Source organism: Muntiacus reevesi, chromosome 3 (assembly GCF_963930625.1).
Source record: "Muntiacus reevesi chromosome 3, mMunRee1.1, whole genome shotgun sequence".
Lineage (NCBI taxonomy): Eukaryota > Metazoa > Chordata > Mammalia > Artiodactyla > Cervidae > Muntiacus > Muntiacus reevesi.
The window spans coordinates 98,959,849-99,025,139 of NC_089251.1; the positions used below are offsets into that span (position 1 = coordinate 98,959,849).

The window sequence follows — 65,291 nt, forward strand, 5'->3', positions numbered from 1 at the left end:
CCAGTAAGCAGCTCTTACTACAATTTCTGTGTCCATGTATCAGATTTCTATCTCCTGACTAGTGTTCTGCTGATACAACTCCCATCTTGATTTTAACATAAGGGGTGACTGAGACCCAGAGTCAGAACCATAAGTTTAGCACTTATTCATCTGTAAGAACAGAGAGATGGTTTTCCAACTGGGCTTCCCTTTTTTTAAAAATTAATTTTTGTTGGAGTGTTAATCTCTGCTGTGAATCAGTTGTAAATACACGTATTATTACAGACTGTTGAATAGAGTTCCCCATGCTATACAGTTTGGCTTCCTGGGTGGTGCTAGGGTAAGAGAATCTGCCTGCCAACGCAGGGGATGCAAGAGACCTGGGTTCCATCCCTGGGCCGGGAAGATCCCCTGGAGGAGGAAACGGCAACCCACACCAGTATTCTTGCCTGGAGAGTTCCATGGACAGAGGAGCCGGGAGGGCTGCAGTCCCTGGGGTCACAGAGGCGGACAGAACAGCACACACACACATGCTATACAGTATGTTCTTATTAATTATCTATTTTGTATATAGTAGTGAGTATAGTCAGTCCCAACCTCCCAGTTTACTCTCTTCCATCCTAGGCTTCCGTATTGACACACTGTGGCAGTTGTTGGCCAAGACACCCACCTTGTAGCTGTGTGTCCACCTGAGTCTTGTCTTCTTTCCTCACTATGGGACTGTCCTGGCACACGGGAACGTTCCGCCTTCACGTCTCCCCATGACCTGTGTTCCTGCCTCATTGCTCTTTCTGCAAGCTCAGATTCTCCTCATCTCCTCTCCCTCCAGGGCTTGGTCTCTCCGCTCCCTGCTTCTGCAATATTTGTAATTTCTGAGGAACTGTCACCAGATCCCACTTTGGGAAACCCAGTCGTATGTGAATTCCATTCATTCTCATCCAAGGAAAACTCTCCTTGGAAAAAGATTTCTGTTAGGAAAGATACTCTGGGCTTGGATTCAGAAATCGTGACGTTTGCCCCAGAGCCTCCTAGTAAGCAGGGAAATTTGGGAGACTGTTGTTTCCTTCCAGGGGAAATAAAATAAGCTTGTCTAGCAGAGCTCCGCAAGGAAACCTTCCAACCGACCATCCCCAAAGAACAAAGGAAGTTTATCTTTATTGGAAATGCACCCCCAACTGCCCACTGCAGCGCCACACAAAGTCTGAACTGTCATTGCCAAGATGGGGCGGTGACATTACAAACAAGGAGAGACATTTAATCCAGAATGAACAGGATTGAGATATCAACCCCCTAAGAGAGAGGCCCTCCATGGCCTGTGGGATGACAAGTACAAATGCATATTGTCCCATTTAATCTGAAAGGGTTTTTTTCTCCCTGACTTGAGGATTTATTCCCGTGAAAATCTTACAAAGGGACACAAATGTAATCCCAACATTTTATTTCATAAATCTTTGATTGAAAGCGAAAGTGTTAGTTGGTCAGTCATGTCCAACTCTTTGCTACCCCGTGGACTATAGCCCTTCAGGCTCCTCTGTCCATGGAATTCTCCAGGCAAGAATATTGGAGTGGTTGCCATCCCCTTCTCCAGGGGATCTTCCCCACCCAGGGATCAAACCAGGGTCTCCTGCACTGCAGGCAGATTCTTCAGTCTGAGCCACTAGGGAAGCCCAAATCTTTGATTAGGTCCTATTTATATTTGCTTTTATTTCTATATGCAGTTGCCCAACTTTCCCAACAGCTCTTTTGAGATTTTTTTTTTTTAACAAAAAAACATTAACAAAGAAAAACAGTATATTAGCCTGCATGGGGGAGAAACCCACATGAAGAGTGACTCCAGTGGCCAAATGAATCCTGGCACAGCAACCATGTGGAGGGGGAGAAGCTTGTGAGGAGGGTGGAGAGAAGGGGAATTCACTGAAGAAGCTGTTACCAGCCCTGCCAGTTTTACTGGCAGACCGATTCAATGGACATGAACTTGGGCAAACTCTGTGAGGGACAGGGAGGCTTGGCAAGCTGCAGTCCACGGGGTTGCAGAGTCGGCCACAACTTAGCAACTGAACAACAGGCCCTGGCCAAGCCCCACGACAGGGAAGCGTGCTGAGAGGAGGGGCTGGCTGGCTCTGCGCCCGGGAGCAAGGTCGGAGCAAGAGCACCAGCGCTCCCCCGACCTGGAGGGAGGTGCTGCGGCTTCACCCCAGGACAGGGTGTGGCTTCTCCCTCAGCATCACTGCTCTTCCTCCTGAAGCATGTCCACGAGTCTAAACCTCTCCGTACGGCAGCCTGGGTGGTGTCTTGGGCACAATTTGGAAAGTACACTCCTCGGGAGACGAGATTGGCTTCAGAATTTTTATGTGGACCGTTTTTAAAAGTCTTTACTGAATTTGTTAAGGATACTGTTTCTATCTTGTTTTGGTTTCTTGGTCGTGAGGCATGTGGGATCTCAGCTCCCCAACCAGGGATCAAACCCACACCCTCTGCATTAGAAGGCAAAGTCTTAACCACAGGACTGCCAGGGAAATCCCGGGGCTGGCTTTTGTTTTGTGTGCTTTGGGGTTTAGGAGCAAGTTATTATCAGGAGTAAGTTATTATCAGGAGTAATCACCAGTCACATCCTTCACTGCTTCTGACCTAACATCCAAGCTATTTACCCAGTGGATGGTGACAGGGTGCTCTGGCAGAGACCCAGAACCTGCCAAGGATAGAAATGTTTGGATCAACATTTCCAAGTATGGAGCCTGTGACTTGGGCACGTGGAGCACAGTAGCTAATAATAAAGATCTAAAAGCAGACTTCCTGGTTCAAGGTCAAGCTCTTGGCAGTTGGCTGTCTGCTTCTGTGTGCGTTACTTTCCCTTCGTGTACCTGTTTCTCCTCTGTAAAATGGGAGGGGTAATATTTACTAGTATGTTCCTCACAGGGGATGCTGAGAAGGCTGAAAAATGTCATCCACAGAAGGTACTTAGTAGTCCCTCAGTAAACGTCAGAATTTTTTTCTCTTATCACCCTCTAGCAGAATTATAGGCCCAAGAGAGCCAATCTTTTTTTTAAGAAAATCTGTTTTACTCGTGGCCGTGCCGGGTCTTTGTTACTGCACTGGGCTTTCCTCTAGTTGCAGCAAGCAGGGGCTACTCATCACTGCAGTGCACCGGCTCTGGGTGTGCGGGCTTCAGCTGTGGCCGGGAGCTCAGCAGTCGTGGTGCACGGACTCAGTTGCCCCGCGGCATGTGGGATCTTCCCGGACCAGGAATTGAACCAGTGTCCTTTACACTGCAAGGTGGATTCTTAACCACTGGACCACCAGGGAAGCCCAATGGATCCAATCTTGGAACCCCTACTCTACTATAAGACAGGTCACCTCAGCCCTTAAGGATTTCCTGCCTGATACCAAACAAGTCTGCATTCCTGAGTGTAAAAACCAGGTCTGATACTTACGTAGTGGGCAATCAGCCAGTTTGTCAACAAACTACTCAAAGGATTTTATTTTTAAGCTTATATACACATTTATAGGCACATAAATGGTATATTTTATATACAAGGTTTTGGTAGCTATTAAAGGACAAGTGCCTACTTGGAAATTCTTTTCTACAAGAATAAAGTATGAAGAATAGAGCAGTGAGGAGACAAACTACGTGGATACGAAGAGTGGACATTGCTTCCGTGATCAGGGACAGTATCCTTGCCCTCTCTTCCCTCCTAGGTGCTCACCACAGAACAGAAAACTTCCATCAAGGACAAGAGTTGGTCAGGGAGCTGGTTCCCAGACAGTGAAGGAGAGAAGGTGTGCTGGCAGTCGCTGAAGCTTCGCCTCAAACCCCTGGCATCTCAGCCCCAAGTGTGGGCATCCTGGTCACTGTGGGAGCGAGGACTGCCCCCACGAGCTCGGTCCTCCTGCCACACTAGAACATCCGAAAGATCCTTGGTTCCTTCCAGCTTCAGATTCTGAAGGAAGATCGAACACAGGTGAACACTAGTGTACAGAAGCTACAGCAATCAGAAAGCAAACTTGGAGGTAACAAGGTGGTGACTACAAAGAACCAGGTTTGTCCCATGATTATAAGTGACATTGTCAACAGCAAATATAACCTGCATGATAAAGCTGGCTCCAAACCTTTGTCAATTGCTGGAAGCGAAGCAAAATGTAAGCCTGGTTCCTGCGACAATCTCTGTAAAGGACCCAGGGCTGAGCTGGGAGGAGCTGAGGGAAGTGACAGGGAGCCCACCAGGGGCCACGGCACCTGTACATCAGCCCCATCTATGCGCGGCCTTCCTGCCCTGCCCGAAACCTCCCCGCTGGGTGATGTCGTGACACCCACACTCTCTCTCTCATCTCTGCACAGGCCTTTTTCCTTGCCTCCCACTTCCTCTTGGACCGTCCCACCTCATGGATCCTCCACCAACCCTAGGCAGCTGTCCCCTCAGGATTAAAGAGCTGTCAGAACCCCCTTGGCACACGGAGGCCTAACTGCACTGGGACCACACGCTCCTTTCCAGGCACTGGAGGCAGGCACGTGTGTTGGCACACCTTCTCCTGCGAAAGATGGGAAGCATACCCCTCACTTCCCCCATGATGGCTGAGGGGGAGCTTGTTACCAGAGGCTGGTGAAGAGTCCAGATGGGAATGAAAAACTGGGAGGTGGACCAGCACAAGCGCCATGCTCTGGCAAGAGGTGTTGTGTGAGATTTGTCCTGGTGGCTCTTAAGCTCTGAGTCACCATGAATCCCAGTGGCTTATCTGGCTACTGTCAGCCAGTGCTACCAGTGAGAACTCCTCAAACAGTCCAAGGTCAGCCCAGCAGGTCCTGGTCTGGGAGCACCTCCTGATTCTTCCAGTGTTGAGCACTCCAGGGTCCCTTAGAGAAATCTGATCACAGCAAAGCTGTCTCTGCTGCTGCAGGAGGCGAAGCAGTGGCAGAGTGAAGCCTGCAGCCGTGAGTGCTTCCTGGCACATTTGCCTGGCCCCTGTTCACCTGGGGGTTGGGGAGGATGACGAAGCCTCGCTCTCAAGCAGACACAAGGCCCCAGCCAGCGCTGACTCTCCAGCAATCACTCACACCTTTAGAATCTGGACTCAGGATATGTTTCTGAGCTTTGGGGGTGGCACTATGTTTTGGGGGCCTGGCTGGGCTGGGAGACCACACCCAAGGGAGAGCCCACAGTACCGACATCCACGAGGATGCTGTGAGATTCCAACCTTGCTCAGGGAAGCTGGCAGTGACACCATGAAGGTTCCAGCTCCAGCCCTAGTGACGCTCGCGGCTTGTGCTACAGCCCAGCCCCGTCCTGGGCACACGAGAGGACAAGTTTCAGGCAGCACCAAGTGCCCTGGCCTGCCGGCTGCTTCTCTGGGGTGCCTGCCTCCCGGAAGCGTCCACTGAGAAGACAGGTCTCGCCAGCTCCGTAGTGACTGCCCTACGACCACTTCGCTCTGTCAGCTCTCTCCCAGCAGCTGTCTTCTTCTTGCCTCATCGCTCCCCTCTTTTCTCCACCAGGTTTCCCATCTGTCCTGACTTTGACACTGGCAGGATTTGACCTTGATGCCCAGTGATGTAAAAGCACTTTACATGTTTTCAAGTTGGGAACTGACAGATCACAATTTCAGCATCTAAAATTTTCCCACTGGGATCCTCCTCATAATTTTCATCTCTAATCATACATGTTGGCCTTTTTCTCAATAATTTTTCAGTATCTGGTTAATCCTCTGGGTTGAAGGTAGGTACTACGTAAGTCACTGCATTTAAGATGTCCCATGAGGCCGCCCATGACTAATAAAGAGCTCCTGTAGGCTGACTATAATACTCCATGCTTACCAGGTCTACCTACCTTTTCATTGGCTAAATGTAGGAGACACGCAAAGGCCAGAGGTATGGAGAGGTTCTGAGCCATAAGGGGAGGCAGGCTGTGAAAGAAAAAGGCCAGGAAGTATTTAGCTGTCACTGCAACTCCAGGAACAAAGGCACTTTCATCATGTATGAATACACATACCCAATGAATAAACTAATAGGAAACAAAGAAATATTCAGATGCCTTTTAGAAGCAGGTTTTTCCAGTTTCTTATTTGAAAATATTTCCTGTTCTATTCCAGTCACTGGTACAGAAAAATGCCCTTTTTAAAGGTGGGCTAACTTAACTCACTTATCAATGCAGAGAAGAAATGGAAAAACTGCAAGAAATGTGAAAATGGGGGTCCTGTGTGGAGGGGGGGCTCTATTACGCAAACAACTTGAGGAGGAGCGGGAGGGGTGAGGAGGGGAGGGGTGAGGAGAGGAGTGGTGAGGAGGGGAGCTGTGAGGAGAGGTGGGGGGGCAGGGCCAAGTCTGCCTCATGCACACACCTCTTCTGCAGGTCCTTTGTGAGACTGCTGAGTTTCTTGTCAGCCCCCTCCTCAAAGGGTCCTGCTTCTCCATTCTCACTGTGGTTTACCTGAAAGAAGAAAGGACACTTAGGGATCAGACTGGGCCCAGTTTACTTTTTGACAGCAACATAAACCTATGAAGCTGGAACTCGAAAAAGGAAAGCCTGCGTTGGAATGAAACCAAACAATTTCTCTGATGCATTTTGAAGAAAAATGATCCACGTGTACCACCTTCTGTGTGACCCACCAGTTCACACGCCTGGTCCATTTCTGTTTCAGAGGTCTGATGTCATCCTTGTATTTCTGAATAACTGCTTTTCAGGTTCACACTACTGATGCTGGAGCGCAGACTTGAGCCACGCTCGCATTGGTGCTGGGCACCAGAGTGGAACCCGTTACCTCTGCATCTGCCTGCTTGGGGATCTCCGTTAGAAGACTCCACATGCTCTGCTTCAACTTCTTCATGTCCATCTTTTTGGCAGTCTTGGCATACTGAATTTCAATTTTATTTACCTGAAAACGGTATGTGACAAGTAAAACTAAGCAGAAGAAAGAAACATTTACCATCAGCTCTTTGAAATAATGAATAAACCTAGTTTACACTACCAAGTTTGAGCTTTCTTTGGACATATTAAAATAGAGTCCCTCATTTCAATCTATCGATAATTTTTTTTTTTTTTTATAATTTCTTTTTGATCAAGTACAGTATTCATTAAGGGTATCCCGGAATTCAGTGTAAAAGAGAGAAGTGCATCAAATATATATAAAAGCACCAAGCCTGCCATTTTGGTATGGAATAGATGCTTGATACATGGTAACTTTATGAGTTGAATCTGGCCTAGATTTTCCAGAGCTAAACACCTACCCTTACCCAGCCCATTTCTCTTTCTGCAGGCTTCACTCACATACTGCATGTGCATTGCAGGTTTGTCCCTAGTCATATGGTTTATCACAATCTTTGGAGAGATGGCTGGTTCCACACAAACATAATCAGATTCTCTACAGTCTTGTTTAAGAATTAGCCACGTAGAGAGTAACGGGTTAAACTCAAGAAGGAAAAAAAAAAAATCAAGCTCAGACCAATACGATTCTCATAAAAGAGGTAAACTAAGCAGCTCTCAGGCAAACAACATCACATGTAATTCTTGGCTTTGTCTTTACCTTCTGAGGCTCAGCTACCAGGTTTGACTCCCCGTAAGTGGTGATGTCCGGTCCGTGGACTTCAGATGCCTCACCGTTCTCTTGTGTTGTCGCAGACGGATGATCAGAATGGTTAAGGGTTCCAGCTGGTCCCACAAACAAGTCATCGGACTCTTCATAATCGCTGTCAGCGGCCTGGGCAAGGAAATAGCTCTTCAAGTTAGGCAGAGCTGTATGAGGGGCTTAGAAACAGCTTTGCAACAGATCCCATAGCCAGCAAGAGCAGAGCACCTGAGAGTTCATGGGCTTCGAGGCCCCCTAGTCATCTCCCTGTTGCGCAAAGACGGCACTAGGGAGGCATCTGTTAACTAAGACCTCTGCAGTGAGAGTTCAAAGGAGCATTGTCATCACCACAGTGTCCTTTGTCTCTAAACAGTTTAGGATCTCATTTTACAGAAAGCATTCCTGAAACCCCAGAGATGTGACCTGCTGGCTGGCCAGCAGCAGAGGTCCTGCTGGGAGCTGGTGACAGAGACATTCTTGGACTGAGCCCAGCAGGAAAGGCCAGATCTCTGGGTGGGGCCTAGGAGGTGGTTTTTTTAATAGGCTCTCTGGGTGATTCTTACGTACACTAAGTTTGAGGAGCACTGGTCAAGCGACCAACTAGATTTTCACTAAAATATAAATAACAGCTAACTCTCTTCCAAGTAAGAAAATACAGTAAATAAACTATTCTCCCTATTCTTTCTCCTCTCCTCACTTTCAGGGTCACATGGGGACTAATATCTCCCCCTCTGTCAGGCTATCTCATTCACAGAGTCACAGAAGGGATTCTGAGGTTATATAGTCTAACCAAGATCTAAAGGTGGGGAGCAGTTTGTACAAGTTCACAAGGTGTGAACCTAAATCAGAGCTATAAAAGTGGTCTCCTGAGATCCAGTCCATACACCTTTTCCCCATCAGAACACACTGGCATCACACGTCTATGCGTTTTGTCTTCCCACCCAAAACTCTAGCTCCTGAGAGTGGGGAGAGCGCTTCTTTTCCTCGGAAATCTCAAAATAGCCAAGATAAGTGCTTTGTACAGGCTAAACACTCCGTCCACATGTTGACAATTTATTGGACTATGTCCACATTTCTCCTGAGTCCAGAGCTCAGTGTGAGGCAGGCCGAGGTCTGGCTGCTCCCTGGCTCTGCTTAGTTCTGAGGCCCGGGGCAGGGCAAGCACACACAGACCCCCACCGGCTCAGAATGCCCTACAGAAAAGGACAAGGGAAGCAGTGACCCTGTTGAGAAGAGGACAGAGTGTTTGCCCCTGCTTACCTGTAACCCAGGGCAGAAGTTGGAGGTGTCATTAGGGTTGTTGTAATCATAGTCTCCAATTTCTTCATAATGCTCGGTCCCTGCCTTCTGGCCTTGGGCCACCTTCAGTAACTGGTTGGAGGAAAGTACAGCTTCAGAGAGCAATTTCTAGAAAAGCAGCTAGTAAACTAGGCTGGGGAGATGACCTTAGATCCAACGATGCACGTCCCAGAACATTAGGGTTATAAGGGTCCTGGAAAATCATCTCATCCAGCCCACTTCTAACTCACCACCCAGCTCCACTCTAGAGCAAGCCCTGGGCAGCGGGGCTCCTAGCTGCCAGCCATCCCAAAGATGCCGGAGCAGCCAAGTCGCAATTAGGACTGCCTGCAAATTTATTTGAAAACATGTTCCTTCACTAAAAACAAAACCACCTATGCCTATCTGAAACGAAGTCCACTTGTGGCTGCTATTGACCAGTTTTGACAGAACACTCACTGTTGTAATTCTCAGGCAGCCAGTCCCACTCCTGGGGCCGTGACTGCTCCCCAGCAGCCCTCCTTTCTGCCACCACACCTGCGGCCCACGAACCCCCTTCAAGGGGTCTCATAGAACAAGTCTGCCTCCTCTCCTGGGAGTGCCTGTGCACCACAGCCCTTCAGATTTGCAGGCCTTTAGGGCACTGATCTTCATCTAGGGTGTGTCTTTGGGGTGGAGGAAATGGGATTAAAGGTGTGTACAGTTTATAGAAGCACACTGAATATTTTAGTATAACGTAATATAATTACATACTCCAAAAGTAGTCCCCGAACCTCAAAGTTTTTACAATACAAATCCAAAAGTAAAGAATAGATTTTTATTAAGAAATGCCCACTTTCTCCCACTTTTCTTCATATGATTTCTAAATCCCTCTCCATGTGGAATATTCTCGACACACTCTAAATTGTCCACAGTCTGTTAGAAATGTTTCAGGAAGGGTATGTGAGACTCCTCATGTACTGGCTGGTTGCTATTAACATCTCTCTAAGATACTAAAGAGAATGGGTGGTTGACCTGTGTAGTCTCTAGCCAGACTGGGTGTTTGTTTAACAATCATCTGGTGTCTACTTTCTGCTATTACACAGTCACTTTTCTAGTGTTGCTCTCCTGGAAGGATGAGGTGAGGAATCCTGGGCTTCTGCCTGGCTGCCCTGATAAACATGAAGGGAAATTTGTTCCTGTGGATAATCAGAAGCAAGAATTCTTTCCTAAGAAACAATGACGGGGAAAAAACATACAAAATACAAAAAGACAATTCCTGGAGTACAGTGATGCAATGACCTTGTTTTAACCACTTTCATATCTGAAAATGCTAATTACCACCTAAGCCACACTCTTCAATGTTCATAGTAAGGGCTTGAGAGAGGAGAAGGTGGCTTGTGGCTAGGAAAGTGGCTGAGGCTGGGTTAGTTTGGTGGGGTATCCCACTGTCTTCCTTCCGGCCCCCAGCAGCCTGGCTCTGCCCCTCCACCTCAGGGCTCTATTTTCTGACTCAAGCAAACAGCTGCTGCAGCCGATACTGATGGTGGCCGCGGCTGCTTCTGCTGCTGCAACTCTGTCTCTCCTTCAGCATTTTTTTAAACTGAGGTATAACTGACATATAACATTATATTCATTCTTTCTGCATTTTTAAGAGCATTTCTGTTAACTGAACAGTATTGATTAGAAGGAAAATGACCAGTGTTAAATTATAAAAACAGAATGTGCAATATCAGTGAATTCAGGGAACTGTATACGTATCATTAAGACCTGTGGAGAGACAGGTAAAACAAGGCAGAGGAAACTGTCAACTGTTTGTAGACTTGACACCACAAGATGAAAACACCCAGGAATGCAAATGAGCAGAGGGTCCGGGTAAAATGGAAGTAAGCATGACCCACTGCCTGGTTGCCCTGGCAACAGGAATACATGCTTGCTGCTTAGCATCACCAGAGGGGCCACCGGCAAATGAAGTGAACAGCGGCTGGTGCACACCGGCACATCTAGAGCCCTCGTCTGAACAGGCATGGAAGGAGTGTGGCCAGGCTGTGCGGCACCGGCAGCTGCACCGCCCCGCACATCACAGGAGGCTTGAATCTGTGCCATGATCGCGGGGAGGCTATGAGAGCAGGAGAGAGGACCTGGCTTCTGAATCCACAACTCTAATGAGAATCAAAGGATCAAGGAATAACCAATGCCGTACAAAACCTGGACAAAGCGCTGTTCATCCCCCTTGCCCGTGAGGAAGTAGGCCAGAGTGTCTAGGTGAGGTACTTCATCTGTCCTGTGAGCGTTACCCTCCAGCTCTGCCTTCCTCACACGCTCCTCCTCAGAGGCGCCAACAGTCACACTACCGGCCACTGATACCTCCGATGCTAAGAAGGGATCCAAAGACAACGACAGCATGACCTCAGGGAACCAAAGAGCAGCTTTACCCTGGTGCCTGGTTTGAGATGCAGCTGGACCAGATCTTTAGTCTCATACTGGAAATCTGTAGGAAGAGTAGTGGCTCTCCAACTCTGGTTCTCCAAAGTGAACTTGGTCAGAACAGTAACAGCCTATTGATTTTAAAGAAAAAGAAAAAGGTAGTTTTTATGCATCTTTAATAAAAACGGTCTATATGCATATAGCTGCAACAGTCTTCCCCCTTCTGTGTAAAGGAGTGATTCTGTGAGACATTGTTCATAGTGATTCTCTCTGCCACTACGTCTGGGACTATTTCAATTCCATCAGGGACTGAGGGAGAATGAAACTACCCATTTACTCTAAGAGTTAAATTTACAATGAATTCTTAAAAACCACAGATGAAAGGGGAAGAGGAGTGCAAAGAATTTGTGAAAGCACAAAGGATAATAAATCTAGCACAAACCTTTGTTTTTTGAAAATGTACATCAAAGTCAATATCATCGTCAAAGTCAATTTTAAAATCCTTCGAGCTCTTCTTTCTATGCTCTGATTGTGAAGCAGTATCACCTGCAGAAATGAAGTCAGATGTCAACACTGCTCACCTCTCTGGTCTCTTTATTTACTCATCCTGTGAGATCACTCGACAGCCTTACTGAACCCGAGACTGCATTTGCATCTGAGCATCAGAACAGCACTAAGAAGGGCAAATCTTATACCTAATATTTATCTGTATGATCTGTGTTTTTGCTGAGAAAACTCAATAACAGGTATGCTCATTAATCACTTCTTTTCAAAGAGAGAATGCAAAATACACAATGCTGGCACAGCCCTTCAGAGGGCTGCAGCGTGCACCCGTGCAGCAACTCACACGGCACCTCCAGACCCTTTCCACTTAGAGGCTGCAGTCTTGACTGCTCCCTCATCCCGGGCCAGGTCAACTCAGTGTCCAACCAGGAGGCTGCTTATCTTGTGTATTTCCCTCCGCTTGTTGGGAGGTACAAGACTGTGATGGACATTTTCCCTTCCTGGGCTGAAAGGCTGACTGGCTGGTCATCTGCACTATTTCTTCTTAAAAGTTCTGCCTAGAAGTACATACGTTTGTGTCGAGGTCTAAAGCGCCAGTGATCCGGGCCAGCCCACATCGACATGGTGCGGGGGCTAAAGTAGGAATACTCTCCAGGCTTCATGGACAGAAGGGGACACAAGGTCCAAATGTCTCCGTCCCCAAGGGGAATCACTTCGTCTCTGTAACACATAAGATCCGTTTTTATATGTAGTCACATGTGTGTTGATGTAGACAATACAATCGTGTATTTACACGTAAAGCAGAATACAACCCAGCTGAAGACACTACTTTTCCACAAATGAGCAACATTGCTAAGAGTGAGTCCAACATAAATACATCATTAGTAATCCTTTAGCTTACTCAGTCAGTGCTTTTTCTTCTCATTTTATAACAACACGATCATATCTATGCAAGTACTTTTCATGTTTCAAAGTGCTTCATAAAATGCAAGTTTACCCACTTGAGAGATAAGAAAATAGAAAGAAACTTGACTTTTTGTATAAGACTACATACATGGCTAGTAAAATGCCAGAGCTGGGGATTGGACACCATTCCAGAATCCCAGCCTCAGGGTCTTTCCACACACAAGGCTTCCTACCACATGACATGATTGTCACATTTCTTCTTTACCATCTTTCCATAAATGAGGGCTCCGCTAACACTGCTGTAGTTCCTACTGAAAGTGAAAACAACTAATTTGTCTCCCACATAACTGGGGGACAATGACCTATCTGTTAAACCATCTAGCTTGTATTTCTTGCTGCGTATGAAGGGTCTAACTGGCCCATCCAGCATGGCAGTTTTGGATTGGTGTTTCATCCTTTCTGCAAGGTAACTAAAACATGTCGGGTAGGTTGTACCTACAGGCCCTGCCAGGTCAGAAAGCCTGTTAGCGCTACTCTACTGCCCTCTAAAGGTAAAGACAATGACGACCTTTTCACCTGTACTGACCCATACCTATAAATCCCCTTTATATCAAACCTTATGGTATGAGATAAAAGCTTTAAAAGGAGTTCGCTTTCATCTACGGACTCTTTTTTCAAATTTTATCCAGTAAACTCTACCTGTACATTTAAGGTGCAATGAAAACAATTTTTAAAATTAAAATATACTAAAAAACCCCCACTTCTAGCCTGTAACTGCCTTCCTATGTTAGGTAATAACTGTACTGCACTCTGCTGTATCTCTCTCAGGGTGAGAGAAGGTGGCTTTGGGGGCATCCCCGCTCAAATTCTCGGGTACTCGTCTGTCAAAATGCCGGCAGTTGAGCTGGCAGTTTGTTGGGAACTTAGAGGCAAAGCTATAAAGAGCTTGGCTCCTATCTTCTGAGAGTTGGACTTCTTCTGAGGGCCAGAACTGGACTGAGGCCCTGGAGGCTTGACCTCTAGCCTTTTAATAATTCTTTCAATACAATACAGTGCTATGTGGCAGGCACCCGACTCCCCCATTCAACAACTAGCCTAACCCAGTCTACCCCTCCGTCAGGCTTCTCTCATCCCCTCTGGAGGAAGTGTTCACTTCTCCTACCCCCACCCCACCCTACCGCAACCACAGTCCCTTCCTTCAGTTTAGTGCCAGCTCAGTCGTGCTGCACAAACACCTGCAGGTTGACGGTCTCCTCTCAACTGTCTCCTAGCACCTCGGCCAGCATGCAACAGCAGGCCTCAGTCTTGCAAGCACAGAGCAGGCTGTGGTCTGGGCTGGACCACAGGCGAGGCCTTTAACCACAGTGAGCGCAGGCGCCCAGGAGATCAGAGAGCGCACACGGCCCCGCCGCTGCAGAAGATGGAGGGCAACTGAGCTGCCCCAGGTCACAAAGTGCTTTCTCAGTCACGTCCTCACTGATGTACGATGTGCACGGTGGTCAAAGGGCTGCCATCCAGGGACCAGTCGCACAGGGCTTCCTGCAAGCACTGGTGGTTATAATTCAGCATCGCCCCACCCCACCTTGAACTAGAGAAGCTCTCAAAGACCTTGCAGCTCAGCACAGTGTTTCCAGCCCTGCGCACAGCACGAGCCCCAGCAGCTCTGGGGACGTCAAGAGGCACTCCTGGCCTTACACACTCCTGAGTTAGTGCCCTGGGGTGGAGCCTGCCACCCATAGCTCATCACACACGGCCAGAGTGGTCCAGAGGGCTGGGTAACTCCCCAGCTCCACCCTTACTTACCTTCTCTGAGACTGTTTCCTCACCTGTAAAATGGGGTAACAGGACCTACAGGGTTGTTGTAAGGATGAAGAGATTATTTTTATATATTATATAAATTATGTGAAATATGCAGGTAAGGAACCTGGCAGAGTATGTGGCACAATCAGAATAATCGGGCGCTCAGGAAACATCAGATACTATTAATCGGGCGCTCAGGAAACATCAGATACTATGATACTATTATCATCAAGCCCCAGTCACTCCCTTTCCAGGTGAGAGAGCAAAGCCCCACAGACGGATCACTTGCCCCACACCTCCCAGCCACCCACGGCAGGGTCAGGCCTAGTTCAGCTCACACACTCGCTGAGCTCCCAGGAAAGGCCAGTACCCGGCCAGCAGCAGGCATTTCAAGGCAGACAAAACCCTGCACTAGAACCTAAGCCCTATGCCCGCAGTGCACTCACTCAGCAGGATCCAGTCTAAGATTCTATTCTGTCCAACTGGGGAGAGAAATGGAGACATTTGTTCAAAATGTGTTTAAAATAACCATCTATGGGTTATATGGTTATAACAAAATAACAGAACAGAAGCCACTAAAACCCTCCTGCTCCATCAGTTCCTCAGAGGCTGCCTCACTGTTTACACAAAGTGATGCTCTTCTCTGACTTTGAAAAAGACATTAAAAGAGCTCATCCCACCAATCTGCCCATCATTTCTCACTTCTTGGAAGACAGGATGGGAACATGGACAAAACCACAGGGTGGTAATAGCACACACCAGGAGAGGCGGTTTCTAAAGGGTCTGGGGGGTAGGGGTAATTCTTCCTTGAGGTCCTCACAGCCCCCTGACTTCTAGTCAGATTTGAAGGGGCACTGTCAATCTCATCATTCCCCACATGGGCAAACAAAGTGAGTCCAGAAAGCACTCTCAGCCTGGACACACTCAGCAAGGCTCTTGAAGGAATTTTTGCCTTGGTGGGAAATCACGCTGGACAACTTGTACAGTTTCACCCACAGTGAACCAGCTGGGCTGTCCCTGACCCCAGACTTGCCAAGCCGCTGCTGTGGGCACAGGGTCATCCAAGGGTCTGCCTGTTCTAGTCTCGTGGGATCTGGTATACCCAGGCCCGTTCAAGACCTTTAGCAGCCCTCACACAGCAGGCTTGTGGGATCCCGCTTCCAGATCATATTCAAAATTAACGTAAAATAACCTAGTAAGTACATATAATAAAGATCAACCAAGTTCAGATTTTCCAATGATGCTTACTAGAGTAATCAAAAATCTACATTACTGGAGACCAATTCTACCATCTCCCCAATCTCATATGCTCAATTTTACCTGCTGCCTTAGTTTTCCTTGCTTTGCTCATCCCGTCTACCAATTTGATAACCAACTCTGCCCTTTACGTGGGGCCCACTTTTTCTCAGTAATCAATACGTAAGCCTGTTTTCTGCCTATAACTGAGATGCAGTGATTCAGTCAAAAGCCAGACCATGTCCAGGGTCTTGAAAGGGAGCACAGTCCATGCTACCAAAATGGAAGTGGTGATGACAAGCCGCCGCTGAAGGAGCTACTAGAGCCCAGCTTTTTATGTCATGCTTATCGACTCCTGCAATGTCAGCCTTATGACCAGTAAGTGGCTGAGCCGATATTCAGAGGCAGATTGATTCCATCGTGAGTAAGAATGGCTCAGCCTGTGTGACAAGACACAACAGCCCAGCCGACCACAAGGATGAAACCTGACTGTCCCAGCAGGACCTCTGGGAGGACGGCTATGGGAACACTTCCCGTGGCCCTGAGCGCCTTACTGGCAGCTGTGAACCTGGCAGGACTCCTTCCAGCTCCCGAGCTCGGTGCGGTCCCCCGCTGCAGTCTGCTCTGCTTCGTCATTGGCATCGAAGTCATCCTCCAGGGGCCCGTTGGGGAAGTCCTCACAGTCACTGTCCTCCACCTCGGCATTGAGGTCAAACACCTGGTCGTTCTTCTTAAACTTGTCCACCAGGGCTGACACTGACTGGAAGAGACGGAGAGCTCCCAGTCCCCCACACCCCCACCACCCCATCCCCACCACCAGCCCGCCATTGCGGGAGGGCCCGCCCCACTGGAGGGGCCTCCCCCCAGGCCCGCCTCCCCGCAGCCAGGGTTCTCTCCACCGCAGAGCGCTGAGGAAGTTTACATTGTGCGGCACAGGATGGAGCTGGATTGTCGTCAGGCACATTTTGTAAAACACGAAACCGGAATCTGCATCCTTTAACCCCATGTTTAAACAGTTTTCCATGGAGACCATTTATTTTGGAGGTTGTAGTAAGTAGACTAAAGGGGGCCAGGCTAAAAATAGAGGAAAACCTCACACATGACAATTTCTCAGGAAACTCTGTGCCAAGGGACTCAAGTCTGAAGAGCAGGAAATTCCTTGAGCTTGACAGCAACCTAAGAGACCAGAGGCCACTGGGACAGCCATGTTTGAGAGTAAATCTGATGAGACTGTGCACCCAGGAATGGAAGGACTGCCTTACCCTGGGGGGCAGACAAGAAGAAACACGAAGCTGATCCCCACACGCTGCTTAATAGGCCTGCGGAGGGCAGCGCACAGCCCCACTCCCAGCCTGCCCCAGTGTTTAGTCCCTATGGAGAAGCCAAAGCAAATACTTTCTGTACTGCCGGCTAAATAAAAATGATGCCACGGTTTTGGTTCCCACTGGGCAGGACTCATCTCAGGCCATCTCACTGAAACCACGAACTGCTGGAGAAATGCCCAGGGCCCTTAGAAGTCCAGAAATTGACCACACCTCATTATGTGCTTCACTGTCCCATTTAGTGAACTGGAAGCCGGCCAGGGAAGGGCAGATTTGGCGATCTTCCGCGCACTGCTGCAGGGCCGCTGGGAGGACAGGAAGATCACAAAGAAGGATCAGAGCAGGCTGCAGACATGCCTCAGCCCCTGGAGATGATGGAGCAGCCCCATGGAGGGGGAGGCGCGGCCACCTCCTGCCCTCGGACAGAGGCTGGCTGGCCGCCTACCTGTGTGCCGACTACTCTCCCAGGAGAGGACGTGTGCTCAGGCACACACCCGTGCCAGAGGTAGGCTCCACACTGGTGTTCCAGGAATTGGGAAAACACCAGAGCAAAAGCCTGAAGCACAGACTTTTAAACTCCAAAATGGACTCTGTGTCCCATGCTGGAGCTGGGAAATCAAAAACCCATCCTGAAAGCGTACTAACGGCACAGACCATTGTGCAACGGCACTTATTTTAGTCCCAAAATAAACTAGGGATGGGCTTCCCTGATGGCTCAGTGGTAAGGAATCTGCCTGCAGTGCAGGAGACATGGGTTTGATCCCTGGGTCGGGAAGATCCCCTGGAGAAGGGAATGGCTACCCATTCCAGTATTCTTGCCTGGAGAATCCCATGAACAGGGGAGCCTGACAGGCTGCGGTCCGTGGGGTCCCAAAGGAGTCGAACGTAACTGAGCAACTAAACAACAACCAAACTAGGTCCAGATTACCCACCTCACAGGCCGAGAGCCTCACTGAGTACAAACACCTGGACAACTGTTAGTACTAAACAGTCATTCTTAGCAAATTCTGGACAAGGACAGGCGAATGGGCACCATAATATCGGTGTGGCCCTGCAGAGGGGAGGATAATTCCATGTACACCAAAATCGTCCCATGCTAGTGCCTGGCCTTCACACCGCCTACCACATCCTCAGAGGCTCCCCCAGCAGTGGGAGGGGACAGGTTGGATGAGTGGCAGGGGGTGGCGGAAATCACTGCTAAGCCAGTATAAGGGACTGACAACAGGACAGATCTGTTCTCAGACCACCGTGGAGGATTCTGAAGACAGTTCATACAGCCCTTTTCTTCTCAGGATCCCCTGGGTTAATAACAAGTGAACACAAGGCCTCTGGCGCAACAAGTCTCTTACAGCCCCTTTCCCAAGTCCAAACTCTCACCCTCCAGAGAGCCAGCTGCCCACAGGGCACCAGAAGGCCTTAGCACACATAAACCACAAGCACTGGCTACTGCTGGTCAAGACTCCGTGCTGCAGAGGCCAAAAGTGAGTTTCTCCTCAAAAAAGCAAGCCCACTTTGTCTTTCCAGAGGAATCTTCTGGGTAAATAAGCAACACAAGAGCACAGTAGGCTTGCTAGCCATGGTTATATACAGAAACCTCTCTGATGACTGACCTGCTCTCGTAAGAGGCAGCACCGGACTCACCTTTTAAGTTGGTCATTTCCACCCAGCCCAAATCTGGCAGCTCAGGAGGCTCCCCGCTGGAGAGGGTCTGGATGTCGGCGGGGAACAGCAGCTCGCTCCTGTAGTCTGGGCAATGGAGGGTGGAGAGGAACACGCCTGCAGTGCTGCACTCGTCAAACGAGGCTGCTGTCTTCTGGAACATGGGGTCGACCTGAGTGCAGAAAAGCAGAGGGGACCCCAGGGTTAAGGGACGCAGCCAAAGGAAACAGGAAACCCCGCTCACTGGGCCTTGCTCATTCGCAGCTGCATCTACGGGATCAAAAGGTCTCTGCACATGATCAACTGACAGGTAAAACCCCACCTGCTTCAAAAGGAGGGCTGTGCACACTCAGATGGAGAAAGGCACACAGTAGATGGTGACAGGCTGGTACCACGTCAGCGTGTTTGCCTGTAATGTTCCTGGGCAGTGTGCTTCTGCTGGTCTCTCTCCAGTCAGGTGTGGGTTCTGTTAAGATTTTACTTATTTGGCTGTGCTGGGTCTTCATTGCTGCGCATGGGCTTCCTCTAAGTTGTGGCAAGCAGGGGCCACTCTAGTTGTGGTGCGCGGGCTTCTCACTGCAGCGGTTTCTCTTGTTCTGGAGCATGGGCTCTAGGTGAGCAGGTTTCAGTGGTGACTCAAGAGCTCTAGAGCGCTGGCTCAGTAGTCGTGGGGCATGGGCTTAGCTGCTCCGCAGCATATGGAATCTTCCTGGACTAGGGATTGAACTCACATCCCCTGCATTGACAGGTAGACTCTCAACTCCTGGATCACAAGGGACACCTCTCCACCATCACTTTTTGAACATCTATCTGTAGTAGAATGCTACCACAACAAATTCCACTGACTTATAAAAAGTTTGTGTGAGGGATTCACAGAATCCCATCAATCCTCTGAACAATATTTTCAAAGATGTGGAAGAAAGAACCCAAGTAAGACATCCAGGCAAAGGACAGGCAGAGTCATCAGGGTTGGATGGCTGGGTTACACAGGGGAGAGGTGGTCAGAAGACCCCCGAGGCTGGGGGTCAGGGTGCAGGAGGGGCATAACCATGTGTCATCAAGCCCCAAAGCAGAACGGGGTGCAGAGGACACGGCCAGGCACAGGCACACAGGCCTGTGTGGCCAGAGGGCAGGAGCCGCCTGGGACTCTCCAGGAGGCCAGTGACAGGGAAGAGGTTGGGCATTGTGTTCACAGGTCTTCCTTACGGCTTAGGACAAGGCTACTCTGCAGACAGGGGCCCCTACTTATGAGGACAGACGTGGCTCTCCGGCTCTTTACTGGCCCCCTCAGCCCTGAGCCCAACCTCACCAGCACTGAGATTCTCCTCTCACTTGCTGATACGCGAGCCCCAGAACAGCACGCATGGCACCTGTGTCCCGCCTGCTCACCCCTCACCCAGCCAGAACAAGGCTGGGTGGGCTTCCCTGGTGGGCCTGTCTCCGCCACCCACCTCTTCCTTCCCGCCCTCACTGCCAGCAGCATAACCACTGCCTGAGTTAACCCTTGTCTCTGCTCTCTCCTACTTCTCATCCTAAAAATACCAGAGGTGCTACTCCCATGCCTTTCCTCAAAGGCTCACCACAGCAATGGTTTTCCTCCTGGATCCCACACCAAGGTCTTATGCAGGTAGTTACTGAAACTCAGCATTTCAAAGAGTCAACATGAAATCTGCACACTGACCCACATTTACAGCTGAAAACACTAAGATAACTTTCCTCACTTTTGCCTAGAATTAGATCACATCAGTGTGAGAACAATGGTTCTTTCATGTGAATTAGATTTGACTTACATCTCTGAGTGACTGAATGGGAAAATGAATCACCGCTGGCTGTGCAGTCTAGAAAAATGAACTCTTTGAAATAAGGGTCCCAGCAAGGGAGAGAAGCCGTAAAAGCAAGCCTCGGTAGGCAGTAGACGGCAGGATGAAGTCGAGTCATTTCAGGAGTAAATCCTCTCCTCCAGTCCAACTTGGACACTGTCCATCTGCTGAAGGAACCAGAACTTTCTCTGCTTCGTGACCTCGGCTTGTGCTTCTGCCCAGAGTCCCCTTCCTGTCACCACCTGGCAAACACTTACCCACCCTTCAAATCTTGCCTCTTCTGTAAACTCTGACCTCCACCCACTCTGGTCTCCTGATTAGGAGCCTGGACCTTCCTCACACTGTCTGTCTGTGCTCTCCTGGCCTGAAGAACTGGAACATAAGCAGGCTGGACCCCCCGTGGCAGCAAGAATTCTGCACACAGTAAAGAGATCTGTCCAAACCAGATGAGCTCACACGCAAAAAGGGGTTCTCAGCTGGTCCAGACCCACCCACAGAACATCTGCTTCCCCATCTTCTGCCATCATCCAGAGAATGCGGGTTCAACAAACTGGAAGTTCTGCTGAAACTTCAAATTTTAGGTTTGTGTGCCTCCCCTCCTCCTTTTTTATCTTCCATTCTTTCTGCTATTACAAGTTTACTGGAGGTTACAGAGTAAAAAAGGCTTTCCAGTGTTGGGGTTCTTGGTGTTTCTTCAACACCCTGTTGATTCACTTGCATAAACAGACCACAGCCCGACAGCCGCAGGCTTGCAGGGAGTGGCACTGCTCGCTCTCGTGTTCTCTCTCTAGGACAATGGAGAGGCCAGTGTAAGCGTCCTCAGGCTCCCCAGAACTGGGTTTACCTGGGAAGAAAGAAGATGGTCGGGAAAGAGAATTTCCAACAATGCTGTTGAACATTTCGGTGTAGAACCAAAAGCACGAGCAAGAATGATGCTGAGGGACGTCCGTGGTGGTCAGTGGGTAAAAATCCACTGCCAATACTGGGGACACCAGTTCCACCCCTGGTCCAGGAAGATCTCAAGGAGACCCAAAATGCTGACTGGCCATCAGACTATGTTTCCCTAGTCCCTCCACTCAACACCCTCCTGGACGAGTCTCTCCTACCTAATTCTCTCCTCAAATCTCCAACACCTTCCTCCTCCACACTTGCTGTTAGTCGAAGATCTGGCTTATTTCACTGATGGGGGCAGGAGTGGGTAGAAGGGGAGATACAACCAGAAGAGAATATCCAGAATGTGCCCGCGTGTACACACTCAAGCCCCACCTCTCATCAGCCACTGTGCTCCTCCGCCAAGGCCCATCCAAGCTGGCTACTCCTTGACCTCCTCACCCACTCAAACACCACCTTAGCATTTATCCTCCCTTTTCTGCATCATCAATAATTCCTTCTCCACTAGATGGGTGCCATGAACAAGTAAACATGCTGCTAATTCTCTCATTTTTTAAAAAAAGGGTATTTTCCACGGAATTAGAACACATAATTATAAAATTTGTAAGGAAACACAAAAGACCCTGAGTAGCCAAAATAACCCTGAGAAAGAGGCAGAGGCAGCGGATTCAAGCTCCCAGAGCACACCACACAACTACAATGATCAAAACACTCTGGCGCCGGCACAAAAACAGACCCACGGGGACTTCCTGCGCAGGCCAGAGGTCAACAATCTGCCTGCCAACGCAGGGGACATGGGTTCAACCCCTGGTCTGGGAAGATTCCACATGCCATGGTGCTGCTGAGCCTGCAAACCCCAACTTCTGAAGCCGATGGGCCCCAGAGCCCACGTACAACAGCAGAGAAGCCACTGCAAAGAAAAGCCCACGCACTGCAACCGGAGTGGCTGTCTCTCGCCACTACTAGAGAAAGCCCAAGCTCAGGTTTCTGACCCACTGCAGCCAAAACTAAAATGAGTAAAATTAAAAAAGAAAAAGACAAGACACAGAGATCAATGGAACAGGATAAAAAGCCCAGAAATGAAGGCATGCACTCATGGTCAATTAATCTATGACAAAGGGAGCAAGAATAAACAATGAGGAGAAGACACTCTCTTTGATAAATGGTGCTGGGAAAACTGGACAGCTACATACAAAAGAATGAAGTCAGAACACTCTCTAACACCATACACAAAGATAAACAAAATGGACTGAAGACCTAAACGTAAGACTGGAAACCATGAAACTCCTAGAAGAAAACACAGGCAGATTTCATATAAATCATAACATTATTTTTTGGATCTGTCTCCTAAGACAAAGGAAGCAAAAGCAAAAATAAACAAATGAGACCCAGTTAAACTTAAAAGCTTTGCACAGCAAAGAAAACCACTGACAAAATGAAGAGACAATCTACTGAATGGGAGGAAATAATTGCAAATGACATGACTGATAAGGGTTGTTAAAATCCAAAATATATAAACAGCTCATACAATTCAATAATCAAACAAACAAAACTTAATCAAAAACTGTGCAGATGTAAACAGACATTTTCCCAACGAAGACACACAGATGCCAGACAGATACATGAAAAGATGTGCAACACTGCCAATTATCAGAGAAATGCAAACCAAAAAAATGAAGTATCACCTCACACCTGTCAGAATCGCTACCATTAAAAAGACCACAGATAACAAATACTTTGTGGAGAAAAGGAAACCCTTGTATATGGTTGGTGAGAATATAGGGAAATTAGCAGCCTCTATGGAGAACAGTATAGAGGTTCCTCAAAAAACTAAAAACAGAACTACCATATAATCCAATAATTCCACTCCTGGGTATACATCTGAAGAAAATGAAAACATTGACTTGAAAAGATATACAGTACATGCATCTCAATGTTCATAGTGGCATTATTTACAATAGTTATGATATGGAAGCATCTTAAGTACCCATCAACAGATGAATGGATAAAGAGGCTGTGTATGTGTGTGTGTATACACGCATGAGTGTACATACACATTTACACACACACACAATGGAATACTACTCAGCCATTAAAAAAAAATGGTATTTTGCATTTGCAAAAACATGGCTGGACCTGGAGGTTATTATGCTTAGTGAAATAAGCCAGAGAAAGACAAATACTATATGTTACAATGTATATATATGAAATCTAAAAAAAAAAACAAAGCATGTATATAACAAAATAGAAACAGACTCAAAGATACAGTGAGCAAACTAATGTTTACCAGTGGGGAGAAGGAAGGGACATGAGAGCTAGAGGACTAAGAGGTACAAACTACTGTGTATAAAATAAATAAGCTCTAAGAACATAACGCACAGCACAAGGAATATAGTCAATATTTTACAATAACTTTAAATGAAGTATAATCTATAAAAATTTTGAATCACTATGTTGTACACTCAAAACTAATATAACATTGTAAATAAATTATACCTGAAAGATAGTTTTTAAAAATTAAAAAAAAGGAACATATTCTGCAAATATTCCCATGTCAATAAATACTACATCACTGTTTAGGAAAGAAAACAAAAAAACCCCGCAACAACTCTGGACCTTACTTTCCCTGCATTTGCCACTCTAATACTCTGCCCCAATTAATAGCAAAACTCTTCCAAAAAACTGCCTCTCTCCCCACTTGTTTTCCTCTGCCCAATTTTTTACCAAAAAATTTTCAAAACCTACAGGGATGTTGAAGTAGCCTTAAGAATCTCTGTTTAACTTTCACCTAAATTCCCCAACAGGAGACATTTTTCATGTTTGCTTTCTCCCTGTCCCCCGGCCGGCAGAATCTTCTTGAAAGTGGGTATTATAAGACTCTGGCTCTCTGCCAGTTATTAAGCTACTGCCACTCAACTCCAAACCCACCTTCTATGCTCTGCCCTGTGATGCTGGGTCAGAGGCCACATTTCAGTTGTGTCAGCAGCTCCCTACTGGGCTTCACCAGAAAGAGGCACTAGAGGGAGATGGTAGGGCTGGAAGGAGGAGAAGGGACCCGCTTCTCTCTGCAGGACCCCCGTTCCTGGGAGCGTCAGCCAGCAGTGACGCCCTGCCCCGGCAGCAGCAGCCGAACTTCACCTGTCCTTTCTACTGACACAGCACCAACCTTACCCAGAGCCAGTAGAGACACCAGCACCAGCAGGGACGCCCTCCTTAGAGGTCTGGGTCCTGAGCCCCAGGCCGCTCCTTCAAACTCAGCCAAGGAGCAGCCCTTCCTTGGAGGCCTGAGCTGCACTTCCCCAGGGCCCCTTCTCCAAACTCACCAAGGCCTAAGGCTGCCATATTTGACACAGGTGACTATGTCCTCCTCCCTGAAACTCTCATTTCAATACCACACTCTCCTAGTTTTCCCCCAGCCACTGGACGTTTCTTAGTCAGCTTTCTGAATTCTTAAGATAGGGGTACCCCAGGGCCCCAGTCCTTTTTTCATGTACACTTGTTCCCTTGATGATCAATTCCACCCTCGTGACACTAATCACTAATGTTGTGCAGGTAAGAGAAACAACTGAGCCCATTGTTGGTGGGAGAGTAAATTGATAAAACCATTTCTGAAGGCAATAGAAATTCCATGTCTCAGAATATTTTTTACAAATATACTCCCAGAAGAATGCAAATATGTATAAGAATGTTCACTGAAATTGTTTTTAATAACAAAATTCTTAAAAAACTTGTAGCAACATCTGTTTGCTTTAAATTAACTGCTAATTTATAAAGAGGCCTCTGGAATCATTCCTTTAAGCAGATTCCTTGGATTTGCTAAATCGTGTAAAGTTGTTTACAGCAAGGATTCTGGAGGCAGACCGCTTAGTTTCATGCACCTCAATTACCTCTTCATAAAATGGAGCAAGGGTGTTGTAAGGACTGAATGGACTGTCACAGGCCTAGGCAGCAAGATGTGCCCAGTAGACACACAATAAATGTTAGCTGTCATCACCACTGCTGCATGCACTACAGAAGAAAATACACGTTTGAATCAATTGGTTTTCTCAGTAACTTGCCATTTTCTTGTACTCAATCATCCTGAAAACGGGGGAAGACAGGGACCTGCCCTCTTCAGCTGAAGGATGAAAAGCTGAAGGATGACAATGCAGAGAGACCAGCTGAATGCTTTACTGCCCTGAGGACCGAACCAGCACACACCAGCACACTTGCACCTCCGAGGTCTTGAATTAGTCAGAGACCACACTGGGCACAGTTCCTCACCTCGTACTTCCGATCAGCGTTGGAGACATTGAGGTTGTTTACATTCTGCTCGATGGTTTTGCATGAGTGCTTCTTCCTTGGCTTTGGGGCCTTCTTGGCTGTTCCTGTTTCAGCTGCACTTCCATCTGTGAGAAGGAGTAAGACTGTGTGCATTGTAGGCGCTGCTTTGGAGCATGTGACTGAATCTATCAATACAAGCTCTTCAAACTCTAAAGGGTGATCATCACTGCAACACACGCCATCCCCTCAAAGCAGCAGGCACATCTAATCCTCAGTGGAGGGAGAAACCAAGCTACTAGATTAAGTATCTGGCTTCTGATACAAGTCAACTTCCAAAGACACATCATCCCAAATCAGAAGCTCCCTACTTGGTGATGTTTACTCAATCTTGTCTAAATAAAATCAAAAAGCTTTTATAAGGCCCTTCTCTTTTCCAAAACAAACAAGCAAATCTAGTGTGTGGGTATCTTCTGAAATATAATTCTGAAAAATGTCCATGTCTTCGAGAGAATGGGAACTGATTTCCTGTGACTTCATTCCAGTATGTTACTCAAATAACTACTTGCTACATCCTTTAAAAAGTCCCTTATATTCAGATCCTAGCCCGTGTACCTGTACCATGGTCCTCTGCTTCTTCCGGAGGTGGTGCATCCTTGCCCAGCCCCCCTAGGACTTTGTATACATCTGCATGGACGGCATCTACACGCACAGCATAGATCTTGGTGCTGGCATCCAAAGTGCCAGCAGCTACCTAGTCAAGCAAGCAGAGGTGTATCCATGGGGATCAGAGAAAGGAGCAGCTGAACAGGCAAAACACAGCAATCTGCATCAAAGATTTACTTGCCCTTAAGAAAAAAATGACAGAGATCCCCCTAAAACTGATAGGGAATAAGTAGAACATAATGGAAAGATATCAGCTCTTCATCAGTTTAGCAAAGAAAGTAAAGTAGGTAATAAAGTGTCCCAAGCAAGGAAGCCTCGCGTGTGTTTGTAGAATCCAATTACTGTGCTGTGTTAAATGTTAGTCATCATCAGCATTCACTCAGATGCAAGAGCAGGTGGACATCCTTCTTACTTTAAAGTTGGTCGGTTCGGCATCTTTCTGTTTAAGAATCTCTGACATAAAATCAATCAAGTGCAAGCCGAAAGCATTCTTGGTGGTGATTTTCTGAAAACAGAAAATTGCAGAAAGGCTTGTCATTTAGAGCCTAGGCTCATGTAAACAACGATACCCTGACAAGGGGAAGCCAAGTTCGTAACAGGAAGAGCCCACATCTCAACAGACATCAAATCCCACAACGCCTGGGGAGAGAGCGAAAGCCCTGTGTGCTTCTTCATCCTCAAGGTCTGCAGTGACAGCACCCAGCTCCTGAGTGCGCCTGGTGCAAGCCCTGGTCTAAAGCCGACACAGAGGGGCTCAGCGCCCTCAGAGCACCTCTGAGGCAGGGATATTCTCACCCTCATCTTACAGAGCAGGGCCTGTGGCACAACGGCTGGGTGACTTGCCAAGGCCGCACAGTGTGTAAGTGGCCGAGACAGAATTTCAACTCAGGCTAATTCTAGGACTCACAACGAGCCCACAAGCCTAGGCTCTACCTACTGTTTAGCTCCAGAACTACACTACTAACTCTAATATGCTGCCTCTCTAGTCACACTAGAGGGGTCAGGCAACTTGTCACAGGGGTGGCAATGGTCTATAAGAAACAGTAAAACCACACTGAAAACACCAGCATTAAAGAGTCATGGAAATGTAAGTGCACCATCACCGACCGTGCAGTCTCTACAGAACCAAGAAGGCCAGATCTCCTCTCTGACCAGGCTGCAAAACCCTCACTGATTAAACCAGCAGATACTCACATTTTCAGTAGAAAGTTTGATACAGGTGGAGTAATGTTCAGTAATCTGTGTGTTTGTAAACTTGGGCATTGTAGCTGAAACATCAACATTCCTAAAAGAAAAACAAACGAAATGGGAGCTGTTGAGCATCCAGACGTAGAAACCAGGAGGTGCTGTGGTGATGCAAACCCGCACAGCCCGCGATGCGGTGGCTGCCACAACGAGGCAGCCCAGTGCCCGCTCACCTGCCAGAGGGGGAAGCCAGCAAATGCGGGGAGGCCAGCAAGCGTGGGGAGTCTGTGCTGAACTGCAGGTCAAAGACCCTGGAACGCCGCCGCTGCAGCTTCTCCTTCTCATCGTCATTCTGAGGGAAGTCTTCCAGGACTGGGGTGCCAGGAGCATTGAGAGGGGCCTTCCGGGGCAGGGCCGTGGGGAACGCCCGCTCTGCAGGTGAGGCGGTGCTGTGGTGGCGTCCACGGGGCCCTGAAGGAGAGTTCTTCATGGTGGCTGAGGGCGAGGGACAAAACACTGGCTCAGGAAACCTTCAGCAGGACACTCCCCATGTCTAAAGGGGGGCTGCAGCCTGTCCCAGGGCAGACGTTCACTGAGCATTTCCGACCAAGATCTTTCCCAATTCTAATATTCTATGGCTAAAACCTCTATGGGCTTCCCAGGTGGTACAGTGGTAAAGAATCCGCCTGCCAGTGTAGGGGACATGGGTTCAACCCCAAGCTGGGAAGAACCCTGGAGAAGGAAATGGTAACCCGCTCCAGTCTTCTTGTTGGGAAATCCCATGGACAGAGGAGCCTGGAAGGCTACAGTCCATGGAGTCGCAAAGAGTCAGACACGACTGAACACACACACACACAGAACCTCTACAGTGCGAGTTTCTTGGCAAGTGAGGGGTTTCTGATGCTTCCTGCCAACCTGGACAAACATTCACTGCGCAGTTACTGTGAACCTAAAGCACCACACAGGATATAAAGGTGGGTAAGAAGAAGCTGCTGCCTCTGAAAAGCCCACAGACTAGAGAACAACAAACATGTTCAACCATAATGCCAGGCAAGACAGAGGAGATGCTGAGTTAAGGGTGAGGTATGGGTTATTGTGTCAGACAGACTGGGTTCTAGTCCCAGCAGGGAGACAGAATAAACAATACAAATATGTAAAATAAATAGAATATTCCAAAGAATCACCCACAGATTACTTACTAACTGCAAACGGAAAGATGTCTTTTCTCTGGGCATGTAGGAACTTAGTTCCCTGACAAGGGACTGAACTGTGCCCCCTGCAATAGAAGTAGGGATGTAACAGGGAAGAAAAGTAAATATGGCAAAACATTAACAACTGTTGGGTTTGGGTTGTGAGTGTGAGACTATTTACTGTCTTAGTCTTTCCATGTCCCTGTGTGTTTGAACATTTTCATAATAAAAAGTTAGAAAATGGATGGCATGTTAGATGAAGATATAAGCTCTGGAGAAAAGTAAAGCATGGAACGGGAATAGGACGGGGAAATGGAGGTGGGAGGTCATTTTTAATATAGTGGTCAAGGAAACATTTCAGTGAGAACTTAACAACAGAATCAAGACCATGTAGATGTCTGTGGGAGGTCACGTGGAAGCAGGGGGAACAGCAAGCAGAGGCAGGAACATGCCTGACACACCTGGGGGCCAGTGTGGTGCAAGAGGAACGTGGGGAAGATAGGTCACGGGGCATCATATTTGTGAGGGCTGGTAGCTCAGGAGCACCCAACAGAATAAGGCTGGGACAACGGGTAGGGGAGTATGAACCTTACTTATGGGCCACTGTAAAGACCTGGGCCTTCATGAGAAGGGAAGGGAGTGAACATGGTGAGAAAAGGCATAAAGTGATCTAACTTGTGCTTCATGAAGATCCCTATGGCTGTTCTGTTGAAAACAGACTGAAAGGATGAGCAGGAAGACCAATTAGTAGGCAACCACCAACAACCAGGGGGCGTCCCTGCTGGCTCAGTGGTAAAGGACCCGCCTGCAGACATGAGTGCTGCGTGGCGCACATCCGAGGTCAGGGCCGGCAGCTGAGAGCAGATACCCCACGTCCAAGGTCAGGGGTAGTAGCCGAGAGGAGCTACCCCACGTCCAAGGTAAGAGAAACCCAAGCAAGACGGTAGGCACTGAGAGAGGGCGTCAGAGGGCAGACAGATGGAAACCACAATCACAGACAACTAGCCAATCTGATCACACGGACCACAGCCTTGTCTAACTCAATGAAACTAAGCCATGCCGTGTGGGGCCACCCAAGACGGTCATGGTGGAGAGGTCTGACAAAATGTGGTCCACTGGAGAAGGGAATGGCAAACCACTTCAGTATTCTTTCCTTGAGAACCCCATGAACAGTATGAAAAGGCAAAATGATAGGATACTGAAAGAGGAACTCCCCAGGTCGGTAGGTGCCCAATATGCTCCTGGAGATCAGTGGAGAAATAACTCCAGAAAGAATGAAGAGATGGAGCCAAAGCAAAAACAGCACCCAGTTGTGGATGTGACTGGTGATAGAAGCAAGGTTCGATGCTGTAAAGAGCAATATTGCATAGGGACCTGGAATGTTAGGTCCATGAATCAAGGCAAATTGGAAGTGGTCAGACAGGAGATGGCAAGAGTGAACGTCGACATTCTAGGAATCAGAGAACTCAGATGGACTGGAATGGGTGAATTTAACTCAGATGACCATTATATCTACTACTGTGGGCAGGAATCCCTTAGAAGAAATGGAGTAGCCATCATAGTCAACAATAGAGTCCAAAATGCAGTACTGGGATGCAATCTCAAAAATGACAGAATGATCTCTGTTCGTTTCCAAGGCAAACCATTCCATATCACGGTAATCCAAGTCTATGCCCCGACCAGTAATGCTGAAGAAGCTGAAATTCAACGGTTCTATGAAGACCTACAAGACCTTTTAGAACTGACACCCAAAAAATATGTCCTTTTCATTATAGGGGACTGGAATGCAAAAGTAGGAACTCAAGAAACACCTGGTGTAACAGGCAAATTTGGCCTTGGAGTACAGAATGAAGCAGGGCAAAGGCTAATAGAGTTTTGCCAAGAGAACACACTGGTCATAGCAAACACCCTCTTCCAACAACACAAGAGAAGACTCTACACATGGACATCACCAGATGGTCGACACCGAAATCTGATTGATTATATTCTTTGCAGCCAAAGATGGAGAAGCTCTATACAGTCAGCAAAAACAAGATTGGGAGCTGACTGTGGCTCAGATCATGAACTCCTTGTTGCCAAATTCAGACTTAAATTGAAGAAAGTGGGGAAAACCACTACATTCAGGTATGACCTAAATCAAATCCCTTATGATTATACAGTGGAAGTGAGAAATAGATTTAAGGGACTAGATCCAATAGACAGAGTGCCTGAAGAACTATGGACGGAGGTTCGTGACACTGTACAGGAGACAGGGATCAAGACCATCCCCAAGAAAAAGAAATGCAAAAAGGCAAAATGGTTGTCTGAGGAGGCCTTACAAATAGTTGTGAAAAGAAGAGAAGCGAAAAGCAAAGGAGAAAAGGAAAGATATACCCATTTGAATGCAGAGTTCCAAAGACTAGCAAGGAGAGATAAGAAAGCCTTCCGCAGCAGACATGAGTTTGATTCCTGGGTCGGGAAGATCCCCTGGAGAAGGAAATGGCAAGCCACTCCAGTATTCTTATCTGGGAAATCCCATGGACAGAGGAGCCTGGCGGGCTATAGTCCATGGGGCTGTAAGAGCCAGGCACGACTGAGCGACTAAACACCACCACCAGGACAACAGATATTGGTGGCTCAGACCAGAGAGCGGATGGTGGAGGTGGTAGAAAGAGAGAAAGCAAGAAAGAAAAAAAGAAAGAAAGTGTAGCTGCTCAAATGTATCCAACTCTTTGCAACCCTATGGACTGTAGCCTGCCAGGCTCTTCCATCCATGGGATTTTCCAGGTAAGAATACCAGAATGGGTTGCCATTTCCTTCTCCAGGGGATCTTCCGGACCCGGGAATCGAACTCAGGCCTTCTTCACTGAGTCAGATTTTTTACCGTCTGAGCCACCAGGGAATCCCATGGAGGTGGTAGGCAGAGGTCAAACAAGATATAGTCTCAAGGTAGAGCCAAGGTGATTTCCTGATGGATTAAACATGGGGCAAGAGAGGAAACAGATGAATGAACGATAACGACAACACTGCTCTAAAGAACTGATGGAATGGAGTTACCAGGGCCTGAGAGAGGAGGACTACAGAAGAAGCATATCTGTGGGGAAAGGAGGCAAGACGGGCTCAGTCTGGTGCCTTCTGGGCTTCAGAGGCTTACTAGTCATTCAACTTGGGTAGAGAGTCAGATATTTAAATCTAGAGTTTAGGGAAAAGTTTTGGGCTGGATATATTAATATATACGTGGATGTTGTAAGCACAGAGGATATTCAAAGTTGTGGGGAATGAGAAGACCAAAATCATGAGGACAGTTAGAAAAAGAAAAAGGCTAAGTCCTAGAATACTTCAAAGTTTAAAGAGAAGGAAACCACAAGGAATCCGTGAAGAGATGGGTAATGCATAACAAGCAAAGGAGAGGGTGGTGTTCTACAAGCCATGTGAAGAAAACATTTCAGGGGAGGAAGGAGTAACAACTACATCAGTGCACCTAGCAGGTCAGACTAAGTGAGGGAGGAGAACTGACCACTAGATTTAGTAAGCCAGAAGTTACTGACAAGAGCAGCTTTCCCAGAGTGCCAGGGAACACAGAGAAAATCGTTGTCTAGAAGAAGGACACTGCATGAACCAGGGAGTACAGCATGACTGCTGGACATCTTCAGGGTCCGCTTGAGATGACAGGGTGCGAGGGGGCTCGGGCAGAGTAGGGATTAATCAGAGTTGTGATTTTGTCATAAGCAAGTGTAAAGAGGCAAGAAAAGGGTAAGGGGTTATGGGCGTTAAGAAAGGAAGTGATTACATTGACTGACCACAGAATGTAAGCTGTGTAGGAGGGGAACAAAGGCATGAGAGAGGTGAGAGATGGGGAAAGTAGAACACAGGTGTGCTGGGTCAAAGGACTGTTGGAGTTGGGGAACAAGGAGTAAGCTGGGACGACAGGACTGTTTGAGAGGCAGGGTGCACTGAGATGAGAGTGGCACAGCTCTTCACAAGGACAAGGTCTAGGGTACAACAACAGTGGTGAACGGCCACGGCCGATGAGAGCAGACCAAGAAACAAGCTCACTGGAAAGGAGAGGTGAAGGAACTGGGGGGCAGTTTTCAGATTTAAGAATCAGAAGACTTGGCTTCAAATTCCAGCTGCATCACTTACTAGCTGGAGAAATTTTAAGTGAATGCTCTAAAGGTTTGCTTCCTCACCCTCCAAATGAGAATAAGAATGTATACCTCGGCTGGTTCAGAACTGGTGACGTGAAAAAAAACCCCACAATATAACACGTGTTAGATAAGAACACATTAGTTTCGTAAAAACACACTAGTGATACAGGACAAACACTGAAGGCCGCCGTGGGCTTCCCCGGGGGCTCAGTGGTAAAGGACCCGCCCGCTGGTGTAGGGCACAGGCGCGAGCCCTGGCTCGGGAGGATCCCAGCGCCGCGTGGCAGTGAAGCCCTGGTGCCGCACTCCTGAGCTCTCGCTCTAGGGCCCGGGGGCCACAACGACTGAGCCTGCATGCCACAGCAAAGAGTAGCTCCTGCTCGCTGCAGAGAGCCTGTGCAGCAACAAAGACCCAGCACAGCCAAAAATGAAATAAATATATAAATTTAAAAGGCTGCCCAAGTAAGAGGAAGGAAAGGAATGATGTTGGGGATAAAAGGGAATTAAAAATAAATACAGCTTTATAAGTTTCCCTGATAGCGTCTCACAAGCTGAAGAGTATGATTAACAGAACCTTCAGCTGAGGTCAAAACAAAAGAAAAAGAAAGTAAAAATAGGAAGGACGCAATAGACATTTTTAGAGGCTAAATCAAGAAGACTTGTGACTACTTGAATGTGGGCACTGCAACCAATATAAGGAAGGAAGTTGGACCTCAGAAGAAAAACAGATATAGAAAGCACTAAAGGAGGAATCTAAGAGGGAAACTCAAAATGGAAATTAGAGCCACACCTTATTTCTCAGAATTGTCTTTCCTCAAATTTCTCTCCTTCCCTTTAACATTATACATCCATTCATTCAACAGATGGGTACTGAGCTCAAAAACACTTTGTATATCCACTTCCTCACCTCCTACTCATTTTTCAACCCCTCTGGTGTGGCTCCCATGCCCACCACTTTATGAAAACTGTCTCATCATCATCACCCACAACTTCCATGTTGCCAAACCCAACAGTCACTTTTCAGGCCTCATCCCTCTTGAGAGTCAATGGCACCTGAAAGAGCTGACAACACTCTGCCTCTGAGATTTCAGAGGCTTCTTGGCTTCTATAACACCACTCTTCTGAGTTTTTCCAGCTATTTCTTTTCTAACCAGCTTCTAAGTATTGGTCCCAAGTGTTTTCTCCACAGGGTTCCTGGTCTTCTCACCTGTTTCCATGGTTTTGCCAGCTACACAATGAAAGTGAAAGTGTTAGTCGCTCAGTCCTGTAGCTTAGACTCTCTGGGACCTCACAGACTGCAGCCTGCCAGGCTCCTCTTGTCCATGGGGTTCTCTAGGCAAGAATACTGGGGTGGGTAGCCATTCCTTTCTCCAGGGGATCTTCCTGACCTAGGGATCGAACCTGGGTCTCCTACATTGCAGGCAGATTCTTTACCATCTGAGCCACCAATGGGTTGGGAGCTATACAGTAATGATGGCCAAATTTACCTCTCAGTCCACAGGCCACTTCCCTGAGCAGCCCGTATCACTGCCCCCAGTGTTAAACTCTTATCCAGGTGATTATTGACTCTTTCACCTGACCCACTTAGGTAAGTCACTTACCACGTCCAAAAAAAGTAACTCTCAATTTCCAAACCTCCGCACAAGACCCACAAAGCCCCTGCCTACCGGGCGGACATCAATCGATGTTCAGTTACAATGTCCCGATCCGTGCCCGCGTCAGGCTTTCTCGCTTACTCTTTTTTGTGTGCTTGCTCCTTCTGCCTGGAACTCACTTCCCAGAATCTGCTTAAAGATCTCTGAGTCCCTCTCTCGACTCTGCTCTTCTCAAACTGAGCACTCTGCCTCATCTGTAACTATTTAGTTTCCTCTCTTCCGAACTAAAACACATGCTCTAAGAGGATGGGATCTTATCTATTTTGTTCTTTATTGTAATCGATCTCTACATCTGAGAGAGGGTCTGGCCCAATGGGAACACTGGGTACTTGTTGAAAGGATGTAAAAATAAATGCACGCCTAATAACCATATAGTGGTAACCTCCAAACTTCTATGACCCTGAACAAACGTGCACTCCGGGAAAACCTCATTTTTAACGAAGAGACACCACCCAAGGTGTAAGAGCCCGAGGAAAAGGCGTCTGGTATTCCGCTCGCAGCCGGAAGAGCAGCCCGGGCTGACGCCGCGTCCTGATTGGCCGGACGTGCTGCTCACCTCCCGCCGGCCCTCCTCTCCCACAGTCGGCCGGCCTCTGGCTCAGCCCCGGGAAAACAAAACCAACGACAAGGCCGAGAATAACCGCACTCCCCGCTCAGGCCCGCCCGCCGGCCCTACAGCCCGGCGCACCGCTTGGCACCGCGCCCTTCCCGCCTCGCCTCCCCGCCACACAGCCTCACCAGGGCAGGGAGGTCTCATCTTGTCCTCCGCGTCGCCAGAGCTGGTTTTAAATTGCCCGCCGATACGCCAGGTCGCCGTAACGGCCGTGCTGACGCCAACGTGGGCGGGGCCAGAGGCGCGCCTGCGCAGATCGCTTTGGTCCTCCTCGCTGGGAGTGTCCACCCAGCCGCGTGGAAGAGAGAAGTCAGGATTGAGGGCTCCCGGCTCGAGTCGTGAGGGTGGACTGTAGTGGACCCGTGGAACACGCCCCACCCTCGAAATAGTATGGAAACTCCATCCTTTCAAGCGCTAGACGCGAAACTGGGCCCTAAGGACCGAGCGTGAAGCTGAGCGGGCGGCAGCTCTGCTTTCCCGAAATTCACTAACGGAGGAGGCAGGTGACCAAGGAAACAAAGATTGATTTTCCCATCGCGACCTGCGCTGTGAGGGCAGCAGAACACTAACTAAGGAGGGGGAAAGTGATGGACTGGATGTGGGATGGAGGTGAGAGGGAGCGGACACCGGAATTAAGAGCGTTAACAGGCCGGGGAAGAACTGATGCAAAATGTTGTGTGTACTTTAATGAAGACTTTCGCTAATATATATTCTTGCGAAAAGATTCCTAGATGTCTTATCCCTTGTCAAAAAAGTAAGGTTAAGATTGGAAGTGAGACGGGTGTTTTTGTGCTGCCTGTCTGTTCATTCCACTCATTGCATCCAAAAAATTGTATTATAGGAGAAAAGGCTATTCCCCCAAATATTCCTAGAGCACCCTATAATTTCTTAACACATGACGTTTTATAGAGTGCTTCTTCACAAGGGTGCTATTGGCATTCAGGGTGAAACAGTTCTTAGCATGTGACACTCTTGCCCTCTTTGTAGGACTGTTCAGTGTCCCTGACACCATCTGCTCACTGAATGCCCTTCAGTCATTTTGATAACTAAAAAAAGTATTACCCGTTGAAAAGGACTTTTTAGGCCTATTTACTTTTTGCACAAACTTGTGCTCCCAGTGACCACCTTCAAATCTTTCGTATAAGGCAGTGTTCAATAGAAGAAAGAAAACAAGTTTACCCAGGAACCCAAATCAGCACCCAGGAGCCATCCTGGACACCTCCTCTCCCTCACTCGATCCGCTTAATCCATTGCTGGACTCTAGTTGCTAAAAGTCTCTTCAATCCTACATCTCTTTTCATACACGTTTCCTTCCTGCTGGTCCGCAGCAGCTGCAAACCACCTCTGACCCCCTTCTCCTGGGGCCCAGGGTGGTGTTTCCTAAGTTCAGGATCCTTTTCATCTTCATCTTCACCCAGTTAGCTCCCATCAGGTTTCAGCTCACGTCACTTCCTCAGGGAGGCCTTCCCTGATACACTCACGTGTCCTTACTGGAGTCATCATTAGAACTTGTCACCCTTGGGGTTTTTTGTTTTTGTGTTTTTCTTTGGCTGCACTGTGTCATGTGCCACGCAGCACGCGGGATCTTAGTTCCCTGACCAGGGATGGAACCCCATGCCCCCTGCAGGGAAGGCATGGATTCTTATACACTGAACTTCCAGGGAAGTCCCTACCTTTTGTAATTTTACATCTGCTGGGGTGACTATTTTGTATCTGTCTCCTCTATACGCTGTCATCTCCATGAGGTCAAAGCGTGTCTTTGCTCACCATTGTTTTCCCAGGGCTTGGTGCTAGCCCTGGACATAGCAAGTGCTTAAATACATATTGAATGAGCAAAGTTGGAAGACAAATTTAAATCCTGGGTTGGGCATCTTAACCTCTGGGCCACATGTTCTTCCCCCTTTATAAAGCAGTGATGCTAATACCCCCCTTTCACTAGGCTTTATGAGGAATTAGACAATAGATCCTGTGAGCACGGGGACTCAGCATATGCTCAGGTTCCAGCTATTGTTCTCTATGTGCATTTGTGAAAGGAAGTGGGAATGGGTTGTGATCCTCTGGATTCTGTGCGTGCACCATCTGAGAGCCGGGAGTTTGGGAGGCTGGCAGGTGGCACTGAACCCAAAGCCTCTGAAGAACTGGCTTGGAACGCCTGACAGAAGAAGGCTCCTAGCAGACCCATGAAGCTGTTCACTGGTAATAATGGAGCCTCCTGAGCAGACTGCTTGGGGCTCTGCATGCAGGGAGGCAGTGCCAACTCCACCCCCTGCATCTCTGAGCCAGGCCCGCCTGCTGCAGACAGGTCTTGCACCTCCCGTTGTGAATGGCGTCTTTGTTTGGGGGCATTAGGACTACAGCGGGTGCCAAGAGATGGATTCATCAGTGGTGTGCAAAACTCAGCTCTGCTGTTCACAAGAGTGAAAGTACTGGGCCCTTCCCCCACCCCTCATCGGCCAGAGACGTGCTGGAGCCATTTCCCCTTTCCTATTTTTCACTCCTCACCCAGATTCTGCTTCCTCAAACTGAATGCCAAACAGCCTTAGTTTAGGTGAGGAATAATAGCGCTGTCAGCTGGCTACCTGTACAAGCAACCTTTTAGCTTAAATTTGCCCAGATCTTCCAGCCTGCAGCTGGCTCATATCATCATGTACATAATGTAGTTCCTGATGTAAACCACCACATCATTGGGGTTCAACACGTAGCTGAAATGGCTCTGAGCAAATGCCTTTTTCTATGTGGTATGAAATTTCTGACCTAAAGACTGAATGAAGAACCAACAATTTCTAATCTTCCAGAATTCCCAAACAATAATATACTACCTTTTATCTTAATGTAGTGCTTTTTGCTTTTCAAAACTCTGTAAACCCTACGTCTTGATTTATTCCCAAGACTATGCTGGAAGGTGGTAGGATGGGTACTTTCTTCTAGTCTCTGCCACTTATGAGCTATGTTACTGGGAAAAGTTGTATCCTTTTTTCAAAAAAAATGTATTTGGCTGTGGCACTTGGGTTCTTCCTTGGGGCATGCATGATCTTTAGTTGTGGCATGTGGAGTCTTTATTTATTTTTTAAAATATTTATTATTTATGCAGATCTTTAGTTGCAGCATGTGAACTCTTAGGCACAGCATGTGGGATCTAGTTCCCTGAAAAGGGATCGAACCTAGGCCCCCCTGCATTGAGAGCATGGGGTCTTAACCACTGGACCACCAGGAAAGTGAAAGTGAAGTCACTCAGTCGTGTCCGACTCTTTTCGACCCCATGGACTGTAGCCTACCAGGCTTCTCCGTCCATGGGGTTTTCCAGACAAGAATACTGGAGTGGGTTGCCATTTCCTTCTTCAGATCTTCCCAACCCAGGGATTGAACCTGGGTCTTCCACATTGTAGGCAGATACTTTACTGTCTGAGCTACCAGGAAAGTCCCTGTATATTCCTTCTGAGTCTCAGCTTCCTCCTAGGTAAGGTGAGGGGTTAAAGCACCCACTTCATGGGGTTATAGTATGAGGATTAAATGAATTACCAGATGTGTCTGGACCATTGGCAATGCTCAATGAACACTAAGTATTCCCATTACTATAATTGCTGTTGTATCCTGGGTACTAGCCAGATATTGTTTGAGAATAAAACTTAGCTTCCTAAATATCTGGAAGTTTCCCCTTTTATTGTAGAAATATTCCCAGAGCCCAACATCTCTGTTCTTCTCATTACTACTTGTTTTTTCTATACTTTCTTATATTCTCTGCCCCACCCAAGCTTTGCTGACTATTCCCTTTGTAGTCTTCTGCCCACTCATAACTTTACATTTTCTTCCTTGTCTCCTCCTAGACTAGAAACCACCCAGTCCTAGATCCACCTTCTTTCTACCTGACAGACATATGCCTTACGGAGTTTATATATATTGCTTGTAGACATTAAGACCTTTCAACGTGGCTGAATATTTTGGTGTGGGCATCCTGAAAATGTATAACTTAGGTGTTACTTAAGATTCTGAATTATTCCTTCCTGGCTACTGGCCGCATTAATGGGAAACCACAGGGCAGACTGGCTCAACATACACTGAGAAACACCAGGAGATACTGGATGAAGCTTTCAGGATAACATAACTTCTTAGAGACAGGCTGATCTGCTGTGTGTTACTGCACAGATTCCAATTGTTACAGAAAATAGTCTCCTTTATTGATTTGGAAGTAAAACATCAGCAAATTATTTTCTAAACAAAAGCATATGGATGTTTTTAAAACACCAGAATCCCACCAGCAGAGAACCAACATCATTGCATCTGAACTTGAAAGCAGTACCTGGCCGATACCAGCAGACAACATGATAGCAGCTATTGTGCAGCAGTGGGGCCCTAAATATTGGCTGGCATCAGCATCTGGGGCCCTTGTCATTTATTTTTGTGGAAGGAAGGGTGTGGATTCTATAACCAAAGCCTCTGCGGCCAGCATCTAACTCCCCCAGAGCTCCCCCCACCCAAGGTCAAGGTAAATGTGGGCCCGGTTCTCCTCCTGGCAGTGCTGGAGTGCTGGCTAGGAATAGCACTGGTATTTCCAAAACAACCACACCCACAGCTAGTGTCTCACATTTCTTAATGCTCCGCCCTAGGATACCCAGGGTTTTGAAAGAAGGGGAAATATACCAATCACATCTCTGGAATCATGGCTTTATTAGAGCTGATCAGCTTCACAGCCCCTTCCTGTCCAGCCCTGGCAATGGGCCTGGATTGCAATGACCCCGCTTTGCAAACCCACAAACGTAGTTCAAATAAAACCTTGTCATCTTTGAAGAAAGAAAACAAAGGCATTACCAGACTGAAAAGAAGCACAGCTACATGTGGTAGCTAAACCTTCTTGCCATTTAACAAATAAGTGACTCCCCTCAGAAACAGTAATTGTTCATTTCCAAGCCTCCCAAGAGACTGTCCTCCTTAAGGGTTTTTTGATGTTTCCAGGCCCGAAGGTGGCCATCAGATGTTGACAATGTCATTAACTTTAGAATACACATCTCAATTAAGGGACAGGCCATTGTTGACTTAATATTTGTTTGTGAATCAATGCTAATAAGTTATTTGGGTAGCATTGGAGTTTTTTTCAGATGCATAAAACAGCTATATTATATTTCACATAACATGAAGAAGGGCTAAATGAAGAAAAGGGCAAATAAACATCCTCAAATAATGAAGGTCTGGAAACTGATCCTACAATAACGAGAAGCTGCCATAACAGTATTTGGGATAAAATGGGGTGCTACCAGCTTGGCTGTGAATTGGGCTGAATTCAAGAAGGAAGCCAGTTTATAAGGGATGTGTGTGGAGTCATTCACACACACACAAAAAGAATAAGCTGGAATGGAGGTATTCTCTGGTTGTTTCACTTCCAGTGTTGCTACATACCACAACTGCACGGTCCCCCCCAGATCTCAACTCTTTAGCAGCAAGACAATCCCATAACATCCATTTCCCTGGGCCCTCTTTGGGTCATGATGAAAGTTAAGTCAGGAGAAGAAAACTTCAAAGACCCACCCTAGATTAGCCCCTGCAGGCTGGACCCCCTCCTCATAACTGCTTCATGTATACCTAAGTGTCTTAATCTATCATAACCCCCTACTGGGAAGGTGAAGGTCACACATACCGCTGATGTGTCTGAGAAATAAAACTCTTTGCCGCCTGAGGAATCAGAAATACCATCTCCCCCTTTTTAATGGCCTGTATACGAGTCAGTGTGCCCCGGCCAGCGAGGAACAGGGCAGAGCTTTCACCTGGGTCAGAAGGTTGTGGAACTCTTCCACTGCCTGTGAATGTGCCATGGGGTTTAGCACCAGGTGTTGGAAGAGATTGACGGGCTCAGCATTCCGAAATGTCTTGGGAATCGGGATGGTCAGGGGCAGGAAGGTGTTACCGATGAGGAAATGATGGAGAGACCTCTGCTGGAGGCCTCGGCCCAGGAACCAAAGGATGTCCTGGAGTCGCTGGGAGAGCATGCTGTGTTGCCAGTCTGTGAGCGGGAGCCGCAGTAACAGGTGCATGAGGGCTGTCTTGAAGTGGTAAGAGGTGAGGATGGGGCGGGACGCCCCCTGGGGTAAACTCTGAAGGTCCCGGAGACTCAAAATGATCTGGAGGCACTTGAGGTGACAGGTGTTCTCGGGAGCAAAACGCCCAACCAGCTTTAGGAACAGGTGCTCACAGGCCGCAAAGGACTCGGGCCAGTCCACGCTGGTGAGCTGTTCCTGGCCGGGGGACTGACTCACCAGGTAGACCAAGGTGTCTTCCCGTTGCACCCCCAGGACCAGGCGGATGGAGAGGAAGCGGCCTGAGCGGTAGTCCAGCCTGAGCTTGCAGCAGGTGGTGGACGGCGGCAAGCTCAGCTTGAAGTCATACTTGTGGGCCACGAGGGCCCAGGCATTGCCCACCATGTTCCGGAACCACTGGACAGTCTTATACACGTCCAGGTGGGAGCCGGTGCAGAGCGCCGCCTTGACGGAGCTGTTGGACTTGCCCACGAGGGCTGAGTGGTCCCTGTGGTGATGCACGAGGCACAGCACATCCCCCAGCAGCTTCTCACGCTTGCACACGCATTCTGACTCCACCAGCACGCAGCCACAGCGGCGGCCGAGGGCCGGGTCCCTCATCTCCAGCACAAACATCGTGCCCTGTGGGGGAACGATGGGCACCAGGATGTCAAACTTCTGGGTCTCATGGAGGGTTCCCCATTTTTCGAAAGCCGCCCCGATGCCCAGGCAGTCCTCCAGCTGTGGGTGAGCCTCCCGGCGGCTGAGCACTCGACAGGCCTCGATGAGGTCATCCACGAAGCTCTCCACGAACTCGCAGGTGCAGGGCAGGTCCCTGGTGACATTCTGGACATGGTGTTTGTGGAAGGACTCCAGGGCCTCTCTGGAGGGGAAGTCAGTGAGCCAGTTGTAGGAGGTGACGGGCACCACCCGGACCTCCTCCTCCTCTTCGTCGCTGCTGGAATCAAACGCTGGCTCGTGCTGCATGTTCTGTCGCAGGAGCTCAAAAATGAGAAAAATGCAAAAGAGGCCAGCATTCCACATATTTCCTAGCATCCAGCCCAGGGGGCCCTCCTGGCCATCCACTTGGAATGGCCACCCCCTGTCCTTCTTCCCCAGCACTAGCTGGTCACCGGAGGTGTCCCCTCTCCAGAAGTTCTCTGCCTTCTGCTTTTCCTCCGCTGCTCGCTTCCTCTCTTCAAACTCCAGCTCCAACTGGCGCATCTCCTCACTCATCCGCTTTTCCAGCTGCCGGCTTCTGGCTAGCGTGTCCAAGTCCATCCGGTCACTGACCAGCAAGGGGTGGTGGACGACGTACATCACTGCCAAGAACAGAAGGCTTATCACAGCCATGGAGGCCCCTGCATCTGGAGAAGTAGGAGGGTGGGAGTCAGTGGTGCTCTTCAGGACGCCTCTGCTCTCCGGCGCACACTCCCCGGAGTCCCGGAACCCCAAGTCCTGGAGGTCAGCTCCTCAGGAGGAACAGAAAGCTCACAGAGCTGGGGCTAGACAGGGCAGGGGCGGTGTGCCCGGGAGTCTGGGGGCGGGGAAGGGGGGCAACCGGGTGTGCCACCCAGTCTCTCAACTGCTTTCCTTCCACATGGTGTATGGTGGTGTTTAAGGTTTCCAGAATGTGGACCACAGAACTGTCTGCGTTCCTGAGTAGGAGGGGAACGGGGACCCTTGGGCCAGGGTGGCCTCACCCGACTCATGAGTCCACCGTGGGCACCAGGTGTGCCCCGCTGACCCCAGAGGCTCCCTTCCACAGGTCTGCCTGGGCAACACCTTTCCTCCTCTTGCCCCGGCTCAGCCGCAGGCCCGGCTGGAGCACCCCACTTCCTCTGTGACTTCACAATCCTGATTCGGCACACCTTGTGTCATCAGACCACCCAGCCCCTCCTCTTCCCCAGTGCCGGGCAGATCAACCCCCAGTGGGAGCCAAGGGGACCCAGTGCCACCAGTCACCTCTCCACCCCGGCCCTGTGCTCTCTGAGGTCCTTAGGGGGCTGCGGGAGGCCCCACTGCTGAGCCCGGCCCAAAGGCAGGCGCAGCCCCACCTCTCCGTCCAGGAAACTTCATGAAGAACCAGAAGCCCCTGGCCTCCCAGAGCGCACAGTGGTGGCTTCCTCTGCCGCTTCGACCACCGCAGGGGCCTAAAGCTTCCTGGGTCTTGAATCCAGCCCACCTGTTCACAAGCTCTAGGCCTTACCGAGATCATGAAGGACTACACCGTGTGGGCCCTGAGCCAGGCGGGGGCTCTCCTCCCTTTGGAACTTGTTCTTGCTTACTCTCACCGCCCTCTCCAGGAGCCCTGTTAACATTTACAAGGTACCTGGGGTCTGGATCAAAGTCGCACACCACCACCCACACTCCTCCCCGCCCCGGCCGCCATTCATAACTTCCCCAAATTCCACGCCCAGAGATCTGAACGCTCCTCCGTCTGTTTTTTCCAAGCCAGCTCACGGTTTCTCCCGGGACCCGGGGCCAGGTTACTCACAGTCGGCGTTAGCACGGATATGGTCTTAAAGAGCCCGCGCGGCCTGACGGTCCCCGCCCTCTTCCCCGCGCGGCGCAGGCTCCGGGTTCCTGGCCGAGTCCGCCCGCGGGAGTGGTCCCGCTGCCCTCTCCCGGGGAGCGCATCGTGTTCGCCCGACTGTCCGGTCGCCCGCGAGCCGCAGGCCTCGAGACCCCACCGTGCCCCGGGCGGCTCCGAGGGCGCCAGCCGGACTAGGCGCTCCCGCCGTCCAGGCTCCGCCCCGCCCCGCCCCGCCCCGCCCCGCCAGTGCCTGGCCGCCCAGCGACCTCACCGCGGGAGTGGGGCCCGGTGACCCTCCTCGCCGTCGAAACCCGAGCTTTGTGTCCGCCGCCTCCGCTCCTCAGGCCCTGCGGAGGAGCTGTGGCCCCAGACTCGCAGCTGACGGGCACTCACGTCTTGGCCGGTCAGCCTCCCTAAGGTGGCGCTAGGGGGCACTGCAGGGCCGGCTGTCAACTCCACTCAGCCGGGTTCAATGAAGAATATACTTAATGGGAGTTTAGAATATATTTACAGCAAGGATGATGGTGGCATAACCAAGAAAGGTTGGCGGGGGGCGGGGCGGGGCGGGTCTGGCATTTCCACTTGCGGCTGACGGTGCGCAAAATGGTAGCTACCAACCTGGGTCCTTGGACTCTAATCAATAGAAATTGATGAGGCCAGAAGAGGCCAGATGAGAAATTTAGGCAAAGCTGTATTGGGACTTATGCTACAGCAGGAGAGAGAAAAGGAACAGGTCCCCTTACTCCTTCCCTGGGGTGGGGGGTAGCGGCGGGGGCAGCGGCAAGCTGGTTCTTTAAGTGGATGAGGGTAGGGGCAGGTCCAGGGCTCTGGGGAGAGTGGTGGCCCGGGGGTCTGCCCATCCCCTTGGTGGCACCGTGTGCAGGAATCATGCCCAGGACACTGCACGTGCTGGGGAACCTCAGAAGTGGCAGTTGGGTTGTTGGTCTTTTTGTGTCTTGCTGTTTGTGATTTGTCCCAACTGCAGCAGGCATGTAGTTATTTTTTAGTCACTTATAGTTTCTTTGTATTCTGTTGCCAGAGGAGACGTTTATCCAGATACAAGCACTGCAGCAAAGGGTCCCAGCTTCTAGCCTGAGTCAGTATAGCACCTGAGGTTTGTGGTCGGCATCCTTAATATGCCTCACTCCCAGCCAACACCCACACTCAGGTGTCTTTCCCCAACTCCTTTCTCTAATCAAAGTAGCTCTCATGAAAGGCCCAGACCTCACCCAAAGACTTGGCTGGGAATAAGAATCCTAAATCTGCCAGGTAGTTCAGCTGGTAAGATGAGTGGGTGAAAGAGAACTTTATAAAGTGTCAAGACCAGATGAGCTTATGATTTGCTAAGAAATGCCAATGGAATGGGCTTTTTAGAAAGGATCTTTAGGGGTTTTCTGGGTGGTCCAGTGGTTGAGACTCTGTGCATCCATTGCAGGGGATAAAGATTTGACCCCTGGTTGGGGTTAGATCCTGTATGCTTCACAGTGTGGCCAAAAAATTTAAAAATGAAGAAAAAGACCTTTAGAGACTCAGAAGGAATCTTAGCCTTCCTGTCTTGTGTTGACTGTCCAAGGAGAAAAGGAAGATTTCATAATCTCTCCACAATTACCAATTGAAATCCTTCTGCTGAAAGATAAATTTCACACCTCCTAGCCAGTGGTTAGGGATGCAGAATGTCGCTATGCAGAAGGGATGTCAAACAACTTGGACGGTACTTCCAAAAATACTGACTTATGGTGGAGGGGGAAGGATTCTTCTGACTGGCCATTATGGAAGTTCCAAAGTTACTCTTTATAAACTTTCATGATGAAGATAGACCACAGGTTCCTGCTACTAAGCATCAATGCAATCAATCAATGATAATGAAATTATTATTTTAAAATTGATGACAATGTTAGGGTGAAAAAAATACATTTCAAAGTGGGCAAAACAATGGGTTTTAAAGTCATGTGTTCAAAGGTGTGTTTTCATGATCAACTAAGGGTTTGTTTTTAAAATGATTGTCAGGTTAGAAGACATTTGCTAATTGATGGTCTGCACAGAAATGAAGTTAGATGTTATACCAAATTAGAGACTCCAAATTAGAGACCTACTAATCCATTTAAGAGCCTCCCTGGTGGCTCAGATGGTAAAGAAGTCCCTGCCAATGCAAGACATGCATGTTCGATCCCTATTTTGGGGAGATCCCCTGGAGAAGGGAATAGCAACCCACTCCAGTATTCTTGCCTGGAGAATTCCATAGATTGCACATCAACAAAAAGCCCTCTAGCGGTGAACACTTCTTGGTCTGATTTCTAGTGATTTTTCTTCTTCAACATGATGAAGTTGGCCTCAGTCAGTGGGGTTAATAGGAAATCAAGCTGTTTGGACGCCTTGTCATTCACACTAATTTGTGATTGTACACAAATGACACAAGAATAAACTGTAGAAGCAGCCACTCATTTAAAAAATATATAGCAGCTTTCCCCCAGAATAAATTTAATAAATTTATTTTCAACATTAAAAAATAAATATGCAGAAAGTAAGTACCCAAATAATTTACTCGATTCTGCCTCCTAGCCCGTACAATCTAAAATTTATTGAAAATTATTATACTGATGAGAACAATTGCTCAAAGACTTGAAAACATTGGGAGAGAGATCAATAATCAATTAAAAAACAAGGCAAATGATTTTGAGTGGTTTTCCCAGAATTAATGAACCTACAGATAATATTGGTACTGTTCAATTGTTGCTATTTATTCAAGAAGCCAGAGCAGAGTTTGTAGTTGCTGAAATAGACTTCATGAATATCTGCATGGGACAGCTAAAGGCAAGAATATTTCAAAGTTGATAAAACACTAATTCAGTACAACCTGAAGTAGAATCTGCTAATATATGTCACATCTGATGGTGGGAAAAATATTTGTGGAATAGGAAAAGTCTTCAATGAACAAATTTACAAAACTAGTGAGAAGGTATTTAAAGCCCATGATTATTCATCCTATTATTCATCGGCAGGTACTTTGTGTAAAATGTTTGAACCCATCATGTTTCAGTGATCAACAGTGTCAATGGTGAACTTACCTTATTCTCATGGACTTAAAAATCATCAGTTCTTCGAATTTTCTTCAGAAATAGAAGCTGAATATACTGACTTGCCCTACCACACAGCAGTTTGCAATTTTTTCAAGATTGGAGCTGTGATAACATTTTTCTCTCCAAAACTGTCCTCAAGTACTTTGCTCAAACACTGAGTGGCTTTGGAAATTAGTTTTTGTTGCAGACTTGATATTGTTTCTTAGTGAGGTCAACCTAAAATTACAAGGCAAAATGGCAATTATGTAAAATTTATTCTGTGATAAAGTCATTTCAACAAACTGAATCACAAGTAATAGCAAGCTGCTCAATACACTTCCCATTCTGTCAAAAGATAAAACAAGAAGCAGGATGTCCATTCCCACATAAATCTGCAGCAGATATATTTTCTGAATGATTTCTGAACTGCAGTTCCAGCAGTTTGACAGATATTGGTGCAAGTGGAAAGAACAGTTCCATATTTCAAAATCCATTTAACTTTGTTTTTAACTTTTAATTGAGGATCTTCTAGGTAATCTCTAATAAGTGATTAATCTGCAGTATAATGACATACTAAAAGACAAATATCAAGATGAATCTAATTATATAAGAATGCTGGGATTCCCTGATGGTCCAGTGGTTAAGACTCTGAGCTCCCAATGGAGGGAGCATGGGTTCGATCCCTGGTTGGGGAACTAAGATCCCAAATGATGTGTGTCCAATAAATAAAATAAAACAATTAAAAAAAAAAAAGAATGCTGCTGCTGCTGCTAAGTCCAACTCTGTGTGACCCCATGGACAGCAGCCCACCAGGCTCCTCTGTCCACAGAATTCTCCAGGCAAGAATACTGGAGTGGGTTGCCATTTCCTTCTCCATATGGGAATAAATATGCTCAATTAAAATCATAAGTTGTGGATTAATATCAACCACCTTTATCTATACTGAAAAAAGAATCACTATGTACAACACAGGGAATATAGCTAATATTTTACAATAACTTTAAATGAAATGTTACCTTTAGAACTGTGAATCACTGTGTCATATACCTGAAACATATAATACTGTACATCAACCACACCTCATCAGAAAAAGAAGCAATATGTAATCTTTCATTACAGGTCAGCACTTACAAATGAAATTTGCAATCAGTTAGGATGATAGGGAACACTAACTTTGAGCCCCAGCTCATTGACATGTTATTATTTTTTTTAATTCCATTTTTCCATTCAGTTCAGTCACTCAGTCGTGTCTGACTCTCTGTGACCCTATGGACTGCAGCACGCCAGGCTTCCCTGTCCATCACCAACTCCTGGAGCTTGCTCAAACTCATGTCCATCGAGTCAGTGATGCCATCTAACTATCTCATCCTCTGTCAACCCCTTCTCCTCCTGCCCTTAGTCTTTCCCAGCATCGAGGTCTTTTCAAATAAGTCAGTTCTTCGCATCAGGTGGCCAAAGTATTGGAACTTCAACTTCAGCATCAGTCCTTCCAATGAATATTCAGGACTGATTTCCTTTAGGATGGACTGGTTGGATCTCCTTGCAGTCCAAGGGACTCTCAAGAGTCTTCTCCAACACCACAGTTCAAAAGCATCAATTCTTCAATGCTCAGCTTTCTTTATAGTCCGATTCTCACATCCATACATGGCTACTGGAAAAACCATAGCTTTGACTAGACAGACCTTTTTCGGCAAAGTAATGTCTCTGCTTTTTAATATGCTGTGTAGGTTGGCTTTTCTTCCAAGGAGCAAGTGTCTTAATTTCATGGGTGCAGTCACCATCTGTAGTGCTTTTGGAGTCCAAGAAAATAAAGTCTGTCACTGTTTCCATTGTTTCCCCACCTATTTGCCATGAAGTGATGGAACCAGATGCCATGATCTTAGTTTTCTGAATGTTGAATTTTAAGCCAGCCTTTTCACGTTCCTCTTTCACTTTCATCAAGAGGCTCTTTAGTTCCTCTTTACTTTTTGCCATCAGGGTGGTGTCATCTGCATATCTGAGGTTATTGATATTTCTCCCGGCAATCTTGATTCCAGCTTGTGCTCATCCAGGTCGGCATTTCTCGTGATGTACCCTGCATACAAGTTAAATAAGCAGGGTGACAATATACAGCCTTGACGTACTCCTTTCCTGATTTCGAACCAGTCTGTTGTTCCATGTCCAGTTCTAACTGTTGCTTCTTGACCTGCATACAGGTTTCTCAGGAGGCAGATAAGGTGGTTTGGAATTCCTATCTATTGAAGAATTTTCCACAGATCGTTGTGATCCACAGTCAAAGGTTTTGGTGTAATCAATAAAACAGAAGTAGATGTTTTTCTGGAACTCTCTTGCTTTTTCTATGGTCCAACAGATGTTGGCAATTTGATCTCTGATTCCTCTGCCTTTTTCTAAATCCAGCTTGAACATCTGGAAGTTCACAGTTCATGTACTATTGAGTCCTCTCTTGGAGAATTTTTAGCATTACTTTGCTAGCATGTGAGATGCGTACAATTGAGTGGTAGTTTGAACATTCTTTGGCATTGCCCTTCTTGGGGATTGGGATGAAAACTGACTTTTTCCAGTCCTGTGGCCACTGCTAAGTTTTCCAAATTTGCTGGCACATTGAGTGCAGCACTTTCACAGCATCATCTTTCAGGATTTGAAATAGCTTAACTGGAATTCCATCACCTCCAATAGCTTTGTTTGTAGTGATGCTTCCTAAGGCCCACTTGACTTCACATTCCAGGATGTCTGGCTCTAGGTGAATGATCACACCATCGTGGTTTTCTGGGTCGTGAAGATCTTTTTTGTACAGTTCTTCTGTGTATTGTTGCCACCTCTTCTTTACATTGTCTGCTTCTGTTAGTTCTATACCATTTCTGTCATTTATTGTGCCCATCTTTGCATGAAATGTTCCCTTGGCATCTCTAATTTTCTTGAAGAGATCTCTAGTCTTTCATTCCATTCAAAACATTCCATTGTTTTCCTCTATTTCTTTGCATTGATCACTGAGGAAGGTTTTCTTATCTCTCCTTGTTATTCTTTGGAACTCTGCATTCAAATAGGTATATCTTTCCTTTTCTCCTTTGCCTTTAGCTTCTCTTCTTTTCTCAGCTATCTGTAAGGCCTCCTCAGGCAACCATTTTGCCTTTTTGCATTTCTTTTTCTTGGAGATGGTCTTGATCACTGCTTCCTGTACAATGTTACGAACCTCCGTCCATAGTTCTTCAGGTACTCTATCAGATCTAATCCCTTAAATCTATTTGTCACTTCCACTATATAATCATGGAATAATTCTTCCATTATTAGGCCCATAATACCAAAAAAAATTTCACTTGATTATTTTTATTATGAACTTTGTAGAAAATTTCGTGGAAATTTATTTTCTCTCTGATTATGTAAGCACTTACATGATATTCTCCATTCGCCTCTTGGCTAGCAACACTAAAACATTTACCATTTGGTCATTTACAGAAAAAGTTAACTCACTTTTGCTTTTAAGCATCAAAATATACACATCTCCCTAGAAATTTTTCAAGTTTTTATCTTTTTGTAAAAATGATACATGCTCATTGTAAAAATGTGTAGGAGGAATAGAACAAAGAAGCTACCCTCACACCCCCTGACCCAGAGATAAGTGTTAGAGATTTTGGGAGTACCTTCTAGAAGTGATTTGTGCCAATATTTCCAAAAACGTGCCCTTTGGAACACCAGTTGCTCAAGATAACCCTCAAAAAAGAATGTGTATGATCTTTCTGGATAATATTTTAACAAATCGTAAGTACAAACCATGATAATTTTGAAAAGGTTGGAAAATATAGAAAAGTTATAAAAGATCAGTTTAATAAAAAGTCCTGAAACTGTGGTATCAGGGTTCCCAGCAGGATTTGATGGCATCCTCATGCTGGGTAATTGAGGAGAATTTAATAAAAGAACAAAAAGGGAGGGGATTTGGGGAAAGCTGCAAGGGATGATGGAGAAGGCAATGGCACCCCACTCCAGTATCCTTGCCTGGAAAATCCCATGGGCAGAGGAGCCTGGTGGGCTGCAGTCCATGGGGTCGCGAAGAGTCGGATACGACTGAGAGACTTCACTTTCACTTTTCACTTTCATGCATTGGAAAAGGAAATGGCAACCCACTCCAGTGTTCTTGCCTGGAGAATTCCAGGGATGGGGGAGCCTGGTGGGCTGCCGTCTAAGGGGTCACACAGAGTCAGACACGACTGAAGCGATTTAGCAGCAGCAGCAGCAGCAACAGCAAGGGATAATGGGCTTCCCAGGTGGCGCTAGTGGTAAAGAACCTGCCTGCCAATACAGGAAACCTAAGAGACTTGGATTCGATGCCTGGGTCGGGAAGATCCCCTGGAGGAGGGCATGCCAACACACTGAGGTATTCAGTGTGTTGTGTTCAGCCTGGAGAATCCCATGGACAGAAGAGCCTGGAAGGCTACAGTTCATAGGGTCGAACACAGTCATGCACAACTAAAGTGACTTAGCATGCATGCATGTAAGGGATGGCTATTGTTCCTGAAGCGAGCCCAGTTCTGGGTAAGGGTTAGGAGGGTGGAGTGATTTGGTGCTAGAACTTGAGAAGAGTAGTTACTTGGAGAAAATCTGATTTAAAAAAAAAAATGTGGCCTTCAGTTGAGAGGATGAAACTGCACCTCTTCGACCCCATAGGAAAAGAGCTGAGTCCTCTCAAGACTGATTTCTGACTGATGCTTCCTACTGGCCAAAACCAACTGGAAGCCGGTGGACAGAGGAGTCCCTGATTTAATCCTCCAGGGCCAGTTCCCCAGGGCACAGAGCAGGGAGAGAAAGGTGAGAGAGGGTGGGCAGGGGCAGAGAAGATGCATGTCACTGCCAAAGGTACCCAAGTTTGTCCCAAACAAGTGCCAGTCTGAATTCACACTGCAACCAGCCCACCTCAGCTACATACAGCAAATGAAACCACACACTACACCCTGTAGCTTAAGGTAGAAACAGGATAGAAACAAAATGATGCACCAAGAGCACCAAGCTTATTTTGCAGAGTATCAACTTCCCAGGTGGTGCTAGTGATAAAGAACCCACCTGCCAAATTCAGGAAGATGTAAGAGACCTGGGTTCGATACCTGGGTTGGGAAGATCCCCTGGAGAAGGGCATGGCCACCCATTCCAGTATCCTTGCCTAGAGAATCCCATGGACAGAGTTGCCTGGTGTGCTACGATCCGTAGGGTCACAAAGAGTTGGACACGACTGAAGTGACTTAGCACACAGAGAAAGCTAAGTGAACAACTTGCTGACAGTTCCTCCTGACTGAGCATCGTGCAGATGAGTTGAAGGACTAGAATGACTGATAGTGAACTTTGGCTGTCTCAGGCCAAAAATCCACCGTGTGTTACATAGGAACTGCTCCCCCCAAGCTACACATGCAATCCGTGAAGAGGCTTAAAGGACAATCACACCTGCGTAGAGAACTTTTTTTAAAGATTTTTTAAAATATGGACCATTTTAAAAGTCTGTCTTGAACTTATTACAATATTGTTTCTGTTTTTTATGTTTTGGCTTTTCAGCTATGAGACACGTGGGATCTGAGCTCCCCAACAAGGGATCCAACCGTACCCCCTGCATTGGAAGGTGAAGTCTTAACCACTGGACCACCAGGGATGTCCCCGTAGAGAACTCTTGAAGTTTCCATAGAAACTTCCACCAGTCATTTCCCAGCGCCCTCTCTTTATAAGTCGCCAGGTTCAGAATAAACATCCCAGTCACAAGCCATGGGAGAGACAGATCTGAACTTGGCCTCCTGTCTCCCTTCTTCTTGTTCAGTCACTGAGTGTGTTCAACACTTTGCAACCCCGTGGACTACAGAATACCGTGCATCCCGTCCTTCAGTGTCTCCCAGTTTGCTGAAACTAATGTCCATTGAGTTGATGATGCTATCTAACCATCTCATCCTCTGTCGCCCTCTTCTTTTGCTTTCAATATTTCCCAGCATTAGAGGCTTTCCCAGTGAGTCCGTCTTCCCATCAGGTGGCCAAAGTATTGGAGCTTCAGCTTCAACATCAGTCCTTCCAATGAATATTCAAGGTTGATTTCCTTTAGGATGGACTGATTTCACTCCCTGCTTGGCTGCTGTGCAATAAAACCTTTTTCTTTCAGCAAAAAAAATTGCCAGAAATGGTATTTGGGCTTTCGTGTGCAAGCCCACCTGCTCTGTTACACAAACACATTTGAATCCATGATTTTTTTTTTTTTTTGGCCGTGCCACGCAGCATGTGGGATTTTAGTTCCCTGACCAGGAATTGAACCCACAGCCCCTAGATTGAAAACACAGGGACCTAGCTACTGGACCACCAAGGAAGTCCCTGAATCCATATGCTTAAGACCAGATTTGGGTCCACCGTCCTGTTGCTGCTGCTTAGTCACTTCAGGACCGCCAGGGGCCTCTGTCTACAGGATTCTCCAGGCAAGAATACTGGAGTGGGTTGCCATGCCCTCCTCCAGGGGATCTTCCTGACCCAGGGATCGAACCTGGGTCTCGTACATTGCAGGCAAATTCTTTACCGCTGAGAGGCCCACTGCACTGCTATTCTTCTCTAAACAGAGTCAGAATTCCTTGGAGGGTGACAGTAAAATTTGTCAGGATATCCAAAAAGGTGGGGCAAGCCTAAAACATCTTGCTGATCTTTAAAAGTGAGGGAGCCATTAGTAGGCTGTCTCAGATGACGTTAGAGAAAGTGCCAAGAGGCAACAAAAAGACTCCCACCGCTGGAGTGAACGGCAGATTATGCATGAAAAGATAATTATGATCTCTGGGATAAGTGAAGCCACAGACCTGTGAAGATTTTTTTAAAATGATAATGTTTTTTTAAAAGGGTCTTGTCGTGAACCCATGTATCTGCAATATGTTTACCAAAATTAATTCACTACATAAATCTTATGCTTTGATCATCACACAATACACCTATTAAAAACATAGAAATATACTCTATATGTAAAAAATAGAATGTAAAATATTCTATATACTGTATTGTATAAAATATTCTACATTTATATATAATATATAATTACATATATCATTATTGTATATATAATACATTTAAAATATTATATATTTATACATATATACATATTTATAAATATCATGTAAACATAATATAATGTAAATATTATATTTTATATATAATATAATACATATTATATTATTGATATATAATTATTATATATAATTATATGTCATATTTATAGTTATATGTTATATATAATTATAATATATGATAATATAATTATTATATAAAAATACTATAATATATAATGTTATTATATAATATATATTATATAATTATAATATAATATTATATATTATATGTATATTATAGTATATAATATATATTATAAATATATATTATATAATCATATATAATTATATATCAATAATTATATTATTTATATTTATGTATAAATAATATATTATTATAATATAATATATATATATTTATATTACATATAACTATATATGTATAATATATATTATAATATGTATTATCATTACATACTATATAATATTCTATATATTATATTGTATTTAATATATAATTATAATTATATAATTATAATGCTATGTATAAATATAAATATAGATATAGATAATATATAACTATGTATTATATATATTATATATTAATACATATAACTATACATAATTACATATAATATTAGATATGCTGCTGCTGCTGCTGCTAAGTCACTTCAGTCGTGTCCGACTCTCTGTGACCCCATAGACGGCAGCCCACCAGGCTCCCCCATCCCTGGGATTCTCCAGGCAAGAACACTGGAGTGGGTTGCCATTTCCTTCTCCAATGCGTGAAAGTGAAAAATGAAAGTGAAGTCACTCAGTCGTGTCTGATTCTTAGCAACCTCATGGACTGCAGCCTACCAGGCTCCTCTGTTCACAGGATTTCCCAAGCAAGAGTACTGGAGTGGGGTGCCATGGCCTTCTCCAAATATTACATACAATTATAATATGATATATAATAATATACATAATATATAGTATTTTATGTATTATCATATATATTATATTATTATATATAATATATTATATATATTATATAATATTTATTTATATAATATATAATTATATAATAAATATATACCAATAATATATAATATCATATATTATATAAATATATCATAATATAGTAAATATTTTATCTTTTATTTGATATTTATCACATATTTTATTAAATATATTTATATTTAAATATGTAATAATTATATGACATATAATATATAATAATAATATAATGTATAACATGTATAATATACTATACAATATATAGAACATAAATATTATATAAAATAATATATAGTAAATGTATAATATATTACATAATATATATTATATATATAATAATTCCTTGGAGGGTGACAGCAAAATTTGTCAGGATATCCAAATATATATTATTTGTCAGGATATCCAGAATATATATATTATATATACATTATATTATATTTTATATTATCTATTATATATAACATATAGAATTATGTATTAATATGTATAACTATATATTAATGTATAATTAAATATATAATCTTTAATATATACTGTATATTATATATTACATTATATATTAGATTATATGTTCTTATATGATAATATATAATACATTATATATTAATACAGATATAATGACACATAAAATATATAATACAATATATAATATACTGTATATTATTATATTGTTAGTATATTATATATTATACAATATATTATATTTATATAAATATATATTATATTATATGTTTATATAATTTTTATATTATATTGTAATATTGCAATATAATATAAATATTATAATATATAAATATTATATAATATATAACGATATATAAAAGATTCTATAAAATATTTTATAGACCGTATATATAAAAATATAATAACATGGAAAATAATTAAACATTCAGTGGGGGGTTTACAGAAACATACTATTATTGGATACCACTGTGTTACATGTTGTGTGTATCTAATATTAATACTTAGGAAATATACCTAAGAAAAATGTTTCAAAGGGTGTATTCCCAAATATTTACAGTGATCTGAGAATGGAGGGATAGATTACAAGGGACTTTTTCTATTCTTTTTTTTTTTAACTGTTTAACAATGAGCAGGTACAAATAACATTCAGACAACACCAAATAAAACAAGTACAAAATCCAAAAGGACAAAAAATAAATAAAAAATAAAAGAGAAAAAAAATGACAATGCCTAGATTATGAATGAATGGGGCTGAGTGTCCAGACTCTGGTCTGGGTTGGATGGTGCTCAAAACCTGATGCGAAGAACTGACTTATTTGTAAAGACCCTGATGCTGGGAAAGATGAAGGCGGGAGGAGAAGGGGACCACAGAGGATGAGACGGCTGGATGGCATCACCGACAGGATGGACTTGGGTTTGAGGAAAGTCCGGGAGTTGGTGATGGACAGGGAGGCCTGGTGTGCTGCGGTCCTTGGGGTCGCAAAGAGTCGGACACGACTGAGGGACTGAACTGAACTGAACTGAACTGAAGGAAACAGGTGCGCCCACACTGGCCTGTGTAACCCCGGCTTGATTTGTCCGCTTAGTTCCGGAGACTCGGGAAGGGGCTTCCACCTCCGGGTCAGCTTTGGGGGCTCCGTGAGCACTCTCCCTTCAGCCCCTCACCGCTGACGGTGCCCCAGCGGCTCCCGCACCTCCCGGGAGCCATCCCCCCACCTCTGCGCGCTCTCAGCGGAGTCTGCTCATCGGGACATCGGGGTCACCTGGGGAGAGTATGGGGGCGCACAGTGACTGGGGCGCGTGGTTGAGGGAAGCTCGCAGCCCCACCCCCATCCTCCCCGCCCCAAGGTGTAGAGCCTGTGAATGAGTATCTGAGAGTACTTCCCAGAGTTGCACATATGAGCAAAGTACTGTTGCAAGGGGAACGTTGGCATTTTCCCGGAATTCCAGCCCATCCCAGCCCCACCCCACCCATCACCCCCAGCCCAGTTTTCTTGCCTGGAGAATTCTGCAGACAGAGGAGCCTGGCGGGCTCCAGTCTCTAAGATCTCAAAAAGTCAGACAGGAGTGAGTGCCCAACACTTTGCAGGATCCATTCTTCCCCCATGGACGCAGATTGGTGTGGCAGGAGAAAGAGAACAGGGTACCAAGACTCAGAGCCGTATCTTGCTGCCTGTTGTCTGAGGCCTGAGAAGTTCTGAACCTCCCAGAGCCCCAGCTTCCTCACCCGATAAACACGACGATAAAAGTCCTTTTCTCTTAGAGTTAGTGTGAGTGAAGGAGGAAACAGAACAGGCTCTGTCTTGAAAGCAGGACTCCATCTTGGGCAGGACTGTGGACTCTGAGCTCTATGCCCAGCATCTATGGAAACAACATACCAATGGAAAACCAGGCCCCGGCAAGGAAGAGCCCCAGGGTTCTCCAGCGACTCAAAGAATACCCTAATTATCTGTGTAACCAAATAGAGTCATACTTTCTATTACGCTTATTGGGCTATGACCACAAACCTGTTGATAATTGTCCACTGTTAACTACCTAGGCTTAAGGCATAGGAATCACGGGTTAACCTTGATTGTATCTTTCTTTTTCCTTGGCTCAGACTAGTTTCAGGGAATTTGGGGAGGTGGGTTTGGGCGCTTAAGCTTAGGGTATATAAGGTTTTCACAAAAACTAGTTGGGGTCCTTGGCTAAGAGGAGACTGCCTTGGGCCCGCTGGTGTAATAAACTGCACTCCACTATCTGCATTGTCCTTCTGAGTGAGTTTATTTCCTGGAACAAATGGCTACGACAGGAGGATTAAATAACCCCATATATTTAGAGCACCTTGCTCAGGGAGTAGCCACCCACTCCTCCTGGGTGTTGGTATCTGTCACCCGTATTCACGTTACAAAATATGGTACTTAGCACAGAAATGTGCACCTTGCTTAGTTGTGTGTGTGTGTGTGTGTGTGTGTGTGTGTGTGTGTGCTCAGTCCGGTCAGACTCTGTGACTCCACGGACGGCAGCCCGCCAGGCTCCTCTGTCCGTGGAATTTTCCAGGCAATAATACTTGAGTGGGTTGCTATTTCCTTCAGGGGATCTTCCTGACCCAAGCATCAGACCTGGGTCTCTTGCATCTCCTGCACTGGCAGATGGATACCTAGAGAAGACACACTAAGTTGTTGGTGTCACTAATGAAATTCTGGGACTCTCAAGGACAAAGACTAAAATTAAACTTAGTTCTATGCTATTTTTGCAAGAGCTGTGTCTTGGAATGAATGAATGGAATAAATGAATGACACATTGATTCATTATCCTGAGTGTTCCAGCTTTGAAGAATAGGAGATTGTTTGGATAGGTACCTTTTTGTTTTTATAGGCTTTTTGGAAGTTGGGGATAATTTACAGGAAACATGCCTAAGATCCACACAGAATCCTGACCAGGATGATGTAGAAATTGAGTCTATGGCCAAGAATTAGATAAGCAAATAAACATTTTTTAAAAATTTATTTACTTATTTATTTGGCTGCGCTGGATCTTAGGTATGGCTTGTGGGGCATAGTTCCCTGACCAGGGGTTGAACCCAGGCCTCCTGCATTGGGAGCAAGGAGTCTTAATCACTGAATCACCACGGAGGTGTCTAAATAAACATTTGGATCTTAAATAAAATACTTGGTTTGGGCTATGGGTGGTACAGCAAGGAAGCTAAGGCAAAATAATCATGATACAGTTAAAAAACATTTTTCTCAACCAGAAATTTCAAAAAAATCATTTTTTTCAACAACTGCAAGGTTTTCATCAGACTAACTTCTTGTTATCACGAGCTGGAAGAGTTAGCTTGCTCTGTTGACAAAGAAGCTTGCTGTGCAGTCAAAGCATGTGTGGACAGACTTGTACATTGCTGATACTGCTGAACATGGAGGGAAAGTAAAAATTTGCTGCCTTGTTTCCAATCAGCCGGAAATGCCCTGTAAAGGAGAAGAATCATTAACAGAAGAGCTGCTACCTTTTTTTTTTTTTAGAAGAGCTGCTACTTGTGCATAGAATGCAACTCCTGCTTCATCAGTCTGAATGGCATCTCATCACACATTGAACAGCAGGCTCTCTCCTCTCAGATGAAGCACTTGTACTACTTGGAGGACAGCAAATAAATGCTGATGATTAAATGGAGATTTCAAAAATATAAGCAGACTCTACTGATTTCAAGATGCTGAGCACATCTATTGAAATTCTACGCTTAATTTCAAGAAAAGAAAACTCAGAAACCATGCTGAATGAATCATTTCCTGCCTCTCGCCCACCCATGTTCACATGTCAACTAATAGACGTAGTTCTTATGTGACACCGGATGTCTGTTTGTTCTTTGGTTGAAATGATCAAATAAGTGATCCTTGGGAAGACACACTGTTATGCACTTTAGCCTGTCAATATTCAAGGGTTTGGCTGTGAGTGGGAGGAGAGATCAGGTGAGGAGGTCTCATGACTTAGAAAAGAGTAGAGTTGTGCCACGTTGAGAATATTTTATTTTTTTAACACATCAAGGATAACTTTTATTTAAAAACAGAAATATAAAAAAAATAAATAAATAAAAAAATAAATAAAAACAGAAATATTTATATGTATGTATATGTTGCAGCCCTTAAGGAAAAATAACAAAGTCCCTTTATTTGAAATTCAGTGTAAACAGGTATACAATTTCAAACTATAAATTCATAGTTTTTTCCTTCTTATTTAAATGATGTAAAAGCTTTTGTTCTGTTCAAAGGCATCTGTGTCTTTGAATTACAGTAACTTCTCAGTAATTTCTTCACTAGTCTGTTTGTTGTTTAGTTCCTAAGTTGTATCTGACTCTTTTTCAACTTCATGGACTGCAGCCTGCCAGGCTTCTCTATCTGTGGGTTTTCCCAGGCAAGAATACTGGAGTGGGTTGCCATTTCCTTCTCCAGGAAATATTTTAAAATACTTTTTAAAGTTTTAGGTATACAAGCAAGAGATGTAATATACATTCATTGAAGAAATCTTAGAAAATGTTGTTGTGCAGTTGCCCAGTTGTTTCTGATTCTTATTCAGTGACACTGATTCTGATGCAGTGACCCCGTGGACTGCAGCACGCCAGACCTCCCTGTCCCTCACTCCGTCCTGGAGTTTGCCCAAGTTCATGTCCGTTGCATCAGTGATGCCATCCAGCCATCTCATCCTCTGATGCCCTCTTCTCCTGCCCTCAATCTTTCCCAGTATTAGGGTCTTTTCCAGTGAGTCAGCTGTTCGCATCAGGTGACCAAAATATTGGAGCTTCAGTTTCAGCATCAGTCCTTCCAATGATTATTCAGGGCTTAGAAAATACAGATAAGCAAAAGGAAGAAAACAAAAGTCACCCACAACCCTACTGCCCAAGAGAACTGCTGTCAGCGTTTTGAAGTTGACGTAGGTCTGAAAGATGTTCACACAGAGGCTGATGTGTGGTTAACAGTGGGGACTGTGGGGCCCAAGCCCTACTCCTCAGTAATGAGGCATTGATTAAGCTATTTGGCTACTTTACATCTCAGGTTCTTTATCTGTAAAATGGAGAAAATAATATTACCTTGCTTAAAGTGTTGATATGGGTAGGTGAGTTCATTTTTCTAAAGCACTTAGAACAAGTGCTGGCACATGCCAGTCATATGGGAAAACAACATGCATATTACATAATTTTCTTTTTCTCTTCTTTTTTAAAAACTGAAATAACAGGCAAAACTAACCTAAGGTAGAAAAAAATCAAAGCAGTGACTCCCCTGGGGACAGACATTGATTAAGAAGGGTATGAGGGAACTTTCTGGTGTAATGAATAATGTTTACATCTCAGGAGGCATTTGAGTTTACACAGATATATGAGTTTGTCTAACCTCTGAGAATTTTACGCTTTTAAGGTTTATGTGTTTCATTATATGTAAATTTTATTTTAGACGAATAAGCACTGGAAGCTAATATTGAAATATTGTTAATGATGTTCATGCTAAGGTATTTAGGGGAGAGTATACCGGTGTGGAGAAGGGGGTGGCAGAGGATGAGATGGTTGGATGGCATCACTGACTCAATGGAGATGAATCTGAGCAAACTCCGGGAGATAGTGAAGGACAGGGGAGCCTGGCGTGCTGCAGTCCATGGGTTTGCAGAGAGCTGGACCCGATTTAGTGACTGAACAACAACAACAACAATACTGGTGTGTGTAATTTACTTTGAAATGCGTCAAAAAATGAGGTAGATTGATGGATGAATAGAGAGTTGGATAGATGGGTAGAAACACAATAAAGCAAGGATACTAAAATGTTAATGTTAGAACTGAGGTAGTGTTCATCATAAAATTCTTTCAACTTTTTGGTATTTTTCACAATAACAATTTTTATAATAATATATAAAATGTGGGGAAAAGAATATATAATACTGTGGTACTGTTTAACTTGCTCTTTTTGTTCTAAGATATATCATGATACTCCTATGTTATTAGTCTTTTCTGTAAATGTAATCATTATAATATCATATTCTGTAGATTAACAAAATTAACTCAACTGCTATTACATATTTCAATTAATTCTGAATTCATTACAAAGCAGTGAGAAGAATGCTTCATAAATGAAACTATCATTAATATCCTCAAAGACTTTTGAGAAAACATTTAATCCATAAAGCTAGAATAAAACACCCTTAAAAAAATTAGAGTCCTGGGGAGGGAGGGATAAATTAGGAGTTTGGGATTAACAGAGCCACACTAGTATATATAAAACAAGTAAAAAGAACCTACTGTATAGCATAGGGAACTATATTCAATATCTTGTAATAACCTATAAAGAATACATTTATATGTATATGTGTATACATATGGGGCTTCTCTGGTGGCTCGGTGATCTCAAAATATATTGATTAGAGATCATACATAAGTAGTAAATTTATAAAGAAAAGCAAAAGAATAGCACAGAAAATTCAGGGAAGTGGTTACATTTGTTGGGGGGATGGTGGGAGGAACCATTGGAGCCCCCCACGGGGTTTCTGAGGTACTAGGGTGACGGGCACATAGGCGTATGATCTCTTTTCCTGTTTCCTTGGCACAGTGGTCTCAGGCAGCAATTTGTATTCCAAATCTCCCCGAAGCCTGCCCTCAGCTGTGTGTGTCTGCCTCTGAGAAGAGCTTGGTGATCCTCATCACACCAGGCACAATCATGCAGCTGTTGTGTCCAGGCTTGTTGGCTTACTAAAAAGTTGGTTGGGGACTTTCCTGGTGGTCCAGTGGTTAGGACTCTGAGCTTCTATTGCAGGGCGTGCAGGCTCCACCCCTGGTCAGGGAACTAAGATTCTGCACAGTGAGGTTGAAATAATAACAATAAAAGGCCGGTTGGATACACAACTGGGAAAACTATGGTGCCTGGGGGAAAAAATGATTAGAACTTAGCACTGCTCCCAACCAGCAGTCTGGGCTGGGAGGGGGGGAGGGGGGATTAATAGGCAAGAATTGGAGCTGCTGAGTTGAAACCAAAATCAGACTCTAGAGAGAAAGGTGGGCAGGAGTGCAGTGCAGGTTTCTTTTTTTTTTGGCCATAGAAATTGGAGGGGATGGCATGGTCCGGAGTGGGAAGCCTAACAGAGGATCAGCCCCAGTATAAGGAGGAGATAAGCCGGTCAAGAGGAGCCTCTCCTCCATCTGTGGCAGGAGCCAGTCCTCAAAATGGCAAGTCACCCCCTACCTGTCTTGGGATAGATTTGTCACAGAATCAGTATTGTTCCAAATGCCAAGCCGTGCCTTGACACATGACTGCCTTTGCAGGAGTCTACATTTACACATAGTTACGATATTATCTCATTTTAAAATGAGCATATGGAAACCTGCAGACCAAAATGAATTCCCAGTCCCTACAAATCAGCCACCTGGTGAGGTAGTCAGCCTCACAATGCAGTCCAGCACAGCCGCCCAACCTACAGCCATGCTGCTAGACACACCAAATGCCGACAACCTGTTATCTTTGAGAGAGCTAGAATGTGGGGAAGAGCCAACAGTCATTCAGAGCCAGGTGCACTGAGGCATTCCCCAACAAACCGGTGATTAGGAGTCAGTGTTCTCACTGCAGTGACCCAACCCCTGGTCAGGGAGCCAGGATGCCACAAACGGCCCAGTATGGCAAAGAAAAGAAAAAACCGAGTGTGCTGTGTCGAAGGGCCATCAGGTTTCATAGGGCCATTTGGGATAAGAAAAGAAGGATATGACAAAGAATGAGACAGTCTTCCTGTGTTTATGTTACAAACTGCCTCCAAATACAGCGTTTCATAGATGTTTTTGAGAAACGTTACTTCCTGCATAGTTCTAGGTGCTCAGCAGGCCTATGGAGGATGTAAAACTACCCTGTTACACAGACAATGCACCTGAGGCCCCGAGTCACTAAGAACTTACCCAAGATTGCACAGCTAGTAAGGGGTAAAGTTTGGATTTGAACCCAGGCAGTCTGACACAAGACTCCATGCTTTAATTTATTTTTGACTGCGCTGGTCTCTGCTGCTGTGTGTGGGCTTTCTCTAGTTGCAATGAGCAGGGGGCTTCTCTTGCATTGAGCATAGACTCTAGGCACCTGGGTCTTCAGTAGTTGCAGCACGCAGGCTCAGTAGGTGGGGCCTGAAGGCTCTAGAGCACAGGCTCAGTAATTGTGATACATGCTCTGAGTTGCCTTCCCACGAGGATGTGCGATCTTCCTGGACCAGGTATTGAACCTGCGTCCCCTGCATTGCAAGGTGGATTCTTAACCTCTGGGCCACCAGGGAAGCCCAAGACTCCATGCTTTTAATCACTACAAGTTGCCTCTTGGTTAAAACAAGGGCATTACCTCTTAAGGTGAACACTCGGAAGAGAACAAATCTTTCTTAGAAACATACACCAGATGAAAGGGTTAGGAAATCAATTATGCCTCTACATATCTAAATCATATACTCATATATAATATATATTTACATATACATTATATATAAATATATTTATATATATAAAATCTGTCTGATTTACTGGTACAGCCCTGGAACCTAGTACAGTGACTGGCAAATGGGAGACAATAAATTTTGCAAAATGAAGATGACAGTGAATGAATAAAGTAGTTCAAAGTGTGCATTAATGCATGAATGGGTGTTCTAGGCAGAGAGAGAGTTATCATTTATGGAGTCTCTTCTCCTTGTAGAAGGGAATCAATACATAATAAATGTCCTTGGGAATCAATAAAAGTCCTTGTAGGACATTGTGTTTTCTGGAGTCACTTGATTTAATCTCACTCTAACTCTATAAGGTGTATGTTCAATTCCAGGTCAGGACCCATTTCACCATCCAACATGCAAGTTACCAAAGGGCTTTCAGGTAACCCAGAGTTCCTCTTTACCAGCCCCAAGAGTTCAGAGTTCCCTGGACGCACCAATCACCTAGTCCCCTGGTGTTTCAATCTCATTTCTAGCATTCCATAATTGCTGCTCATGGTCCCTCCATCCGACACCCCTAGTCTCCCGGTCCACCTCCTGCAATAGCCTCCTAGCCATACTCCCTGTCTCTGGTCCCCCCACCCCGACCCTTCCACTATCCATCTAAGTATCACCTTCCCTATAACTAACTCTGTGAGTAAACCCCTCTACAGAGCATGAAATGAGATGGCCCGGCTTTGAGGCAAGGGAAGCCAGGCAAGTCAGTTATCTTTTCTGGGCCTCAGTTTCTTCCTTGGCATAATGGGGAAAAAAATCAATATATTTCATAGGACTTTGTGGGAATTAAATGAGATGATGTATGCTAAAGTGGTACTTTGCAAATGCTTCCCAAACGCATGAACAATAGCATGGTTTCATTTTTGCTTAATCTAACTGTTGATCCTTCTAATCAAACACCTGCTATAAAGTTCCTCCCAAACCAGAAATCTGCTCTGGCTTCCTATTGTCTGCTGTGTGCGCTTATGGCTCAGTCGTGTCCGACTCTGTGACTCTGGACTGTAGCCCTCCAGGGTCCTCTGCTCATGGAATCTTCTGGGTAAGAATACTGGAATGGGATGCCATTTCCTACTCCAGGGGATCTTCCTGACCCAGAGATCAAACCTGCATCTCTTGCATTGGCAGGTGGGTGCTATGCCACTGAGCCACCTGGGAAGCTCCAAGCATGCTGGCGAGGGTTGCTATTTCCTTCTCCAGTGGATCTTCCCAACCCAGGGATTGAATCTATGTCTCTTATGTCTTCTGCATTGGCAAGTGGATTCTTCACCACTATTGCCACCTGGGAAGCCGCATTGTCTCCTAGGAAAAAGCAAAATCTCTTTACAATGGCATTACTTTTTCAACAGATCTAAGTCGCTCAGTCATGTCCAACCCCATGGAGCCCGCCAGGCTCCTCTGTCCATGGGGATTCTCCCGGGAAGAATACTGGAGTGGGTAGCCTATCCCTTTTCCAGGGGATCTTCCCGACGCAGGAATCGAACTGGGGTCTCCTGCATTGCAGGGGATTCTTTACTAGCTGAGCTACCAGGGAAGCCCACTCAAATTATGTCACATTGTTCCATTACTTACATTTGCCCTGCACTCAGCTGAATTCCTCAATGGCTTAGCAGGTAAAGAATCTGCCTGCAATGCTGGGGACACAGGAGATGCCAGTTCGATCCCTGGGTCAGGAAAATCCCCTG

General features: G+C 46.0%; 2 protein-coding genes across 5 annotated transcripts; both read right to left on the bottom strand.

Annotated features, from left to right (window-relative positions):
• Window positions 1-3,429: 3,429 nt before the first annotated feature.
• NCAPH (non-SMC condensin I complex subunit H) lies at window positions 3,430-36,000 on the bottom strand. 2 transcript variants are annotated; one of them, XM_065929799.1, is made up of 18 exons: window positions 35,177-36,000; window positions 27,700-27,961; window positions 27,476-27,566; window positions 26,694-26,786; window positions 26,231-26,369; window positions 25,619-25,743; window positions 18,627-18,816; window positions 17,199-17,290; window positions 16,218-16,423; window positions 12,293-12,441; window positions 11,660-11,763; window positions 11,226-11,348; window positions 8,794-8,904; window positions 7,492-7,665; window positions 6,730-6,843; window positions 6,310-6,398; window positions 5,799-5,874; window positions 3,430-3,917 (listed from the first exon to the last, which is right to left on the bottom strand). In XM_065929799.1, exons 1-18 carry the CDS (start codon window positions 35,193-35,195, stop codon window positions 3,801-3,803), a joined length of 2,274 nt encoding a protein of 757 aa, XP_065785871.1. In that variant the 5' UTR covers window positions 35,196-36,000; the 3' UTR covers window positions 3,430-3,800. The 2 variants fall into 2 exon arrangements, with proteins under 2 accessions (XP_065785871.1, XP_065785872.1); XM_065929800.1 differs by lacking the exon at window positions 35,177-36,000 and adding an exon at window positions 34,520-34,869.
• A 3,201-nt stretch (window positions 36,001-39,201) lies between these two features.
• On the bottom strand, window positions 39,202-43,914 carry ITPRIPL1 (ITPRIP like 1). 3 transcript variants are annotated; one of them, XM_065929803.1, is made up of 3 exons: window positions 43,554-43,801; window positions 43,266-43,367; window positions 39,202-42,423 (listed from the first exon to the last, which is right to left on the bottom strand). In XM_065929803.1, the coding sequence occupies exon 3, from the start codon at window positions 42,407-42,409 to the stop codon at window positions 40,766-40,768; it is 1,644 nt and encodes a 547-aa protein (XP_065785875.1). In that variant the 5' UTR covers window positions 42,410-42,423; window positions 43,266-43,367; window positions 43,554-43,801; the 3' UTR covers window positions 39,202-40,765. The 3 variants fall into 3 exon arrangements, with proteins under 3 accessions (XP_065785875.1, XP_065785876.1, XP_065785874.1); XM_065929804.1 differs by lacking the exons at window positions 43,266-43,367; window positions 43,554-43,801 and adding an exon at window positions 43,864-43,914; XM_065929802.1 differs by lacking the exon at window positions 43,266-43,367.
• Window positions 43,915-65,291: the final 21,377 nt, after the last annotated feature.

Coding starts and splice junctions, on each gene's coding strand:
- NCAPH (XM_065929799.1), bottom strand. Junction 17,291..18,626: donor GGAAATGACCAACTTAAAAG/GTGAGTCCGGTG, acceptor CTGTCCTCCCAG/CGGCCCTGCAGCAGTGCGCG. Junction 11,764..12,292: donor CTTTAGACCTCGACACAAAC/GTATGTACTTCT, acceptor TCATTTCTGCAG/GTGATACTGCTTCACAATCA.
- ITPRIPL1 (XM_065929804.1), bottom strand. CDS start 42,409: ATGGCTGTGATAAGCCTTCTGTTCTTGGCAGTGATGTACGTCGTCCAC.